Below are 72,089 nucleotides of genomic sequence, written 5' to 3' on the forward strand. Positions count from 1 at the left end.
CTACTAACTGTCACGACCTAGGGGTATGTGGACCCACTAGGCCGCTCCGCCGTAGTGGAGAGGCAGCTGACCAACTCACAGTCTACGCACAAAGTCTATGGTAGGAGTGTATCACATGGGTACCTGGGATAGTCTGGATGGCGGCAAGGGCTCTGGCACAAATGGGGCTGGAGGTGGTGGCTTGCGCCAGACATGGCGGATGGTATTTAGAATTACAGACGACAGCCGGGACCACGCGCACACCTTACCAGTGAGAGCAGGACCAGCCGGCCGTGAGGGCTGGTGTCTCCTAGGAGAGAGGCGCCGTCAGGAAAACAACGGGCTGTGGTCGTGGGCGCCGCCAGGGAAGGAACTGCAGCGGTCCGCGACCACGGCCGTGACACTAACCAGTCATTTCTAATTCCCTGAAATGGCATCCTACCCCGATGCACATTTCAGCAAGTGCCTTCGTCTGGGGGTGGCGTCCTACACAAACTATTTATGGGGCCATTGACCAATCATGTATCTCTTACTCCATATGTCCCAATTTCTTAATTACCTCAATCCAATAGCGGCATCATGCCTCACTTCTATGTGGTATACCTGCACATGAGAACAGCATCAAGCCTCACGTGATGCGTTCACATGCATACTACGTCATTACATCAACAGGACAATTCCTGCGGATAAAACGGATCTGCTGAACTGAGGAAGATTATTTCAATCAAGCCAGTGAATTGGAGACTCTATTTCTACAGCATGGATATAGTAGATGATGCATAAGAAAGGCAAAGAAAAGAGCTCACGAAACAGAGAATAAGACTTCTGCAAACTGTGGGTAGAAAGGTACAAATTAACCAGGTACGAATTATCACACCATATCATTCCCAATGGGAACAGATTAAGGAGTGTATAGAAAGCTATTGGCCAATACTTAAAGCTGAATATTGAACAAAATTTTACCACACTACCCTCCGATAACATATAGTAGGGCTAGAAATTGAAAAGATCATTTGGATATAAGTTTATATACTAATACCCAATCGAGAATGATCTTTGGTTCTAAAGGACCGAGATAGGACTGTTCTCCTTGTGGACGGTGTATTACATGCCCAAATATCGAGCAATCTGGTGAGTTCTTGAACTCCGAGGGCACAAAAATATTTAATATTGTGTGGCCCATTACGTGTAAAACACGATACGTGATTTATTACGCTACGTGTCCATGTCCCATGCTCTATGTAGGCCTAACTACTCGAGAGCTAAAAGTCTGCATTAGAGAATATGTAAGGGACATCGACTCGGCTAAGGATGTACATGAAATGAAAAAACTTGCCAAACTAAAAACTATTCCTGGTCACTTTAGGCAATATCACAATTGCAACTCGAGACTATTGAAAGTAAAAGGGATTGACCATCTCCAAACCAATATAAGAGGTGATGATACCATGGAGAAACTTCTATGTCTTGAGAACAAGTAGATTTGGAGGTTAGGGACCCTGCAACCGTGTGAACTCAATGAGTCTTACGGATTTGCTTCATTTCTCTGATTGCTTAAATTGTTCATTTGTGGTTTTCCTATAATTGATTTTAATTGTAATGTTTTTTTTAATGTGATTTTAATATAATTTATTTTCTACTCCAATGTAGGAGATGACATATGTTTACCATTGACCATGATATACAAGGAACATGTCATTTAGGCGGGATTCACACGACAGGGTTTCCCGGCCGGGTGCCGGCCGTTCATAAATCGGCCGGCACCCGGCTGCATTAGGAATAATAGACCCATAATGGGGCTATTCACACGACCGATTTTTTGACGGGCCAGGAAAACCGGCCGTCAAAAAATGGGACATGCCCTATTTTCGGCCGGGTACCCGGCCGCCCGGCTCCCATAGAAGTCTATGGGGCCGGGTAATACACTGCCATCACCGGAATGTGTCCCGAGTGATGGCCGGGTCTACCGTCGCTCGCGCACTCTCTCCTCCTCCTCACAGCGCAGAGTGCATGTGAGGAGGAGGAGTTGATGCCATTCGGACGAATGGCTACACTGGAGATACTGTGTGGCAGGACCGGGGTGTACAGCAGGTGGAAGGGAGCGCTGCACTGGCTCCCTTCCCCTGCTTGTTACGGTTCCCGACCGCTGGCTGTGTTTTTACGGCCAGCGGTCAGGGTCCTTAAAACCCGAGCCATAGACTTTTTACGGCTCGGGTTTTAACTTGCTGCCCGCGCGATCGGGCAGCTGAATGTCGGGTCTCCGGCTGTCAGTGACTGCCGGGGACCCTGAGGAGAAGATAGAAGCAGCTTTCAACAGCTTCTGTCTTCTCCGATGTCTCTTTACACAGCGCTCAATGAACGCTGTGTATAGGAATAGAGACAGCAGCAGCCGTGCTGTCTCTATTCCTCCCGGTGATCATGTGACTGGTCACATGATCGCCAGGTGCCGTTACTGACAGACTGCTGCTGGGTCTTACTAGACACAGCACAGCCCAGCCCAGTTAGTGACAATCGTCACTATGAGAGGGCTGATTTCCCCTGTAACTGGGGCTGCTGTGCAGCTCCAGTTACAGTGGAAAAACATGGTGTAAAAGAAAGAAAAAAAATATTAAAAGTTCCAAAAAGGTATTTTTTGACCTTTGAGGGACAGACCATAATAATAAAAAAATAAAAGTAAAGTAAAGTGCAAAAAATTAATCCGATTAAAAAACAGTCAGGGAAAAAAACGGATGCAAATCGGGTCCAAATCGGGCGGTAAAAACGGCAACACGGCCCGCAACGGAATCGGAACGGATGCAAACCGGATACAAACCGGGCGGGAAAATCGGCCAAAATCGTCCGATTTTCCCGGCCGACACTCGGACCCTGTCGTGTGAATGAGGCCTTAGGAAATATCCCTGCACTACTAAATTTATTTTCCATATTACAGAATTCTATCAACATTGTTGTTTTATTTTTTAATTGATATTATGCCTACACCATTTTCTGACATTTATCTGAATATATATATTTTTTCTGTGTTCGGATTTTCATCATATGTATATGTATATGTATATGTATATATATATATATATATATATATATATATATATATATATATATATAGTAATAGAAAGAAGCAGCACTCAAAGATAAATTCCAGAATGGATATGGGTGCCCAGCAGGTAGTCCTGATCCAAGGACTGCAAAATGTATATAGAAAGAAATCCCGCAGCAGTCCGGTATGGCAAATAAAGGTGATTTATTTCAAACAACAAACAGGATGCAATGTTTCTGTCCAACCAGGGGTCTCAAACTCGGCCGGGTAAGTGAGCCACATATAGAAAAAATGGGAAGTTCACGGGCCGCATTACTTTCAAATTTGATAGAATACAAAATTATTGTTAATCAGTTAGTTATTTGAGCTACTATAACACTATATTACTATAATACTACATTACTATATTACTACAATACTACATTACTATAATACTAATACTACATTACTATAATAATACCGCTAGGTTTAAAATTTGAGATATTTCTCCACGTGCTTATTTCAACAATCCAGTTTTCCAGTTTAAGTGTCGCTAAATGCAGTCCGGCGGCTCAGTTGGCAGTGTTTGGCAGACACACATGTCAAGATTGGGCAGCCCCTTTTTAGATAGTGCCACAGTGCCCTCGGTGGATGCTGCCGCAGTGCCCTCTGTGGATGCTGCAGCAGTGCCCTCTGTAGATACTGCCGCAGAGTCCTTTGTAGATGCTGCCACAGTGCCCTCTGTAGATAATGCCACAGTGCCCTCTGTAGATAATGCAACAGACCCCTAGATAATGCCACAGTGCCCTCTGTAGATAATGCCACAGTGCCCTCTGTAGATAATGCAACACATCCCTATATAATGCCACAGTGCCCTCTGTAGATGCTGCCACAGTGTCCTCTGTAGATGCTGCCACAGTGCCCTCTGTAGATGCTGCCACAGTGCCTTCCATAGATGCTGCCACAGTGCCCTTCGCAGATGCTGCCACAGTGCCCTACGCAGATGCTGCCCAGAGGTGGAGTCCCAGAGCAGAGCCGCTTCTAGCACGCTGCCTGGGATTCCAGCTCTGCTCCTGACATCACTGTCCATATATGGACAGAGATGTCAGGGACAACCCCAGAGCTGGAGTCCCGGGCAGAGCGCTAGTAGGCTCTTCCTGGGACTCCAGCTGTGCTCCTGACATCACTGGGACTCCTGCTCTGGGGAAGCCCCTGACATCGTATGGACAGTGATGTCAGAGGCTTCCCCAGAGTCCCAGAGCAGAACCTATACTAGCGCTCTGCTCGGGATTCCGGCTCTGGGGATGTCCCAGACATCGTGTGTCCAAACATGGACACTGATGTCAGGGAATTCTACAGAGTTCCGGAGCAGAGCCGATACTAGCGCTCTGCCCAGGTCTCCGCTCTGGGGAAGACCCTGACACACTGTCCATATATATGGACAGTGATGTCAGGGAATTCCACAGAGTCCCGGAGCAGAGCCTATACTAGCGCTCTGCCTGGGACTCTGCTCTGGGGAAGACCCTGACACAGTCCAAATATGGACAGTGAGGTCAGGGAATTCCACAGAGTCCCGGAGCAGAGCCTATACTAGCGCTCTGCCCGGGACTCCGCTCTGGGGAAGACCCTGACAAACTGTCCATATATGGACAGTGCTGTCAGGGAATTCCACAGAGTCCCGGAGCAGAGCCTATACTAGCGCTCTGCACGGGACTCCGGCTCTCGGGAAGCCCCAGACATCGCTGTTCATATGTGGACAGCGATGTCAGGGAATTCCTGAGTCTCGGAGCAGAGCCTATACTAGCAGCTCTGTGTCCCGCGGGCCGCAGATGACAGCCCCAAGGGCCGCATGCGGCCCGCGGGCTTGAGACTCCTGATGTATACCATTCCATCTCAATGAATTAGAATATCATCAAAAAGTTAATTTATTTCAGTAATTCAATTCAAAAAGTGAAACTCCTATATTATATAGATTCATTGCACACAGAGTGATCTATTTCCAGCATTTTTTTAATTTTAATATTGATGATTATGGCTAAGGGTATGTTCACACGGCAACGCAAAATATGTCTGAATTTCCAGAGATGTTTTCAGGAGAAAACAGCTCCAGAATTTCAGACGATTTTACAAGTGATTGCGTTTTTCACGGTGTCTTTTACGGACGTAATTGGAGCTGGTTGTCATTGGAGTCAATGAAAAACGGCTCCAATTACGTCCCAAGAAGTGTCCTGCACTTCTTCGACGCGGCCGTAATTTTACGCGCCGTCTTTTGACAGTGACGCCTAAAATGAGAACTCGTCTGCACAGAACATCGTAAGACCCATTGCAAGCAATGGGCAGATGTTTGCCGACGTATTGGAGCCGTCTTTTCAGGCGTAATTCGAGGCAAAAAAAGCCTCCATTACGCCTGAAAATTGGTCGTGTGCACATACCCTTACAGTTAATGAAGACCCAAAATCTAGTGTCTCAGAAAATTAGAATATTAAATAAGCCCAATTTCAAAAATTATTTTTAATACTGAAATGTTGGCCTACTGAAAAGTATGTACAGTATATGCCCTCAATACTTGGTCGGGGCTCCCCTTGCATGAATTACTGCATAAATGCTGCGTGGCATGGAGACGATCAGCCTGTGGCACTGCTGAGGTGTTATGTTAGCCCAGGTTGTTTTGATAGATCTCATCCTCTTCTTGACAATAAATTATATAATATAATGGCTGTATCTCTTTAATTGGCCACCAAAACTGGAGAAAAGTCCTATCTCTGAGGTGCAGTGACTTACAAGATAGTAGTTAGGCTTCGTTCACAGCTGCGTCAGGGTCCTTTTCTGACGTTCCGTTGGAGCTTTCCGTTAGAATGGAACCCTGACTGAAACAAACCGAAACCATAGGTTTCCGTTTGCATCACCATTGATTTCAATGGTGACGGATCCGGTACAAATGGTTTCCGTTTGTCTCCTTTGTGCAAGAGTTCCGCCGTTATGACGGAATGAATGCCGTAGTCGACTATGGTATTGACTCTGTCAAAACGATGGAACCCTTGCACAACGGTGACAAACGGAAACCATTTGCACCGCATCCGTCTCTCAAAAGGAAACATATGGTTTCCGTTTGTTTCAGTCAGGGTTCCCTTCTGACGGAAAGCTCAGACGAAACGCCAGAACGGAGCCCTGACGCAGATGTGAACGAAGCCTAACATGGTGGAGACAGCTCAATCATGAATAATCTCTTGCATGCTGATTTCTTTTTTGCAAGGCGTAACTAGAAAATACTGGATCCATAGCAATTTTTCTAAAGTGCCCCCCAAATTACTACATGATACATACACACGCTTAATACATACATGCACACACATGCCACTACATACACACACTCCCATATAAGAACAGTTACATGACCACATATATCCATGCTCACTGTATATAATTATGAATGCTCACCACGTACATGCGCACACATAGACACATACTGCGTGCATATGAGCACCGGGGTCGTATGTAAGTGAAATGCAGACGTATCTTACTGTATGGGCGTACAGTTGCTGGGTCTGGGGCATACGGTGGCTGGTGTGTATTTACCTAAGTGCAAAATCTGTTGGGGTTCCTGTTTCTAGACAATTGCTTCTAGGACAATTACATAGTAGAAGCAAAATATTATTTGCTGTTTTTATTACTGATAGATCAAAGTTGCAACATTCGGCATGGGCTAGGGCATACAGCGGACGTTTGTAGCACGTCCTGAAATCCACACAGATTTATTCTTTAGCACATTATGGGATTTTGAAAAATCCTATTTACTTGAATAGAAGGCAGTTTCTAGTTACGGCACGTCTGAGCTTGGCTTAAAACTTCCTAAATAATAAAACTGATCCCCTCTCTGGGACCTGTTCCAAGTATGTCACTGCACAGGCGAATCTCAAAGTGCAAACTCATATTTTTGGAATAGGTTATATACATCTCTGAAGAGATAGGCAACAAATAACTGAATTGCCTGATGACCTGTTTTTCCTAATGATAAGCTGGTTACATAACTTGGATTTGTCTTCCAGCAGTGTTCCGGATCATTCCCTTGCACTATGATCCGTTGTGATGGCAGTCTTTGGAGGTAAGTTGATCCTGTAAGTGATCTGGTTCAGGGAGGGGTGTGATCTCACTGGCAGCAGCTGATCCTCTAATAAGTGGATGGGAGGAGACAGCTGGTCACTTTGCTCAGTGCATGTACTGGGTGGATCTGGTATGGTGCAAGCGGCTGCTGCTCTTCAGTCACAGAGTCCCGTACAAGGAAAGCAAGTCTCCGGATCACGCAGCAGCATGTGGCCAGTTCTGGTGTTGGGTATATTGACGGCGATTTTCGCCTGGATCTGGTACAGGGAAAGCGGAGAGGGAAAAGGACCAGAGGTTCCGGTGCAGAATGAAGAGGCGGTAGAAGCCACGACTGTGACCCCGGAGAGAGTGGAGTCCAAACACAGTCCTCTGGCTGCACTCCGGGAGTCCAAGCTCAATGCAGCTGGTCCTGAAACGTATAACCCTCCTTCAAGCGAGCAAGAGGTTCCCTGCCGGGAAATGCAAGGAAATGGGGTTGTAAAGACAGAAGTTTACCAAGCGGAGAAAGAACAGCAGCCGAAAGACAAAGCAGGACCGTCTGATGTGGAACGTCCTGAAGACGTACAAAGCGATGCAGCTCCTGTTCCTCTAAACGTGCACGTGCTGGCCAATGTAGTAGATCCGCTCACCGAAGTCCCAACAAAAGGGGAGCTACGAGGCGATGTACAGGAGCAAAAAAACCATGTCCCAATGAAAGAGAAGCTACGTGGCAACCTAAAGGCGCACTCTACAGCTGTCCCAAAGACCGAGGACTCACAGGCGGACATAGAGGAACACTCTACAGCTCTCCCAAAGACCGAGGACTCACAGGCTGACATAGAGGAACACTCTACAGCTCTCCCAAAGACCGAGGACTCACAGGCTGACATAGAGGAACACTCTACAGCTCTCCCAAAGACCGAGGGCTCACAGGCTGACATGGAGGAGCTCACTACAGATGTCCCAAAGACAGAGGGCTCACAGGCTGACATGGAGGAGCTCCCTACAGATGTCCCAAAGACACAGGATCCTAAAGCCAATGGACATGAGCACCCTCAAGGTAATGTAGATCGAGCAGTGGTTCAGGCCAATGGAGAAGTGATACTTCCTACACTAATAACAGAGAAACCTGGGGCTCTGAAACTATTAGATGACTCCAGCCATGCAAGCATGACCGAGCATGAGGATAGACCGGGTAAAGAATGTCTGCCACCAGTTAATGTCAATCAGAATGGTGTCACTGAAAATGGAGAAGCGAATGGAGCAAATCAAGCAGCAGAAGATGCAACAGGTGGGTTGTAATTATGTTTTACTATATTTTGTATTTGAAAATAGACAGAAATTGAGGACTGCTGCACCCTAGAGGTGCTGATTTTCCTCAGATCCAAGGAAGAGGGGATGGAAATGTGTTTTTAATTATTTTTATTTTTTTTCCTTACGGCTTTTAAAGTGCTATATTATATTGAAGTACGCACTTAAATGGGTCTGAGCAGCTGTACTGGGCACTGCCACACTCGTATGGTACTGTGCCTTTATTAGACACCATGGCAAGCAATCGGTGCGCTGCAGTTGCATTGACGGCTTGAGAGGGGAATAGTGTCAGTTACAACTCCCAGCATACCTGTCCCGGGCGGCCGGTGGTATGTCCCAGTCTCAAATGTATCTGTGCCCTCAGCCGTCAGCTCCCTGCTTCAGCATTCAACTATGGAGTCCTGGGCCAGAGCAGTGCAAGCTCTCTGGCCAGGGACTACTGTCTTGGAAAAGCTGTTGATGTCCCTGTCCATATTCCGCTCCTAGAGGGAGCCCCTGATGTCACTCTCCATGAGCGGAATTCAAGGCCACAGCGTGGGCGATGCTGTAGCTTGGGAGTCCTAGAGGGAGCCTCAATGGTGCGACCTATAGTGGAGGTTAGCGCTTTCTACAGGCAGGGTGGCGATATATTCAAGGCACGATCTACATGGGCACTGTGGCATTATTTGGACACCATCTATGTGGGCACTCTTCAGGGGTATTGTGGTACTATGGGACATTATACTGTAAGCGGAAATGTGTGTGGGCATTATAGTGTGTGGGGGCAGCTATGGCAAAAAATGCTGTATAGGGACAGCTGTGGGGCATTGTGTTGGCTTTATACTCTATGGGGGCATTGTACTGTGCGGGGTCAGCTATTACGCATTATACTGTGTGTGAGGCACTATGGGGTATTATACGGTGTTGGGGAGGGTTCTATGGGGTATTATACTGTGGGAAGGCATTATGGGAGCATGATACTGTGGGTGGGGTTTGGGCAGGGCTAGAGGCATGGCTTAAAGGAAAATATTTACAACCCTACATGCGCCGCATCGGTTGTCCCTCTTTTCGATGCTTGAAAGTTGGGAGGTATGCCTGACAGCCTTGGGCTTTATTATTCCCGCCAAAGGCTGTCAGGGCTAGGGATGCACAAAACTTCGATACTGTTTCGATACAGTGCACCCTGAAATAGTTAGATAACCGTTTTTTCGTTTATTTCTATACTAAGCTGTAGCCGCACAGCTTAGTGTAGTAATACATGAATGTATGAACGGGGCTGTGGCTGTGTAATACAGCCATTGCCCTGCTCCTGAGAAGTGTGCGTGCGGTCAGCATGATGTGATGCGACCAGCGCTGCACTAATGAGCGGCGGCACTGAAGACAGAACGTGGCGGGCACACTGCAGAACACCACCATGTTCTGTCTTCAGTGCCTGCACCACCGCTCATTAGTGCAGCGCCGGCCGCATCACCTCATGCTGACTGTGCTCGCGCACTTATTATCAGGAGCGGGGCAAAGGCTGTATTGCACAACTTCAGCCCTGCCGCGGAGATCAGAGAAACCTCTCATCTCTGCCGCTAGTCCCCTGAATGCTGCGATCAAAGCTGAGCGCAGCATTCAGGGAAAAATGAGAAGGGGGAATGCCCTTTGGATCGTGTCACAGGAAATTCCTGTGACGTGATTGAACGCCATACCATAGATGTATGCCAGCACATTCAAGTTTAAAAATAAAAAAAAGTGAAAAAATAAAGTAATGTTAAATAAATTTAAAAAAACCCACACATTACAATTAAAATAAGCCTCAATACATAAAATATACGCATTTGGTATAGTCGCGACCGTAATAACACATTTATAGCGTCATTCATGTTTGTGCTGTTATAAAATAAAAAAACTGCTTTCTTTCACATATTAATGGGAGGCACGAGCGGTTATGAATTTTAAACCTCCGTTTGCCTCCCATTAATGGTAATTAACCCCATAGTGTACCTCACACATTAACCCAATGTTGTCCATTATGACTTAGGAACATGATGGGGTTAATTAATATTCATGTGAGGCACATGGAGGTTCAAAATTCATCAGAAAACCGACCTTTTTTTTTTTTTTTATTGTTGCCAAAAGTAGCGTTTTGTTATAGAATATTGTAATACTACACGAAGTATCGGTATCTAAGTGAAAATTCTGGTATCGTGACATCCCTAGTCAAGGCATACTGGGGATTGTAGTTGCACAACAGGCATGCCAAAGGTTGCTGACCCCTGCAATTGGCTGATGCTATTCTGCAGAGATCTATCACTTTCAGCACTCCTCTCGTCACAGGCAGGATTAGGGTATGTTCACACACAGAGTCAAAAACTTCTCAAAATACGGATCTGGTTTCAAGAGAAAACAGCTCCTGATTTTCAGACGTCTTTTGTGCCACTCGCGATTTTCGCAGCGTTTTTTGGAGCTTTTATCAATAGTCTATGGAAATCTGCTCCAAAAAACGTCCCAAGAAGTGTCCTGCACTTCTTTTTCGCGGCCGTTTTTTTACGCGTGAAATACGCTCCGTCGGAACAGAACGCCGTTTTCCCATTAAAATCAATGGGCAGATGTTTGGAGGCGTTTTGCTTCCGATTTTACGGCCCAAAAAACTTCCGAAAATAGGTTGTGTGAACATACCCTCACAATGAAATATTAATACCCCTATTTTAAAGATGGAAGCAGGCAACACTGGATCAGTTTACAGTAGATGATGGGGGGGGGACGACGACGACGACGATGAGACGACCGCTTTTCTCCCATCCTGCACAGTGACCGCTGTCACACTCCCATAGAAATCAATAGGTTGTTTTCTCAATTTTTCTGACTGAGATTTCTTACGTCCATAAGAAAATCTCTGAACTACTGTTAACAGCCCAGAGCAGCAGCTCAGGCACAATGGCTGCCCCTATAATCATGTACAAAAAAAAAACGTTTATGACCTATATTTTGTTATACTAATAAAACAAATCTTAAAGTCTTTAATAATATCTACTTCATTATGGTAAAAAGGGGTTTTCCGGTGGGCTATCCCAGGGGTCTCAAGCTCGTCCGGGTAAGTGGGCCGCACATAGAAAAAAATGTGAAGTTGATGGGCCGCATTACTTTCAAACTTGATACAGTACAAAATTATTAATCAATTAGTTATTTGAACTACTATAACAATACTACTATATTACTATAATAATACTACATTACTATAATAGCACTAGGTTTAAACTTAACAGGTATTTAAGAGTTTACTCCACGTGCTTATTTTAACAATCCAGTTTGTGTCGCTAAATGTAGTCTGGCTGCTCAGTTGGCAGCATTTGGGAGACACAAGAATATGAAGATGGTGCCCTCTGTAGATGATGCCACAGTGCCCTCTGTAGATAATACCACACACCACCTATAGAGTGTGCACCGCACTCACACCCCTGTAGATGGCTCCTTTGCGGCTCCCTCTATGAGTGGAAACCCTAGGCAGAGCATTGCCGACACTTAGGCCGGAAATTCCTCTGCTGGCGGAGCCCCTGATTTCACTTTCCATAGACAGTGAGGTCGGGATCCTCCTGGACTGAAATGTGATGTCAGGGGCAACCCCAGAGCTGGCGCCGCAGAGCGCTAGTATAGGCTCTGCTCTGGAACTCTGTTGTCCCTGACATCACTGTCCATATATGGACAGTGATGTCGGGGGCAACCCCAGTGCCGGCGTCCCGGGCAGAGTGCTTCTAGTGCTCTGCCTGGGACTCCAGCCTTGCTCCTCACATCACTGTCCATATATGGACAGTGATGTCAGGGGCTTCCTCAGAGCAGGAGTCTTGGAGCAGAGCGCTAGTATAAGTCGGGGGCTTCGTCATCTGCCAGCGGATTAGTCCTTTTGGCCTGCTGTGTCCTCTCCCGAGGGTGCCCCGCGGGCCGCAGATGACATCTTCAGGTGGCCGGATGCGTGCCGCGTATCCGAGACCCCTGGTCTATCCTCAGCATATACCATTAACCCCCTCAGGACGCAGCCTGTTTTGGCTTTGTGGCACAAACTATTTTTTTTTTTTGTAATTTTATTTTATTTTTTTCAAATCTGACATGTCACTTTATGTGGTAATAACTTGAATGCTTTTAGCTATCCAAGCGATTCTGAGATTTTCTCATGACGACATATTGTATTTTATGATAGTGGAAAAATTTGGTCGCTTAAATTCAATATTGGTGAAACACGAATTTAGAGAAATGTTTAAAAATTTGCATTTTTCTAAATTTTAATGTATCTGCTTGTAAAACAAATAGTAATACCACAAAATAGTCACTAGTTAACATTTCCCATATGTCTACTTTATGTTGGCATAGTTTTTTTGAACGTCCTTTTATTTTTCTAGGACGTTACAAGGCTTAGAACTTTAGCAGCAATTTCTCAAATTTTCAAGAAAATTTCAATGGGCTATTTTTACAGGTACCAGTTTAGTTCTGAAGTGGTTTTGAGGGCTGTATATATTAGAATCCCCCAATAAATCACCCCATTTTAAAAACTGCACCCCTCAAAGTATTCAAAACCGCATTCAGAAAGTTTCTTAACCTTTTAGGTGTTTCACAGGAAATAAAGCAAAGTAGAGGAGAAATGTAAAATTTTTTATTTTTTTTGCCAAAATGCAATTGTAATTTTTTTTCCTTTTTTTTATTTTATTTTTTATTTTTTTTCTCCTGTGACCGTTTTACCAGAGAAATGTAACTCCAATATTTATTGCCCAGTTTCTGCAGTTTTTAGAAATACCCCACATGTGGCCCTAGTGTGCTAATGGACTGAAACACAGGCCTCTGAAAGAAAGGAGCACCTAGTGGATTTTGGGGCCTCCTTTTTTATTAGAATATAGTTTAGGCACCATGTCAGGTTTGTAGAGGTCTTGTGGTGCCAAAACAGTGGAAACCCCCGAAGGGCGGATTTACACGAGCGCGTGCGTTTTGCGTGCGCAAAAGGAACGTTACAGCTCCGTGTGGCATCACATAGGATGCACGACTGCGTGATTTTCGCGCAGCCGCCATCATTATGACACTCTGTTTGGATGTTTGTAAACAGAAAAGCACGTGGTGCTTTTCTGTTTGCAAACATACTTTTGACTGCTGTTGTGCGAATCACGCGTGTCCCACGGAAGTGCTTCCGTGTGGTGCATGTGATTTTCACGCACCCATTGACTTCAATGGGTGCGTGATGCACGAAAAAACGCAGAAATATAGGTCCTGTCGTGAGTTTTACGCAGTGGACTCACGCTGCGTAAAAATCAAGGACTGTCTGCACGGCCCCATAGACTAATATAGGTCCATGCGAGGCGCGTGAAAATCACGCGCGTTGCACGGACGTATATCACGTTCGTATAAATCAGCCCTAATAGTGACCCAGTTTTGGAGACTACACCCCTCAAGGAATTCATCTAGGGGTAAAGTTAGCATCTTGACCCCACAGTTATATCTATTGGAGTTAGCCTGTGAAAATGAACATCAACTTTTTTTTTTTCTTTTTTTTTTTTAAAACATAGAAATGTTTAATTTTTGCAAGGAATAAAGGAAAGAGAATCCCAACATTTGTAAAGCAATTCCTCCTGATTACGGCAATATGCCATATGTGGTAATAAACTGCTGTTTGGACCCACAGCAGGGCGGCTTAGAAGGGAAGAAGCAATATTTTGCTTTTGGAGCTCAGATTTTGCTGGAATGGTTTTTGGGTTTCATGTGGCATTTGCAAAGCCCGTGAGACCAAAATAGTGGAAACACCCCAAAAGTGACCCCATTTGGGAAACTATACCCCTATACAGATTCCTTATGGGTGTAGTGAGCATTTAGACCCCCATATGTCTTTTGTAAAATTTATTGGAATTACGCCGTGAAAATGAATAGCAAAATATTTTTTTTTCCACTAAAATGTTTAATTTTTTCATTTTCACAAAGGGTAAGAGGAAAAAGCACATTTGTAAGGCAATTTCTCCCGAGTATGGCCATACCCCACATGTGGCCATAAATATTTTTCATTATAAATTAATTCACCCTTTCAGGACTGATCTATTTTCTGCTTTTTAGTTTTGGTTTTGTCCTCCCCGCTTTCCAAGTGCCTTTTTTTTTTTTTTCCCCATCAATAGTGGTGTAAGGGCTTATTTTTTTGCGGGAGGAGTTGTAGTTTCTATTGACGTCATTTAGAGAACCATTTAAAGAGGCTCTGTCACCACATGTGATCGGCGCTGTAATGTAGATTACAGCAGTTTCTTTTTATTTTATTTAGAAAAACTATCTGTTTTCACAAAGTTATGAGCGATTTTAGCTTTATGCAAATGACTTTCTTAATAGACAACTGGGCATGTTATTACTTTTGACCAAGTGGACGACGCTGACCAATCAGCATCATACACTTCTCCCCATTCATTTACTCTACACATAGTGATTCTGCGTCGTTCACTATGTGCATGACATACTCGCACATTAACATTACTGAAGTGTCTCGACAGTGAATAGACATCACCTCCAGCCAGGACAGGATGTCTAGTCACAATCCCGACACTTCGGTAACGTGTGTGTGTGTGACTTACTCACACATCACATCGAGATCACGCTGTGCTGTCATTTACAGCGAGATCTCGCGAGATTACGCTTGCTGTGCTGTAAGTCCCACAAACGTTACCGACGTGTCGGGCTTGTCAATAGACATCTCATCCTAGCTGGATGCGATGTCTATTCACTGTCAGGACACTTCAGTAACGTTAATGTGGGTGTATGTGGCTGCACATAGTGAACAACGAAGGATCACTCTGTACAATGAATGGGGGAAGTGTATGACGCTGATTGGTCACCGATTGGTCAGCGTCATACACTTCTCTCCACAACGCCACTTGGTCAAATATAAAAACACGCCCAGTTGTCTATTAAGAAAGTCATTAGCATAAAGCTAAAATCGCTCCTTACTTGGTGAAAATAGATAGTTTTTTTCTAAATAAAAAACACTGCTGTAATCTACATTACGGCGCCAATCACATTATGTACAAGATAGGGCACTTATAATGTTGACAGAGCCTCTTTAATGTACTTGGAAACTGAAAATAAAAATCTTTGCAGGATGAAATTGTGAAAAACTGCGATTCCTCTTCTCTTTTTCTTTTTCTTTTTTTTTTCTCCCGACTCAAAACAGTGATACCAAATTATTTTTATATATATATATATATATATATATATATATATATATATATATATATATATTTTTTTTTAATATTTTACTACTTTTACAAAGTAAAAACCATTTGTTTAAAAAAATAAAAAAAAAATGGTTTTGTTTCACCACCTTCCGAGAGCCATAACTTTCTTTTTTGGTAGATTGAGCGGTGAGGGCTTATTTTTTGTGTTATAAGCTGTCATTTTTATTGTTGCTATTTTGGGGTACACTCTTTTTTTTACTTTTTTTGTTTGTTTTGGGAGAGGTGGTGACCAAAAAAAATAGTGATTCTGGCATGGCTTTTTTTTTTTTTGGACTTCGAAGACTTGCAGCACTGATTGCTGTTAGAATACATTACACTACCTAGGTCAGTTTGACACTGATGTAATAGGAAGCCTATGAGGACCAGCCGGAGGCCTGTCCTCACAATGGCCTCCGGGTCTGCCATGTACGGAAGCCTGTCTGGCCTCCGGTAACCATGCAAGCCATCAGCAGACCATGGGGGATGCCGATGTGCTACAAACCCCCTAAATGCGGCGATCTTAATCGATTGCATCTAAGGGGTTAATTGCTGATATCAGCGGCGATGGGTCACTGATCGGCAACAGGGAGAGCAGGGCAGACACCATGCATAGTTAACCGCCGCTGCAGTGTAGCGCCACGTGGTTAACTGTTAAAGCCCAGATGTAACTGCAGGTCAAGGTGCAGAATGTAACTGCTTTTCTGGGCGTGCAGTTACGTCAAGGTGCCGGAAGGGTTTGATGCCCTATCTCCTAACTAATCTAATAGGTGCTATAATGCTGATAACTACAGTGATCTATATATATATATATATATATATAATTTTTTATTTTTTTTTCCCCCCCTCAAAGGTTATTTGCAAAACGGAGCATTTTTCTAAATATGATAATTTGGCTATACTTGCCAAATAGGAGGTGACTCTTTTCACTCTGGGCAGTGTAATGTTTTCTATATGACGCTGTCCAATCCGCATGCAGAATCTCCCCCTTCCCTGCCCAGCAACGTAGTGTGATCATATAGTACACCGCTTCCATTCCAGGCTGTCTTCAACTGGTGATATCCAGTTGTTTTACAGCTAGAACTATGATCCTGTGTCATATGAAAGATTGGGTGATCAAATGTTTTCGCCCTTAAGCACTTTCGCGATTCTGTTTTTTAACAATCGTAGAATCTATTCTTTAGTGGCGCTGAGCTGCAAGGGGAGGCTCCGCCTCGTCACTTCCTGGTCTGCCCCACTCCCTCTGCTTCCCCATTGAACTGCTGTACTGAACAAAATGATACGGTACAGAACAGTAGTTCAGTGGGGAAGCAGGGACTCCTAGTACATAGCCACGCCGCCCTTCAGATACCGCCCCGCTGTAGATGGCACCTGCTTGCAGATCGCACCACTCCCCCCTTGTACCTTGTAGATTGCACCCCCCCTTGTAAATCACGCTGCTGTAGATAGCACCTGCTTGCAATCGCACCACCACAATCCCCCCTTCTAGATCGCACTGCTGTAGATAGCACCCGCTTGCAGATCGCACCACTATATAGATAACACCACATCCTCTTGTACCTTGTAGATCGCATACCACAACCCCCATCCCTAATAAATCGCCCCGCCGTAGCTCCCACTAGGAGCTCAATCCCCGGCCAAAGCGTCGGCAACCTCTGGCCAGGGATGCAGATGTGCTGCGATCTGCAAGGGGGCTGGGGGTGCGATCTACAAGGTGGGGTATGATCTACGTGGGGGTACTATCTGCAAGGTGGTGTGGCACTATCTACCCTGACAAATTAAATCCATTCCTCTCTCTCTCGTGTCGGAGACCGGCTGAGGTGGTGACTGGAACAGAGGGATGTTGGTGTACACAGTTCCTGAATGATTATAGATTATATATTTTTTCCAATTGTATTTATGATAAAATAAAGTATTTCCAGAGGTTAAAAGTTGGGTACAATAATTATAGCAATAGGTGTTCAATTTTCTTTATATAAATTAAATTATATCTTGGTATTACTGTTAAATAAACAGAAAAAAAAAATAATAAGAAAATAGAGATTCAAATCAAAAATAGCCCAAAGTGTTGAAGTGAAATCTAGATTTTATTTTTTGGCAAAATCACCCAGCCCTAGAATCTCGTGTTTTTGTGATGCCAGAACTGGTGTTCTAGGTGGTACACAGCTGGAGATATGGCTGTTTGAAGTGATCCCCCTTCCCTTCAGCCAGAGACTCTAGTACTGCATATTCATGCTGATAGGATGGCGTCAGAGGCTGTGAGGTAGCTCCTCCTCAGGAGTATCACTGGTGTTAATGCCCTATAGGCTCATTTGCATATTTAGAAAAAAAGCGCTTCACTTTTAAAATGTTTTGTGACACAATTTTCACTAGCATGATCAGTGTTACAGCACATATTAGATTAGCTAGGAGACAGGGCATTACTAAACTAGTGACACACCCTCTTTAAAGGGATCCTGTCATCAGCATTTTCGGTATGAAGCCTGCAATACCCTTTGAAAGTGGGTGAAAAATCATTGTTAACTAACCTATAAATAAGTTAAGTCGGCTCTGTACCTTTAGTATTCCGGTTTTCAGTAGACCCGCGCCGTATGCAAATGACCACAAGAGTCAAATCTTCACTCAAAAAGAGTCAGATTTTCCTTCCTCCGGTGTTTCAGAGTTGGCTCCGCCTCCTTGTTGTTGATTGACAGCTTCTCACACTCCACTGCACATGAAATCCCGCGCTTGCGCATTGAGACTGTAAAGTAGATGTTCTCACATTATTGGACTGCGCATGCTCGGCGCTCTGTGTGACGTCATCATATGCCGTCGGTTCCTCTTCTAATCCAGCCCCCGTCTCCTGACAGCTGAGTGAACGAAGCGAGCGGGGTGTGTACCCGCGCGGCGCATGCCCAGTTAAATATGAATGAAGCAGGGAAGGTGGTGAGGCACGCATGCGCGAGATGTGAACCGAGAGTTCGGCAATTAGGGCTGTACAGGCGGCGTACGTGGGCGGAGTCAAGATTGTACGTCACAAAGCTAAAATGAATTAGCATAAAAGGCGGTAACTTTTAATGGCTATATTTCGAGCAAGAAGAAGAACGGAGAGAAGAACACATCAATGCACTATGGACAGCAGCGGGCACTACAGGGTCAGGACGTTTTTAAAAGGTAAGATGGTGATGACAGGATCCCTTTAAGCCTTTGACGGACTCTGACACAACTTTGGTATAGATGGAGCGAACCCTCCTACCAGGGCCGGTCTGCCCATCTGGCTTTTTATTTTTTTATTTTTTTCTTCAGCACTAAATCGTAAGGTGGACAGGGCAAACCTAACTTGAGAGCACTGTTTTGTTGCAGCATGTAGGTATTCCATACCTCCCAACTTTGAAGTATCAGAGGGACAACGGACTCTGCACCCAGCAATTTTTTTTCTTTTAAGCCATGTCCCTAAACCTACTCAATCCTCGCCCATACACACCAGGTTCAGCCCACACAGTATCATGCACCCGTAGTGCCTCCCACACAGTATCATGCTCCCGTAGTGCCTCCCACACTGTACTGCCACTATAGCTGCCACCACACAGTATACTACCCCATCGTTTCCACCATGTAGTACAATGCCCATACAGAGGCCCCCATGCAGTATAATGCCCCTATAGCTTCTCCATACAGTACAATTTCCCTATACAGAATAATGCCCCCATACAGTACAATGCCTCCCTAGCTGCCCTTATACAGAATAATGCCCCCTTATCTGCCCCTAGGGCTAGTGCCCTTGTAGATAGTGCCACACCCCTTTAGATAGCACCATTGGCACTCTCTTGGAGCGGAATCCCAGTGAGCATAGGCTGGGGATTCTGCTCCTAGAGGGAAGCCCTGATGTCACTCCATATATGGACAGTGACTGAGTCAGCAACGGGTATTCCACTCGAGTAGCCACTTAAAAGTAGAGCTGTGCCCGGGGAGTCCTCGGCGAGCAGAGGAGCTCCTCCGCTCTGAATTAATTATAAAGCAGGGAGCTGATGGCTCCCTGCTTCAGAATTTGGTTGAAATGTATCTACGTCCTGAGGCTGCAGTTAGTTGACAGCGGGACATATCACCAGCCGCCCGGGGCAGTGGGACCAATTGGAAAAGAGACTGTGTGTGTCTGTGTCTCAGTCTCATGTGTGGTGTAAGTAACGGTTGTGCGTTCTATGTGTGAGTGGTGCATGTGCATTCTGTGTCCTGTCTTTGAGTCTTGCATGTGTGTCATTTGTCCTATGAGTAAGGCCACATTCACACGAATGTGTTTTTGCGGCCACGGGAGAATTGCGGCCCCATGCACACGACCGTAGTTTTTGCGGTCTTTGCACGGCCCGGGAACCCGCACCGCAGAAAGACCGGGCATGTCCTATTACGGCCGTCTTCAGCGGTCCGGGCTCATTGAAAACAATGACGGCGGCCATGTGCATGTCCTACAATTTGCGGGCGGCCCGCGGCATGGCCTAGATGGCATTAACTAGAGGCAGACCTGGGGGCCCTTATTAGGCTCCCGGCTGCCATAGAAGCCAACGGCACCCTGCGATGTTATAGCTGGTGGGGTGAGAGGGAGCCCTCTCCCTCCCTCCAAAACCCCTCAGATTCTGAGGGGTTAAACGGGTGAAATTGATACTTATTTTGATCTTGCCTGTTCGAGCAGCTACGAATTGACTGGTTAAAAGGTTGTTATCCCTATTTTTAGATGGGTTCAAGGGCTAAGCCTGATCATTTAGGCTAGTAAGTTTAAATCTACTGTAAGCGGCGAGATCATATTAAATTGTCACAAGTAACCATCATGACTTTAAAGAGGCTCTGTCACCAGATTTTTCAGCCCCTATCTGCTATTGCCTGTGATCGGCGCTGCAATGTAGATTACAGTAACGTTTTTATTTTTAAAAAACGAGCATTTTTGGCCAAGTTATGACCATTTTCGTATTTATGCAAATGAGGCTTGCAAAAGTCCAAGTGGGTGTGTTTAAAAGTAAAAGTCCAAGTGGGCGTGTATTATGTGCGTACATCGGGGCGTGTTTACTACTTTTACTAGCTGGGCGTTCTGATGAGAAGTATCATCCACTTCCCTTCAGAACGCCCAGCTTCTGGCAGTCCAGATCTGTGACGTCACTCACAGGTCCTGCATCGTGTCGGCACCAGAGGCTACAGTTGATTCTGCAGCAGCATCAGCATTTGCAGGTAAGTAGCTACATCGACTTACCTGCAAACGCAGATGCTGCTGCAGAATCAACTGTAGCCTCTGGTGCCGACACGATGCAGGACCTGTGAGTGACGTCACAGCGTGATCTCTGGAGAACACGGCTGTGTCTGCACTGCCAGAAGCTGGGCGTTGTGAAGGGAAGTGGATGATACTTCTATACACAACGCCCAGCTAGTAAAAGTAGTAAACACGCCCCGATGTACGCACATAATACACGCCCACTTGTACTTTTACTTTTCAACACGCCCAGTTGTACTTTTGCAAGCCTCATTTGCATAAATACGAAAATGGTCATAACTTGGCCAAAAATGCTCGTTTTTTAAAAATAAAAACGTTACTGTAATCTACATTGCAGCGCCTATCTGCTGCAATAGCAGATAGGGGTTGCAAAATCTGGTGACAGAGCCTCTTTAAGGCCTCATTTACATGAGCGTGATTTTCGTCCGTGCGACGCGCGTGCTTTTCACGCGGGTCGCACGGACCTATACTAGTCTTTGGGGCTGTGCAGACAGTCCGTGAGTTTTGCGCAGCGTGAGTCCACTGCGTAAAACTCACGACATGTTCTATATTTCAGCATTTTTCGTGCATCACGCACCCATTGAAGTCAATGGGTGCGTGAAAATCACGCATGTCACACGGAAGAACTTCCGTGCGTACAGCGTGATTCGCGCAACAGCTGTCAAACTCTGAATGTAAACAAAAGCACCACGTGCTTTTCTGTTTACAAACATCCAAACGGAGTGTCATGATAGCGGCTGCGCAAAAATCACGCAGCCGCGCATCATACGCTGATGACACACGGAGCTGTTAAGTGCCTTTTGTGCACACAAAACGCTGCGTTTTTGGCGTGCGCAAAACGCACACGCTCGTGTAAACCCGGCCTTAGGAAAGTCATGGTCAAACAAATTTATTTGCTATTCATGAAGTAGTAAACCGGAACCTTTAAATCTCTCTCGTAAAACTTGTATGAAATAAAAGATTGGCCTAAAGTACATTCATGATGGGTCATATTTTCAAGGACTGATTTTTAAGTGGCGTACCTCAGGGATCTGTACTGAGACTATTACTGTTTAACCAGTTTATAAATGATGCAATTTGGACTTTGTAGTACTTTCTCTGTATTAGCAGATGACATGACCCAAAGCTCTATAGTCTTGTGTACTGTACAGTTTGTCAAAATCAGATTACACATTCTACTCGGATTAGAGGAAACAAATCTACCAAAAGTGAATAGAAAATCCAATACAAATTGTAATTCCATACCTGTAGTTTATGGCAAGTAACCGGATAAGTTAAAATTTCTTTACTTCGGAAGTGTACATCCATAGTGAGTTGGCTAACCAGGCACTAACTTGTTTGTGTTGTTTCCATCCTGGTATAAGGAGTATTTTGCGGCTCTGCCCTATTCACTTGGTGGGGAATTAACCTGTGCTGCAATACCAGACTATGCATGGACGTTTGTGTTTAGTAAGCATGTTGACTATCAATGCAGCAAACTGGCTAGAAGCTATAACTTTTATTAGTAATAACCACCAAATACATTTTTTCACTTTTTTTTTGTAAATCCACCATCTTAGATCATGGGTTAGAAATTGCTATTTTTTTTTTTTTTCCCTTTTTATATTTACTATATATAGTAAGAATGCAGTGGTGTGTTTTATGGTTTATTGTATTTGGTATGCTGAACATCTATAGCTTAAGTATCATTCTCATGATGTTTGTTTTGTCCCCTAGGTTGTCCATTGAAGAATGTATTTATCAATGCATCAAGTGATGATGGTAACATTGTTCCCAATCCGTTTATGCAAGAGGAGTCTGCTGGTTCACTTGATAATGCTAATGTTTTTGCTATCCATTTAAACGAATCCACTCGAGGAGAAATATCAGATGTCCAAAAATTAGGAACTGGTCTGGAAAATTCAGCAGTGGATAAATGCAATTCAATGCCACTTTTGTCCAACCAGGAAAAAGAGATGTCTGGTCTCAAAGTTTCAAACCCAAATGAGAAGACCTCTTTAGACAATCTGTCGGAGTCAAATATTCATGAAATTGACCATCAGAAGACAAAAAAGGTTGCTACTATTCAGCCAATGCCTCAAAATGTAAATTTTGTCTTCAAAGTTCATTACATCACAAACTCTGACTCACAATTTATTGCAGTCACCGGAGATCATGAGAATTTTGGTAAATGGGGGTCGTATGTCCCTCTGACCTCTCGCAATGGTGACTTTTGGTCACGTTCCATCACATTGCCTGCAGACACCAATGTGGCATGGAAACTTGTAATGGTTGAAAATGGAAAGATTAAACGCTGGGAAGAATGTAACAATAGGTTTTTGAAGATTGCACATGAAGATATTGAAACTCAACTGTGTTGGGGCTACCCTTAATAAACCGGACATCAGAAGGAACCATTGTGCTTCGTATGTAGAGCTTATACCTAGTCCCCTGACTGCTTAAAGAGGCTCTGTCACCAGATTTTGCAACCCCTATCTGCTATTGCAGCAGATCGGCGCTGCAATGTAGATTACAGTAACGTTTTTATTTTTAAAAAACGAGCATTTTTGGCCAAGTTATGACCATTTTCGTATTTATGCAAATGAGGCTTGCAAAAGTACAACTGGGCGTGTTGAAAAGTAAAAGTACAACTGGGCGTGTATTATGTGCGTACATCGGGGCGTGTTTACTACTTTTACTAGCTGGGCGCTCTGAAGAGAAGTATCATCCACTTCTCTTCAGAACGCCCAGCTTCTGGCAGTGCAGATCTGTGACGTCACTCACAGGTCCTGCATCGTGTCGGCACCAGAGGCTACAGATTATTCTGCAGCAGCATCGGCGTTTGCAGGTAAGTCGATGTAGCTACTTACCTGCTGATGCTGCTGCAGAATCAACTGTAGCCTCTGGTGCCGACACGATGCAGGACCTGTGAGTGACGTCACAGATCTGCACTGCCAGAAGCTGGGTGTTCTGAAGAGAAGTGGATGATACTTCTCATCAGAACGCCCAGCTAGTAAAAGTAGTAAACACGCCCCGATGTACGCACATAATACACGCCCAGTTGTACTTTTACTTTTCAACACGCCCAGTTGTACTTTTGCAAGCCTCATTTGCATAAATACGAAAATGGTCATAACTTGGCCAAAAATGCTCGTTTTTTAAAAATAAAAACGTTACTGTAATCTACATTGCAGCGCCGATCTGCTGCAATAGCAGATAGGGGTTGCAAAATCTGGTGACAGAGCCTCTTTAAAGTCTCAGAAGAAATAACATTTATATTTTATCTATTAAACAGTCTGTCTGTGCAGCTTAATGATTACACAGCATTGTCTAGTTATTGAAACCTTGTGGACATATCAAATAAACTTTTTGCCTACATTTTAGAAGTTCTATTTTAGCCTGCAGTCAGCCTTGGACAAAGATTACTAACTTATTGCATAAAATAGCGTATTTTGTTTCTACAAAATTGATCTCCGCATAAATTTAGTATTAGTTTTGTCTGTGAAATAAGACCTAGCCTTTTAATTAACAGTTTGATATTGTGTACAAAAAACTTGTGATATTTTGTTCAGTGTCTCTGCAACCATAGGAGGCAAAGTAATGGAAGTTGTCACATAATTAACGTAGTAATAAAATGAGATTTAAAAAAAAGTAAACCTTGAATGTTTGTGTGATTGGTAAATTATTTAGTATACTTGTTACACATGGCACTGTTATATAGCGCGTGCGCACACACAGTGCACGAACGCTTGGTTCCCACAGGTCCGATATGCAGTGTAAAAAGTGCACAGCGTTTCTGACCTGCAACCTGCACCACCCACATTGTGGTGCAGTTTTTCAAATGGAAGTTCTGCTGCAGAAAGCAGCGCTGTGGAAAAATAGCTGCTCATACTTACCCCCTCCTTCTCTGCGCATTGTCCCGCCTGCAGGAACGGACGCGTTCTGTGCAAGTAAGGTTTTATATATAATTTTTATTTTTGTTTCCCTCACATTTGTGGCGTAATCGGTCAGATTCTGCCGCTTGACTTTGTCGCGAGTTTTGCATTCTCATTGAATTCAATGGGGGGAAACCTGCAACAGAAAATCAGCATAAATTGACATGCTGCGGATCTAAATTCTGCACCGCAGGTCAATTAACGTTTAGGCCTCATGCACACGACCGTAGCGATGCGAACGGCCATGATTTTCGGGTCGGCCAGCAGCGGAGTCACATGGCCGCGTCCGTTATTTCCTATGAGCCTGGGCCATGCACGGACTGAAAACCACGGTCGTGTGCATGGCCACATAGGAAAAGCATATTCGTGTGCATGGGGCCTCACGCTGCCTTTTTTTTATTTATTTTTTTTATTTTATTTTTTCCCCTCAGCGTAGGCATGAGATTTTAAAAAATCTCATCCACTTTGCTGCTACTGTAAACTCTGCGGAATTTCTGCACAGAATTCCGTTGCAGATATTACGCAGCGTTTACCCTATGTAGGAACTGGGAATAAAGGTACTTTTACACCGGCCAATTTTTGGCGGTGCAACAAGCGCTGATCAATGAGACGGCTCATTGATCAGTGCTGGTTTGCTCCTTTCACAAGGAGCTAGTATGGGGATGAGCGCTCGTTACTCCGATTGCTCGTTACTCTGATCGCTCATCCACATACATTTCTCTTGTTTCGACAGCACAGGGAGGTGTGCTGCTGACTGATATTTTGAGCATTTAATACGATACAATCTGCTGATTGCTGCCCTGTTTACACATTAAAATTATCGGGAACGTTCTGTGAAAGCTCATTTGCCAGATAATTGGCTAGTGTAAAAGAGCCTTTAGTTATTAGTCCACTTACTCTAATAATTTGTTGGCCTGCCTCTTGCAGTATGATGCCAGCCATTACAATGTATGGGCAAGTTGAGAGGCTTTGGGCGTTCTACATGGGCTGATTGCTTGGGTAAACAAGGCAGCGAACAGTTTACAAATGAGCAAAGACGCGTAATCTACGTGGGTAAAGAGAAAATAAATTGTTGGCAGCCCATCTTGCGTAAACACGGCATGTGCTGCTGATATGCAAACTGGGGATGAAAATTTGTATCAAAGATGGTTTGTCCCCATGCTCATGATTGCTCCATTAAAATGTACTAAATGAGTGTGAGTTGACTTGCTATTACTGGGGATGTAATCTGCCTGTGTAAAAGGATCTAAACTACAGACTTGTCTTTTGAGTCCCCCGATTTGGATGCTGTTTGTTCGACTGAGCGGACCCCTAGAAGGGCAGTGACCATGAAAGGGCACGCCACACAGATGTATGTGGTCTGTATTACTCTGCTGCCACATGGTTCTGTGGTACATAATTCCACTTGCCTGACCGTGCTCAAGGTCTTGCAACTGCTGCACTGTTCTCTGCAATGGAGCTGGCTGTGATTCTCAGCGATGCATTTGCAATGTGCACAGCCACTCGGCTAATCACACTAGAGGGTGCCTAATTTATAACTTCCTCTGTCTTACTAGTTGCGACATATAGTGGTTTACGGCCTGTACCTTGCTATACCTACTAACTATCTACCTGTATCTTAACCTGACTGAGTATGCTATTAGTTTGTGACCATCTCTGTATTTTTACTTGACTTAAGGTATGTTTGATGCCTTTCGCGATCTATAACCTTCCACCTCCCAATCCCAATAAGAGACCACAACTTGCAATTGGTGTAAAGGCCACAGCAGCTGTTTATTAATTAGACAACTTTTAATCCATAAAATTAGCATAATCATAACACATCACAAAAAACACTCAATGAACATCCTGCACTATTCTTCCCACATTCTCCAATTCAAGGATCCTTGGAGGGCACTTCAGGCATCATATCAAAAACTCCATCCTTTCCTTGTTAGGTCTGGACTTATTGCCCTACAGCCGTGCTGCACCTGACCCGAGGGCACCAACCATCTCCAAGACCTCTCCCTTCCTGGGGACCCTGCCCATCAGGAATGTATGAAACCAGCTGGGTAACCACTCCCCAGCCCCTCCAATACTACCCAGGGTTAAACGCCCTGAGTTCTTTTTCAACAATGTTCTCCTTCCCATTACGTGCCTTCAAAGACCCCCTCCTCCTGCCGCCACGACAATCGTGTGACCCCTTAGGCTATGTTCACACGGGGTATTTTGCAGAGTTTTTTGACGCGGAAACCGCGTCGCAAAACTCAGCCCGAGAACGCCTCCTATTGATTTCAATGGGAGGCGTCAGCGTCTTTTTCCCGCGAGCAGTAAAACTGCCTCGCGGGAAAAAGAAGCGACATTCCCTATCTTCGGGCGCTTCCGCCTCTGACCTCCCATTGACTTCAATGGGAGGCAGGAGAAAGCGTATTTCTCTCTGTTTTATGCCCGCGGCGCTCAATGGCCGCGGGCGAAAATCGGCGTGCAGGGAGAGGAATATCTGCCTCAAAGTTCCAAACGGAATTTTGAGGCAGATATTCCGCCCCCAAAATACTCCGTGTGAACATAGCCTTACACATGATTATCCCTCCACAACCGCAGGGCTTTTTCCAGGCTGTCCTTGATATCCTGAGTCCACATATCCAAACCCACATCGTTCAAATGAATGCCATCTGCTCTCAGAAAACCAACCTCTGCCCTCCCAACTCTCTTTGCTGCACCACAACACTGCCATTGCGCGCCACAAATCTCCAAAACACTTTGTTCACCTTTGCTCTGGCCTTATTTAAGCTGTGAACCGAACAGTCCTGGTGCCACTCCTTGCGAGCAACAATATCTGACCATACATTAAGCAATCCAGGAAAAGATGACCATAACCGCAACAGATCCAGCTTCACGTTCCGCATCAAATCCCTAGACGACCGTATACCTAAGTCATTGCCGCCCAGATGCACGATCAGAATATCAGGAGCTCTATCCAACCCTGTGTAAAAATGGAGCTCTGGCAACAACCTGCACCACAGCATGCCCCGCAGACCCAACCATCTGACCTGAACCTCTGACTGATCCAGGCCCAACTGCAGTCCAGCCAGATGAACATCAGCAGTGCACGTAGGAATGCCCCATGATCCAGGACCCAAGCAGGGGCCCGCACCCAAAACAAAACAATTATGTCCCACCTCCAGCACAACTTATCCCCACCGCCTCAAAGCAAATGAGGCCGCACATAAGGCCTGTATCCGTCTGACTCCCACCTACCTATCTTCTTAACCATCACTGGGGATAAACCCCACCTAGCTGCTTCCGTAGCCGTGCCAATCCTAAAAGAGTGAGAACTAAAACCTGCTCCACCTCTGCCAGACAACCGGATACATTTTCTTAAAACCTGTGAAAACTGAAACTTTGACAAGGACGCCGGCCTCTCCGCAACAAACTCCCGAAAACAGTGAACCGGGCACACCTTTGATCCTGGTAATTCATACAATCTCACCAAAAAACCTCTTCCCTCTTGATCCGTCTTTGATCGACGAAGCAAACAAGATAAGCAGGAGCCATCCAATTCAACGTCCGCGTACAATAAGCCCCCAGCTACACGCTTACTTGCCAAAACCAAGTCCGATATCCTGAAAGCCCCAAAAAAAGCTAACGAAAAGGGCAGCGTAAATAAACGTGCCTCAAACCCTGAGGGTATGTGCACACGATAAGAGGCTTTTACGTCTGAAAAGACAGACTGTTTTCAGGAGAAAACAGCTGCCTCGTTTCAGACGTAATATGCGAGGCGCCTTTGACGTTTGTAATCTTGAGCTGCTCTTCATTGACTTCAATGAAGAACGGCTCAAATTACGTTGCAAAGAAGTGTCCTGCACTTCTTTGCCGAGGCAGTCATTTTACGCGTCGTCGTTTGACAGCTGTCAAACGACGACGCGTAAAATGACAGGTCGTCTGCACAGTACGTCGGCAAACCCATTCAAATGAATGGACAGATGTTTGCCGACATATTGTAGCCCTATTTTCAGACGTAAAACGAGGCATAATACGCCTTGTTTACGTCTGAAAATAGGTCGTGTGAACCCAGCCTTACACACAAACAGCCTTTAATATCTCACAAATCGCTTCCAAGATCTCAAAGGACACCGGCTTCCTATGATCCCTAACTGCGGAACCGCTCCTAAAACCCTTCATTGCCTGACGGACCAGGAAGGACTTAGTCACGTCCTCTTCACCTCTGATCTTAAACCAAAACGCTGACAAACGCCGAGCGACCACTGCTGCAGACGCCCCTTCACCGTACGCGTTTCCAATATAATATAGCAAACACGCCGGCCGATCCGAAATACTTGCCTGTACATCCGCCAACAAAGCCTCCCATACTCGCCATACCGCACCATACCTCTTCCACGTAACCGCACTAACAGACTTCCCCACGAGCGACATCGCCATCTTCACACCACCTTCCAAAGATGCTCTGGGCAAACCAGGCCATGAATCTCCGCCCCCGGTGCCAGCAGATGAAACCTGTCCCACTGTTGACGTGAAAGGGAATCAGCCACAGAATTAAGCACCCCAGGAACATGAACTGCCACAAAATGCGCATTTAAAACCAATCCTTTCAAAACTAAATGTCGCAATAGTCGCACTACTGGCGGAGAATTTTCCGTCTGTGCATTCACGGCCTGAACCACACCCAGGTTGTCACATACAAAACGCACTCTCCGGTCCCGCAGACAATCCCCCCACAACTCCGCAGCCACCACAATCGGGAACAGTTCCAACAGAGCCAAGTTTCTGACGAAACCACAGTCATGCCATGCCCGTGGCCAAACCCCCGCACACCCCTGCCCCTGGAAATACGCACCAAATCCACAAGCACCCGATGCATCTGTAAATAACTCCAAGTCCACACTAGACACCGGCTGATACATGAGCACAGACCGCCCATTGTAGCTCTGCAAAAACTCTCCTCATACCAACAAATCGGCTTTCAACTCCCCCGACAACCTAATGAAATGATGAGGTGAATGAACCCCTGCGGTAGCACTAGCCAACCGCCGACAAAACAGCCGCCCCATGGGAATAATCCGACATGCGAAATTCAAATGTCCCAACAATGATTGCAAATCCCGCAACTGGATCTTTTTTCTGCGCAGCGCACTCGCCACCAACTCTGTCAACTCCAGCAATTTATCCTCTGGCAAGCGACATTCCATGTTATCCGAATCTATCATTATCCCCAAAAACTTGATTACCATTGTAGGACCTTCAGTTTTATCAGGCGCCAGACGTACCCCAAACTCCTTTGCCACTCGCTCCATAGTATGTAGCAATCCTGCACACACATAGGTAGCTGGCGGACCAATAAACAGAAAATCATCCAAATAATGCAGCGCAGATGGCACCTGCGCCTCACGCCGAACCACCCACTCCAGAAATGTGCTAAACATCTCAAAATAGGCGCAGGAAATGGAGCAGCCCATTGGTAGGCAACAATCCACAAAATATTCCTCCTGCCAATAACATCCTAGCAAACAAAAACTGTCCGGGTGCACCGTCAATAAGCGAAACGCGGCCTCAATGTCAGTTTTCGCTAACAGTGAGCCCTTCCCATACTTGTGAACCCAAACAACCGCCGCATCAAAGGAAGTGTAACTAACCGCGCACAGGACCGGATCAATGCCGTCGTTCACCGACTCCCCTTCCGGATAAGATAAGTGATGAATAAGGCGGAACTTATTCACCTCCTTCTTGGGGACCAAACCCAACGGGGAAACCCGCAAACTAGCAACAGGCGGGGAGGAAAATGGGCCAACCAAGCGACCCAATACCACCTCCTTCATCAGCTTATCCGTAACCAGATCAGGCCGCGCCAAAGCAGACGACAAATTACGGACCACCCCATCACGTCCAGCCGACGTACAAGGGATCCGAAAACCCTCAGAAAAACCCAGAAACAGCAAATCAGCCACTTTTTTATTTGGTGGGAAGCATCCTTCCCACCCTCACCGGCGTCGCCCCTCTTCTGCTCAGCATCTCCCTGCCTGCCCTTATGCTTCATGAAGCATCTGGACAAACCATGGGCGCCTCCGCAACCGGAGCACTCGTGCTTGTACCTGCAGTCTGGCCAAACTTACAATGCCCCTCATTGTACTTACAAGCAACATCCTTTTCCCGAGGAAGCTGACCGACCCGTTGCTGACCCCTGCCCGCCGCCCGAATCCCGAAAGGGCTGATGCCCCTGTTTAGGCGCAGACATCAAGCGCATCCACAGACTAATATCCTTGTGATCCCATCGCAACGACGGGCGCACCGACTTCCGCTGACGAAACTGTTTGTCATACCGCAACCAAGCATTACCGCCGTATACCCGGTACGCCTCTCCCACTGAATCCATGTAACAAAACAACGCCGAACAATTCTCCGGCGCCTTTTCACCCACTACACTAGCCAAAATAGCGAAGGCCTGCAGCCAATTCGCAAACGTCCGCGGAATCAAGCGATAACGACGCCGGTCCTCCTCCTCCTTCTCCTTCTTACTTTCATCCATTTTCCACCTGTCCAGGTTAAATTTTTCTAACGGTAATAAAGAAAAAATCTCCACATACTCATCCTTCCAGATCTTCTCCCTAATCTCAGCATTCAAATGCGCCCCAAGCGGGCCCTCAAAACACACATACACCTCGCCCTTAGCAGTGTCAGCCAAATGCATGTCCTCCACCACTTTTTTAGAAGTACTAGCCACAGCATCAACCGCTTTTTCCACCTCCACTACAACTCCCGCAACTGGCGCCACCTCGCTGGCAACCGCAATTCCGGCCGAAGCCGCACTAACACCCGTCTCACTAGCAGCGCCCCACACCCTCACTGGAGACTGCTCTACACCCCCCAAACTTCTAGTAAAATATTCCTGCATACCCCTGAAAAACAATTGCATTTGAGACACAGAAAACAACCCCCCCACATCCCCCCCACACATCTCCGGCACCACAACAGTGGTAGACTCACCCGGCCGTCCCTGAGGTGACCTCCCAGCGGCCGTATCCACCGATCCAGACGAGCGCGGTATTGATCCAGACGTTCCTGGGGATTGGTTCTCCTGCACCCCATTCTCCCCGTGGCTCCCCGATCTTCCAGCTGATGATGCCTGAGGCCCAGCAGAGAGCGGCCCGTCCAGAGTCCTGCCACCCGCTTCTGGCGTGGCATATATGGAAAGACAGCCCTGGCTGCCCAGTCCTTCTGCAGGGCTGTCATATGCCTCCACGTCACCCCTCTCAGCAGAAGCAGCTGACCGCTGCCCCCTCCCATCCGGAAGGGGCCCGGCGTCACACACAGACCTGGACCGGGTACTTTCGGTCGCCGCCGCCGCACGCCTCCCTGCTCCAGCAGGAGGCGATCTCATTCCCCAGTTGGAGCCCGCCCGCCTCTTCCTGCGGGTCGGGCCTGGCGTCCACACATCTGTTTGCCGAGCTCCTCCGGCACCCGGAACTTCGGCGCCGGAGAGAGCCGTCACATCCGGTCCCGTTGTAGTTTTAGACAGGAGGAGGGAAGATGGCCACAGCCCCCCCCTTCCTTTCACCTCCAGTCCCGCCCGCCTGCCGGGATTCCTCCCTGACCTCCGCGGCCCAGCGCCTGGCGATAGCTCAGGACCTGGAGGAGGGGGGTCCCTGGAGGGGCTCCCACGGCGCCGACAGGACTGAGGCGTTACCTCAGGTGAAGGCCTCTCCGGAGGCCTGGAACGTCTGCTGCTGCGTCCCTCCACGCTCTCCACTCCAGCCGCTGAATCCGGAGGAAGAGCTCCAGCGAACAGCTGCTCCAGCCATCCTGAACCGTACTGCAGCGCTGCATCCCTGATCCTGGCCATCATGGACTCCATTGCTGCATCCATGAGAAGGTAAGTTCAAAACCTTTTTTTTTTTTTTTTTTTATACAGTAACAACTCTTTTCTCCTGTTGACCAGCGGGAAAGAGGGCTGCCTCTTTCACGCATGGACCTATATACACTATACTCCACCCACCAACATATAGATACATTTTCACCAGCCCCCCTTCACTTAACCCTTAACATAGACATACACATAGCCTCAAACGTAGTAGCCTAAAACCCCAAACCACCTTGTCATGCGCTCCCTCCATTACGGCTGCGCCTACATTACGTTGGGCTTACTGGACTTCTGACTTCTACTTTTAACTACTTACGGCAAGTTGACTTGTGTGTTTGAACCCTTCTTCTACTTTTTGTTTTGTCCTGTCTAGTTTTCTTTAAAACCTCTGTTTCTAGTTTACCTCCTGCTCCTACACATGTTCTCCAAAGAATTAGCTACTGGACAACCTGCATGCCCTGAGGTACAGGGCTCAACAGAGTACCAAGACCTTAAAGTGTACCTTTGCTGGCGATTTCCTGCTCGAAATCGGACATGTAGAGATGCTCCTGCATCTTGGTTGGTAGTTTCTGTGGTAACTGTATGATGTCTGGAAAGTATTGTGCACAGGTCTAATTAAGCAATTGGTGTGGTATTTATTTGACATTTCATGTGCTAAACCATTAGCTGGCTTAAAGGGACAGTGTCATGATTATTTTTTAATTTTGTTTTTATATAATTAAATATTATATTGGCTTTATTTAATTTTTCACACTTTTTTTTTTAACACTGTCTTACTTTACTGGGGGCTGCCATGTTTTATTTCATCTATTTCATCTGTGTGCTGAGTGTGTGTGGAAACGAATTGACTCAACATTTCTTTATTTACACAAGTTTTTAAAAAAGCGCGTTGTATGTACGAACAGCGCACTTTACCAATTCTGTAAATAAAAACCGTAATCAAGCGTTTTTTGATGCGGTTTTTGGCACGTAAAATGCGCAAAAAAAAACGTGCCAAATACACGCCATGTGAACCTGTCAATTGAAGTCCTTCACTTTTATCATTCTAAGGGTATGTTCACACAGTGTTTTCAGCTGTATTCGGGCCGTAAAAGTCCAGAAAAACGGCTGAAAAATCGGAAGCCGAACGCCTACAAACATCTGCCCATTTAGTTTCAATGGAAAATAAGGCGTTCTGTTCCGACGGCGCGTTTTTTACGTGGTGGTTTTCCAAAAACGGCACGTAAAAAGATGCCTACTAAGAAGTGCATGTCACTCCTTGGGACGTTTTTGGAGCCGTTTTTCATTGTCTATAGAAAAACAGCTCCAAAAACGGCCGTAAAAAAACGCGAGTTTCATTAAAAAATGGCTGAAAATCAGGAGCTGTTTTCCCTTTGTTTAGTAAGCATGTGAACATACCCTTAGCCTTTTAGTGCATCCTATAGCTTCTGCCAGCTGCCATTTGTACAATCACTCCCAAAATGGCAGCCGGACACTGCTTAGCAATTTGAAGATCCCTTTTCCTGGCTTGTAGGAGGGGGGGGGGAGTGAGAATCCCTTCCACATTTACGGCAGCTGTGAGTCAGCCTTGTCTTGCTATTTGATATGGTCTCAATAACCTGAGAAACTAGTCTTTCAAGATAGAGACAAGGCCTCCAAGTAGAAAGTGTTGACTGACCTACAGTACATGCCAATATTTTGAAAGGCCTAGGGATGCAGGGGATTGAATTCTCAAACTTTTGAAACGTGTGCCAGCCACGCTGGGCTGTAAAGCGCACTCTACCACAGCGCTAGATTCCTTGAACCTTACTAATGTAGTGTGATCACCAGGACAATTTGTTTTTATTATTATTTTTGGTCCACTGTAGAAATAGCTTTCTGCGAAGGGAAAGTGAGTTCTAGAAGAGCATTCTTTCTATGTTCTTAAAGCAATATCACGTAACTGTACGTGATAAGGGTTAAGGAGAAGTATGGAGCGAGCTCACTAGATCAAAGATCACTGATTCCGCCCTGTTAACACCTTAAATGCTGTCAATTGTGACCGCAGCATTTAAAGTGTTAGGGGGGTGCCCCCTCAAACAAGCCATCGCGCCTCCTGTGGCTTGATTGGCCGGTAACCACGGTTGTTATGGCAGCCTGGGGGCCTAACTAAGGTCTGCCTTCTTTGTACTCCAAAGCTCTGCCTCCGGCAGGGCTTCAAAGGGAACTGTCAGAATCACAATATACTGCAATACATTTAGTATTGCAGTATATCATGCAGGCGATCCAACAATCGTAAATAGTAAACGAAGTTTAAAAAAAAAAACTTTTTCTCTCTCTCTCTCTCCTTTTCTTTTCTCGCTCTTTTCTTTTCTCGCTCTTTTTCTTTTCTCGCTCTTTTTCTTTTCTCGCTCTTTTTCTTTTCTTGCTCTCTCGCGTCAGTATTTTCCTGTGCTGCAAAGCCACAGTCTTAAAAAGGTCTGTTCTTTTACGTTTCTGTCTTTTTGCTTGAAAAGTAGTCTATTGGCACATTGCACAGATTTTAACTTTAAGGGTATGTGCACACACACTAATTACGTCCGTAATTGACGGACGTATTTCGGCCGCAAGTCCCGGACCGAACACAGTGCAGGGAGCCGGGCTCCTAGTATCATACTTATGTACGATGCTAGGAGTCCCTGCCTCGCTGCAGGACAACTGTCCCGTACTGTAATCATGTTTTCAGTACGGGACAGTAGTTCCACGGAGAGGCAGGGACTCTTAGCATCGTACATAAGTATGATGCTAGGAGCCCGGCTCCCTGCAGTGTGTTCGGTCCACTACTTGCGGCCGAAATACGTCCGTCAATTACGGACGTAATTAGTGTGTGTGCACATACCCTAAAGCTGAATCACAGTTTTATAACCCGAAATAGAGACTCCAAAATCTGGCACTGATGCTGACATACATTTTTTTCCTTGACCTATATGCCAGTAATTTAAAAGGCATGTACTAGTCCTTCTCAATGAATAAGAATATCCTCAAAAAGTTAATTTATTTCAGTAATTCAATTCAAAAAGTGAAACTCATATATTATATAGATTCATTACACAAAGAGTGATCTATATCCAGCATTTGTTTTTTCTTCTAATGTTCATGATTATGGCCAACAGTTAAAGAAAACCCAAAATTTAGTCTCTCAGAAAATTAGAATATTATATAAGCCCAATTTAAAAAATGATTTTTAACCCCTTCCCAACATTTGACGTATCCATACGCCAAAGTCGGGTAGGGGAAGTATGGAATGGGCTCACGGAGTGAACCCGCTCCATACGATGCTGGTGTCGGCTGTATGTTACAGACGACACTTCAGAGTAACGAGCGGCATCGCGCTCGGTTAACTCATTAAATGCTGCGGTCAATACCGGCATTTAAATCGTTAGAGGGAGTCACCCCCCTCTTGCTAACAGCTCATCGCACCCACCGCAATGCAATTGATGGTTGCTATGGCTGACTTGTGGCCTAAAGAAGGCCCCCAGGTACGCCATCTTTGTGCACCTCTTAATACATTAGTATTGCAGTATATCGTGCAAGCAATCTAACAATCGCTGGTAGAAGTCCCCTAAGGGACATAATAATAATAATTAAAAAAAAAAAAGTTAAAAGAAACCCCCCTTTTTCCCATTTCCCCCTAGAGCATAGTAAAAAAAAAAAATAAACATAATTGGTATCGCCATGTCCCTAAAAGTCTGAACTATTACAATATATCATGACTTAACCCGCATGGTGAACGCCGTAGAAAAAAAAATAAAAAAATGGTACGCCAGAATCTCTATTTTTTTTTGGTCACCTAATCTCCCACAAAAAATGAAATAAAAAATGATCAAAATGTTGCATGTACACCAAGATGGTATTATTAAAAACTACAGCTTATCCTGCCAAAAATAAGCCCTCATACCACTTAATCGACGGAAAAATAAAGTTATGGCTCTCGGAATTTGGCGACACAAAATACATTTTATTTTTTACACTTTACTTGTAAAAGTAGTAAAATATAGAAAAAACTATATATATTTGCTATCGCTGTAATTGTATTGACCCACAGAATAAAGTTAACATGTTGTTTTAATTGCACAGTACATGCCGTAAAAACGGCGTGCAAAAAACCATGGAGGAATCGCTGTTTATTTTTTCATTTTCTACCCCACAAATAATTATTTTCCTGTTTCCTAGTACATTATATGGCTAAATAAATGGTGCTACTAAAAACTACAACTCGTTCCGCAAAAATCAAGCCCTCATAGGACTATATCGATGGAAAAATAAAAAAGTTATGGCTTTTGGTAGGTGGGGAGGAAAAAATTTGAAAAAGGGCTGCGGCGGGAAGGGGTTAATACTGAAATGTTGGCCTACTGAAAAGTATGTCCAGTATATGCACTCAATACTTGGTCGGGGCTCCTTTTGCATGAATTACTGCATAAATGCGGCGTGGCATGGAGGCGATCAGCCTGTGGCACTGCTGAGGTGTTATCAATGCGGCGTGGCATGGAGGCGATCAGCCTGTGGCACTGCTGAGGTGTTATGGAAGCCCAGGTTGCTTTTGATAGCGGCCTTCAGCTCGTCTGCATTGTTGGGTCTGGAGTCTCATCTTCCTCTTGACAATACCACATAGATTCTCCATGTGATTTAGGTCAGGTGAGTTTGCTGGCCAATCAAGCACAGTGATAATGTGGTTAGTAAAAGAAAAAATCTATTTCAAAGGAAACCTTTTTAAATACACTAAAAAATGTTACTTATTCATTTCTATCCTGTCCCAATTGTAGCTCCATAATAAAAGGTGAATTATTCACTCACCCAACAAAAGGGACATAAGATTTATTTCAAAGGCTACTGTAATTGTAATAATGTAGTTTTATTTATTAAAATGTCCATGCGGCAAAGTATATGTCGGTCAGACTACGCGGTTAATTAAAACTCGCATTAACGAACATAGGTGCGAAATTAAAACCTTCGGAACTAAAACTAAAGACCAAATCACCTCTACTACTTGATTAAAAGAAAACATGGAGAAACTACGGTGGCAAAACATTTTGCCGAAATGATACATAAGGTTTACGATCTAAAATGGTGTATATTAGAAGGGATCGATAGCGGGCAAATAAAAATTAAGCTCCTTCAGAGGATTGGATCCATACTCTTAATAGCCTCAGTCCAAAATGAAACCTGTAACTTTCGGATTTTCTTATACTAAACTAGAATTTAAATATAGTCCATTTGTCTATTATAAATACTTTCATGTGAAATATATATGAACCATCTGCAATTAAAAGATAAAAATAATTTATATATTACAAGTTATCCATTCCTCTATTAAGTGATAGAAATAATTTTTATTGAAATTAGCTATGAATATTTGATTAAATAAAATATATACGAAAATAATACAACAGAATTTCGTGATGCACGTTACACTACCATTTCTAATAGCTATGAATTATTTACAATATAAAGTATTTTGTACTGAAGATAATAATATAAACTATTTATCGAATTATAATACTAAATATCAAATACATATATATCTAGATATCAAGCCTGTTTATAAATACTTTATAAACACTGATATATCACAATATATTGTGCACTTACCTTATATGCCTTAATCACAAGCTGCACGTCTTCTATATAAACTGGCACCGGATGTAACACTATTTGCTTGAAAAAGAGGGTGGACCCTGAAACGTCGCACCAGCACTTAGCGCAGTCAGACGCCTTCTCTGTTTCCTAATGTGAACCTCTGCAGAACTCCTCTCACAGACCCTTCCGAAAAAAGTCAACATCTACCGGAGGACTCGTAACAGGACTCCAGCATTTTGGGTGACTTTTTACCTTTATTACACACTATTGTGTTAGTGCGTAATTTTGCATATTTTTGGAAATATCACTTGGAATATTTAAAGGAAAGTATATTTATTTTTTCCTCACCAAAGAGGATTGTCTTTAATTGATACGTGCCTACTCAAACGACTCCCTATTGTAATGTCACAATGTTCGCTATTGTGATGTCACAATGGTCGATATTGTGATGTCACAATATCCAAAGAAATGTGGGCAGCACAGTAGAACAAGAACCTCCAGGGTATCTTGGTGCAGGCCTCCAGGGATCCGACTTGTAAATCCCCAATGGTATACAGATGGAGATGAGCGAACTTATGAAAAGTTCGGTTCGGCTAGTTCGCCGAATTTCACGAAAAAGTTTGATTTGGACCGAACTAGTTCTGACCGAACCTGTAATTTCCGTGCGCCGAGCATGGTACTGTCCAGGGTGCTGAAAGAGTTAATGGGCTGCAGTAACTCTTTCAGCAACCTTGACAGTACCATGCTCGGCGCACGGAAAATACAATTTTAATGTAATAAAAATAAAAAAAATACGTTCATACTTACATTCCTCCTGTGAGGCCTCCAGCGATGACGTTTCATCCATGTCGCCACTGCAGCCAATCACAGGCTGTAGTGGCGGTCACGCACGTCAGGATGACGTCAGAAGGCCGGCCTCTAGGGATGACACTTCATCCGACGTGACCGCCTCTGCAGCCAATCACAGGCTGCAGCGGCCTCTGCAGCCAATCACACGCTCCTCTCCTGAAATACTCTGTGCTGCGCTGCCTTAAACTCTGTGGACAGGTCAGGATCCTGTTTCTTTTAAATGCTGCTGGGGAACCCGCTCGATCCACTATATAAGGCTGCGCTACAGTGCAGCATTTAAAAGAAACAGGATCCTGACCTGTCCACAGAGTTTAAGGCAGCACAGAGTATTTCTGGAGATGAGCGTGCAGATTCAGTGCTGCTGTGAACTCTGCTCTTACCATTACGTAGCTCTCAGTCTCTTACCTCTCCTCCACTCCTGTCCTCAATAACACCTTCACATGATTGGCAAGTCACCACGTAATGGTAAGAGCAGAGTTCACAGCAGCACAGAGTATTTCAGGAGATGAGCGTGCGGATCTTGTGCGGGGTGGTGACTTGCCAATCATGTGAAGGTGTTATTGAGGACAGGAGTGGAGGAGAGGTAACAGACTGAGCTACGTAATGGTAAGAGCAGAGTTCACAGCAGCACAGAGTATTTCAGGAGATGAGCGTGCAGATTCTGTGCTGCTGTGAACTCTGCTCTTACCATTACGTAGATCTCAGTCTGTTACCTCTCCTCCACTCCTGTCCTCAATAACACCTTCACATGATTAATCTAGAATAATGTATCGTGTATCATGAATCTAGAACTTAGAATAATGAATATAGAATCTAGAATCATGACTCATGAATCTAGAATCTAAAATCATGAATCATGAATCTAGAATCATGTATCATGAATCTAGAATCATGTATTATGTATCCTTAATCTAGATCTAGAATCATGTATCATGAATCTAGAACCATGTATCATGAATCTAGAATCTAGAATAATGTATTATGAATCTAGATCTAGAATCATGTATCATGAATCTAGAACCATGAATAATGTATCATGAATCTAGATATAGACTCTAGAATCATGTATCATGTGCCATGTATCTAGAATCAGGTTTCATGAATCTAGAATCGTGTTTTATAAATTTAGAATCATGTATCATGAATCTAGAATCATGCATCTAGAACCATGTATCATGAATCATGAAACTAGAATCATGTATGATGAATCTAGAATAATGAATCATGTCTCATGAATCTAGAACCTAGAATTATGTTTCATGAATCTAGAATCTCGACTCATGAATCATGTATCATGAATCTAGAAACATGAATCATGTTTTATGAATCTAGAACCATGTATTATGAATCTAGAATCTAGAATCATTAATCATGAATCTACAATCGTGTATCGTGAATCTAGAATCATGTATCATGAATCTAGAACCTAGAATCTTGTATCATGTATAACGTATCTAGAATCTAGAATCATGTATCATGAATCATGAATCTAGAATAATTAATCATGTATCATGAATCTAGAAATATTAATGATGTATCATGAATCTAGAATCATGTATCATGAATCTAGAATAATGTATTATGTATCATGAATCTAGAATCATGAATAATGTATCATTAATCTACATCTATAACCTCGAATCAGGAATCATGTATCTAGAATCATGTATCATAAATCTATAATCATGTATCATGAATCTAGAATCATGTATCGTGAATCGTGAATCATGTAACATGAATCTACAATCTAGAATAATGTATCATGAATCATGTATCATAAATCTAGAATCATATATCTTGAATCTGGAATCTAGAATCATGTATCATGGGTCTAGAATCTAGTATCATGTATCATGAATCTATAATCATGTATCATGAATCTAGAACCATGTATCATGAATCTTGAATTGTGAATCACGTATCATGAATCTAGATCTAGAATCATGTTTCATGAATCTAGAATCATGTATTATGTATCATGGATCTAGAATAATGCATTATGTATCATGAATCTAGAATCATAAATCATGTATCATGAATCTAGATCTAGAATCATGAATAATGTATCATGAATCTACATCTAGAACCTAGAATCAGGAATCATGTATCATGAATCTAGAATCATGAATCATGTATCATGAATCATGTATCATGAATCTAGAATCATGTATCCAGAACCAAGTATCATGAATCTAGAAACATGTATCCAGAACCAAGTATCGTGAGTTTAGAATCATGAATCTAGAATAATGTATCATGGATCTAGAACCTAGAATCATGCATTTAGACCTAGAATCTAGAATCATGTATCATGTATCTAGAATCATGAATCATGAATCTAGAATCATGTATCATGAATCATGTATCTAGTATCATGCATCTAGAAGCTAGAATCATGTATCATGAATCTAGAATCGTGTATCATGAATCTAGAATCATATTTGATGCATCATGTATCTAGTATCTCGTATCATGAATCTGGAATCTAGAATCATGTATCGTATTATGTATCATGAATCTAGAATCATGTATCATAATTCTAGAATCTAGAATCATGTATCATGAATCTAGAATCATGTATCATGAATCTAGAATCATGTATCGTGTGTCGTGAATCATGAATCATGTAACATGAATCTACAATCTAGAATCATGTATCATGAATCATGTATCATAAATCTAGAATCATATATCTTGAATCTGGAATCTAGAATCATGTATCATGGGTCTAGAATCTAGAATCATGTATCATGTATCATGAATCTAGAATCATGTATCATGAATCTAGAACCATGTATCATGAATCTTGAATTGTGAATCACGTATCATGAATCTAGATCTAGAATCATGTATCATGAATCTAGAATCATAAATCATGTATCATGAATCTAGATCTAGAATCATTAATAATGTATCATGAATCTACATCTAGAACCTAGAATCAGGAATCATGTATCATGAATCTAGAATCATGAATCTAGAATCATGTATCATGAATCTAGAATCATGTATCCAGAACCAAGTATCATGAGTTTAGAATCATGAATCTAGAATAATGTATCATGGATCTAGAACCTAGAATCTAGAATCATGTATCATGTATCTAGAATCATGAATCATGTTTTATGAATCTAGCATCTAAAATCATGTATCATGAATCTAGAATCATGTATCATGAATCATGTATCTAGTATCATGCATCTAGAAGCTAGAATCATGTATCATGAATCTAGAATCATGTATCATGAATCTAGAATCATATTTGATGCATCATGTATCTAGTATCTCGTATCATGAATCTGGAATCTAGAATCATGTATCGTATTATGTATCATGAATCTAGAATCATGCATCGTATCATGAATCTAGAATCATGTATCATAATTCTAGAATCTAGAATCATTTATTATGTATCATGTATCATGATTCTAGAATCCAGAATCAGGATGGCTGGGAGGGCAAAAACATTTAATTTTAAGAAAGCCAATTTCCCCAGGATGAGGGCGGCAATTCAGGATATAGACTGGGAAGAACTAATGTCAAATAATGGGACAAATGATAAATGGGAGATTTTAAAATCTACTTTGGGTAATTATAGTGCAAAATGTATTCCTACAGGTAACAAGTATAAACGACTAAAATTAAACCCCACATGGCTTACACCTTCTGTGAAAGGGGCAATACATGACAAAAAAAGGGCATTTAAAAAATACAAATCTGAGGGTACATCTGCAGCCTTTGTAAAATATAAAGAGCTTAATAAAATCTGTAAAAATGTAATAAAATCAGCAAAAATACAAAATGAAAGGCAGGTGGCTAAGGATAGTAAAACAAATCCTAAAAAATTCTTCAAGCATATAAATGCAAAAAAGCCCAGGTCTGAACATGTAGGACCCTTAGATAGTGGTAATGGGGAGTTGGTCACAGGGGATCAAGAGAAGGCAGAGTTACTAAATGGGTTCTTCCGCTCTGTATATACAACAGAAGAAGGAGCAGCTGATGTAGCCGCTGCCGGTGCTGTTAATATATCAGTTGATATACTGAATTAGATGAATGTAGATATGGTCCAAGCTAAATTAAATAAAATAAATGTACACAAGGCCCCGGGACCAGTTGGGTTACACCCTAGAGTTCTTAAGGAGCTTAGTTCAGTTATTTCTGTCCCCCTCTTCATAATATTTAGAGTCTCTCATGACTGGTATAGTGCCAAGGGACTGGCGCAGGGCAAATGTGGTGCCTATTTTCAAAAAGGGCTCTAGGTCTTCGCCGGGTAATTATAGACCAGTAAGCTTAACATCAATTGTGGGGAAAATGTTTGAGGGGCTATTGAGGGACTATATACAGAATTATGTGACAATAAATAGTATTATAAGTGACAGCCAGCATGGTTTTACAAAGGACAGAAGCTGTCAAACCAAGCTGATTTGTTTTTATGAAGAGGTAAGCAGAAGCCTAGACAGAGGGGCCGCTGTGGATATAGTGTTTTTGGACTTTGCAAAGGCATTTGACACTGTCCCTCATAGACATCTAATGGGTAAATTAAGGACTATAGGTTTAGAAAGTATAGTTTGTAATTGGCTCAAGGACCGTATCCAGAGAGTTGTGGTCAATGATTCCTACTCTGAATGGTCCCCAGTTATAAGTGGTGTACCCCAGGGTTCAGTGCTGGGACCACTATTATTCAACTTATTTATTAATGATATAGAGGATGGGATTAATAGCACTATTTCTATTTTTGCAGATGACACCAAGCTATGCAATATAGTTCAGACTATGGAAGATGTTTGTGAATTGCAGGCAGATTTAAACAAACTAAGTGTTTGGGCGTCCACTTGGCAAATGAAGTTTAATGTAGATAAATGTAAAGTTATGCATCTGGGTACGAAAAACCTGCAAGCATCATATGTCCTAGGGGGAGCTACACTGGGGGAGTCAATTGTTGAGAAGGATCTGGGTGTACTTGTAAATCATAAACTAAATTTCAGCATGCAGTGTCAATCAGCTGCTTCAAAGGCCAGCAAAATATTGTCGTGTATCAAAAGAGGCATGGACTCGCGGGACAGGGATGTAATATTACCACTTTACAAAGCATTAGTGAGGCCTCATCTAGAATATGCAGTGCAGTTCTGGGCTCCAGTTCATAGAAAGGATGCCCTGGAGTTGGAAAAAATACAAAGAAGAGCAACGAAGCTAATAAGGGGCATGGAGAATCTAAGTTATGAGGAAAGATTAAAAGAACTAAACCTATTTAGCCTTGAGAAAAGACGACTAAGGGGGGACATGATTAACTTATATAAATATATGAATGGCGCATACAAAAAATATGGTGAAATCCTGTTCCATGTAAAACCCCCTCAAAAAACAAGGGGGCACTCCCTCCGTCTGGAGAAAAAAAGGTTCAACCTGCAGAGGCGACAAGCCTTCTTTACTGTGAGAACTGTGAATCTATGGAATAGCCTACCGCAGGAGCTGGTCGCAGCAGGGACAGTAGATGGCTTTAAAAAAGGCTTAGATAATTTCCTAGAACAAAAAAATATTAACTGCTATGTGTAGAAATTTTTTACTTCCCCGTTCCCATCCCACTTCCCCTTTCCCATCCCTTGGTTGAACTTGATGGACATGTGTCTTTTTTCAACCGTACAAACTATGTAACTATGTAACTATGTAACTATGTAAGAATCATGTATCTAGAATCATGTATCATGAATCTAGAATAATGTACTATGTATCATGAATCTAGAATAATGTATCATGAATCTTAATCTAGAGTCATGAATCTTAATCTAGAGTCATGAATCTAGAATCATGAATAATGTATCATGAATCTACATCTAGAACCTAGAATCATGTATCATGAATCTAGAATCATGTATCATGTATCATGAATCATGAATCTAGAATAATGTATTATGTATCATGAATCTACATCTAGAACCTAGAATCAGGAATCATGTATCATGAATCTAGAATCATGTATCTAGAATCATGTATCGTGAATCTAGAATCATGTATCGTGAATCTAGAATCTAGAATCATGTATCATTAATCTAGAATAATGTATCGTGTATCATGAATGTAGAACCTAGAATAATGAATCTAGAATCATGAATCATGAATCTAGAATCATGTATCATGAATCTAGAATCATGTATCATGAATCATGAATCTAGATCTAGAATCATGTATCATGTATCTAGAATCATGTATCATGAATCTAGAATAATGTATTATGAATCTAGATCTAGAATCATGTATCATGAATCTAGATCTAGACTCTAGAATCATGTATCATGTGCCATGTATCTAGAATCATGTTTCATGAATCTAGAATCTAGAATAGTGTTTTATAAATTTAGAATCATGTATCATGAATCTAGAATCTAGAATCATGCATCTAGAACCATGTATCATGAATCATGAAACTAGAATCATGTATGATGAATCTAGAATAATGAATCATGTATCATGAATCTAGAACCTAGAATTATGTTTCATGAATCTAGAATCTCGACTCATGAATCATGTATCATGAATCTAGAATCAAGTTTAATGTATCATGAATCTAGAATCATGAATCATGTTTTATGAATCTAGAACCATGTATTATGAATCTAGAATCATTAATCATGAATCTACAATCATGTATAGTGAATCTAGAATCATGTATCATGAATCTAGAACCTAGAATCATGTATTATGTATCACGTATCTAGAATCATGTATCATGAATGTAGAATAATTAATCATGTATCATGAATCTAGAAATATTAATCATGTATCATGAATCTAGAATCATAAATCTAGAATCTAAAACCATGAATCTAGAATCTAGAATTATGAATCTATAAGCATAAATCTAGAATCTAGAAACATGTATCATTAATCTAGAATCGTGTATCTGGAATCTAGAATCATGTATCTAGCATCTAGAATCATGTATCGTGAATCTAGAATCATGTATCGTGAATCTAGAATCATGTATCGCGAATCGTGTATCATGAATCTAGATCTAGAATCATGTATCATGAGTCATGTATCATGAATCATGAATCTAGAATCATGTATCATGAATCTAGAATAATGTATCATGTATCATGAATATAGAATCATGTATCATGCATCATGAATCTAGAATCATGAATAATGCATCATGAATCTTCATGTAGAACCTAGAATCAGGAATCATGTATCATGAATCTAGAGTCATGTATCGTGAACCTAGAATCATGTATCGTGAATCTAGAATTTAGAATCATGTATCATTAATCTAGAATAATGTATCGTGTATCATGAATCTAGAACTTAGAATAATTAATCTAGAATCTAGAATCATGACTCATGAATCTAGAATCTAAAATCATGTATCATGAATCTAGAATCATGTATCATGAATCTAGAATCATGTATTATGTATCCTTAATCTAGAATCTAGAACCATGTATCATGTATCATTAATCTAGAATCATGTATCATGAATCTAGAACCTAGAATCATGAATCATGTATTATGTATCCTTAATCTAGAATTATGAATCATGAATCATGTACCATGAATCTAGATCTAGAATCATGTACCATGTATCATGAATCTAGAATCATGCATCATGAATCATGTATCATGAATCTAGATCTAGAATCATTTATCATGTATCTAGAATCTAGAATCATGTATCATGAATCTAGAATAATGTATTATGAATCTAGATCTAGAATCATGTATCATGAATCTAGAACCATGAATAATGTACCATGAATCTAGATCTAGACTCTAGAATCATGTATCATGTGCCATGTATCTAGAATAAGGTTTCATGAATCTAGAATCGTGTTTTATAAATTTAGAATCATGTATCATGAATCTAGAATCATGCATCTAGAACCATGTATCATGAATCATGAAACTAGAATCATGTATGATGAATCTAGAATAATGAATCATGTATCATGAATCTAGAACCTAGAATTATGTTTCATGAATCTAGAATCTCGACTCATGAATCATGTATCATGAATCTAGAATCAAGTTTAATGTATCATGAATCTAGAAACATGAATCATGTTTTATGAATCTAGAACCATGTATTATGAATCTAGAATCTAGAATCATTAATCATTAATCTACAATCGTGTATCGTGAATCTAGAATCATGTATCATGAATCTAGAACCTAGAATCATGTATCATGTATCACATATCTAGAATCTAGAATCATGAATCATGAATCTAGAATAATTAATCATGTATCATGAATCTAGAAATATTAATCTAGAATAATGTCTTATGTATCATGAATCTAGATCTAGAATCATGTATCATGAATCTAGAATCATGAATCTAGAATCATGTATCATGAATCTAGAATCATGTATTATGTATCATGAATCTATAATCATTTACCATGAATCTAGAATCATGTATTTTGTATCCTTAATCTAGAACCTAGAATCATGTATCATGTATCATTAAGCTAGAATCATGTAGCATGAATCTAGAACCTAGAATCATGACTCTAGAACCTAGAATCATGAATCAAGACTAATGTATTATGTATCCTTAATCTAGAATCTAGAATCATGAATCATGTACCATGAATCTAGATCTAGAATCATGTATCATGAATCTAGAATCAAGAATAATGTATTATGTATCATGAATCTAGATCTAGAATCATGTATCATGAATCTAGATCTAGAAACATGAATAATGTATCATGAATCTAGATCTAGAACCTAGAATCAGGAATCATGTATCATGAATCTAGATCTAGAATCATGTATCATGTATAATGTATCATGAATCTAGAATCATGTATCATGAATCTAGAATAATGTATCATGAATCATGTATCTAGATCTAGCATCATGAATCTAGATCTAGAACCTAGAATCATGAATCTAGATATAGAATCTAGAATCATGTATATAGAATCATGTATCATATATCATGAATCTAGAATCATGTATCATGCATTTAGAAGCTAGAATGATGTATCATGAATCTAGAATCATGTATCATGAATCTAGAATCTAGTATCATGTATCATGAATTTAGAATCATGTATCATGAATCTAGAATCTAGAATCTAGAACCATGTATCATGAATCTAGAATCATGTTTGATGAATCATGCATCTAGTATCTAGTATCATGAATCTGGAATCTAGAATCATGTATCATGTATTATGTATCATGAATCTAGAATCATGTATCGTATCATGAATCTAGAATCATGTATCATAATTCTAGAATCTAGAATAATGTATTATGTATCATGTATCATGAATCTACATCTAGAATCATGTATCTTGAATCTAGAATAATGTATCATGAATCTAGAATAATGTATCATGAATCATTAATCTACATCTAGAACCTCGAATCATGAATCATGTATCTAGAATCATGTATCATGAAACTAGAATCATGTATCATGAAACTAGAATCATGTATCATGAATCTAGAATCATGTATCATGAATCTAGAATCATGTATCATGAATCTAGAATCATGTATCATGTATCTAGAATCATGTATCTAGAATCATGTATTGTGTATCGTGAATCTAGAATAATGTATTATGAATCATGAATCTAGAATCATGAATCATGAATCTAGAACAATGTATTACGTATCATGAATATAGAATCATGAATCTACAATATACATGATTCTAGATTCATGATACCTGATTCTAGATTCATGATACCTGATTCTAGATTCATGATACATGATTCTAGATTTATGATACATGATTCTAGTTTCTAGATTCATGATACATGATTCATTATTCATTATTTATGCTTTATGATTAATGATACATGATTCATGATTCTAGATTCATGAATCATGAATCATAAATCATAAATCATGAATCATGTGTCATGAATCTAGAATCATGTATCATGAATCTAGATCTAGAAACATGAATAATGTATCATGAATCTACATCTAGAACCTAGAATCAGGAATCATGTATCATGAATCTACATCTAGAATCATGTATAATGTATCATGAATCTAGAATCATGTATCATTAATCTAGAATCATGTATCATATATCATGAATCTAGATCTAGAATCATGAATCTAGCGTAATGTATCATGAATCTAGATCTAGAACCTAGAATAATGAATCTAGAACTAGAATCTAGAATCATGTATCTAGAATCATGAATCATATATCATGAATCTAGAATCATGTATCATGCATCTAGAAGCTAGAATCATGTATCATGAATCTAGAATCATGTATCATGAATCTAGAATCATGTATCATGAATCTAGAATCTGGGATCATGTATCATGAATCTAGAATCATGTATCATGAATCTAGAATCATGTATCATGAATCTAGAATCATGAATCTAGAATCATGTATCATGAATCTAGATCTAGAATCATGTATCTAGAATCATGTATCATATCATGAATCTAGAATCATGAATCATGTGTCATGAATCTAGATCTAGAATCATGTATCATGAATCTAGTTCTAGAAACATGAATAATGTATCATGAATCTAGAATAATGTATCATGAATCTAGATCTAGAAACATGAATAATGTATCATGAATCATGTATCATGAATCTAGAGAGTCATGAATCATGTGTCATGAATCTAGATCTAGAAATCTAGAAACATGAATAATGTATCATGAATCATGTATCATGAATCTAGAGAGTCATGAATCATGTGTCATGAATCTAGATCTAGAAATCTAGAAACATGAATAATGTATCATGAATCTACATCTAGAACCTAGAATCAGGAATCATGTATCATGAATCCAGATCTAGAATCATGTATCATGTATAATGTGTCATGAATCTAGAATAATGTATCATTAATCTAGAATAATGTATCATGAATCATGTATCATGAATCTAGAATAATGTATCATGAATCTAGATCTAGAATCATGAATCTAGATCTAGAACTTAGAATCATTAATCTAGATCTAGAATCTAGAATCATGTATCTAGAATCATGTATCATATATCATGAATTTAGAATCATGTATCATGCATCTAGAAGCTAGAATCATGTATCATGAATCTAGAATCATGTATCATGAATCTAGATCTAGAATCATGAATCTAGATTAATGTATCATGAATCTAGATCTAGAATCATGAATCTAGATCTAGAATCTAGAATCATGTATCTAGAATCGTGTATCATATATCATGAATATAGAATCATGTATCATGCATCTAGAAGCTAGAAGCTAGAATGATGTATCATGAATCTAGAATCATGTATCATGAATCTAGAATCTAGTATCATGTATCATGAATTTAGAATCATGTATCATGAATCTAAAATCATGTATCATGTGTCATGAATCTAGAACCATGTATCATGAATCTAGAATCATGTTTGATGAATCATGCATCTAGTATCTAGTATCATGAATCTGGAATCTAGAATCATGTATCATGTATTATGTATCATGAATCTAGAATCATGTATCATGAATCTAGTATCATGTATCGAGAAACATGTATTGTGTATCGTGAATCTAGAATAATGTATTATGTATCATGAATCTAGAACAATGTATTACGTATCATGAATATAGAATCATGAATCTACAATATACATGATTCTAGATTCATGATACCTGATTCTAGATTTATTATACCTGATTCTAGATTCATGATACCTGATTCTAGATTCATGATACATGATTCTAGTTTCTAGATTCATGATACATGATTATAGTTTCTAGATTCATGATACATGATTCATTATTCATGATTTATGCTTTATGATTAATGATACATGATTCATGATTCTAGATTCATGAATCATGAATCATAAATCATAAATCATGACTCATGTGTCATGAATCTAGAATCATGTATCATGATTCTAGATCTATAAACATGAATAATGTATCATGAATCTACATCTAGAACCTAGAATCAGGAATCATGTATCATGAATCTAGATCTAGAATCATGTATCATGTATAATGTATCATGAATCTAGAATAATGTATCATTAATCTAGAATCATGTTTCATATATCATGAATCTAGAATCATGTATCGTATCATGAATCTAGAATCATGTATCATAATTCTAGAATCTAGAATAATGTATTATATCATGAATCTACATCTAGAATCATGTATCTTGAATCTAGAATCTAGAATAATATATCATGAATCTAGAATAATGTACCATGAATATAGAATCATGTATCATGAATCTAGAATCATGTATCATGAATCTAGAATCATGTATCTAGAATCATGTATTGTGTATCGTGAATCTAGAATAATGTATTATGTATCATGAATCTAGAACAATGTATTACGTATCATGAATATAGAATCATGAATCTACAATATACATGATTCTAGATTCATGATACCTGATTCTAGATTTATTATACCTGATTCTAGATTCATGATACCTGATTCTAGATTCATGATACATGATTCTAGTTTCTAGATTCATGATACATGATTATAGTTTCTAGATTCATGATACATGATTCATTATTCATGATTTATGCTTTATGATTAATGATACATGATTCATGATTCTAGATTCATGAATCATGAATCATAAATCATAAATCATGACTCATGTGTCATGAATCTAGAATCATGTATCATGATTCTAGATCTATAAACATGAATAATGTATCATGAATCTACATCTAGAACCTAGAATCAGGAATCATGTATCATGAATCTAGATCTAGAATCATGTATCATGTATAATGTATCATGAATCTAGAATCATGTATCATTAATCTAGAATCATGTTTCATATATCATGAATCTAGAATCATGTATCGTATCATGAATCTAGAATCATGTATCATAATTCTAGAATCTAGAATAATGTATTATATATCATGAATCTACATCTAGAATCATGTATCTTGAATCTAGAATCTAGAATAATATATCATGAATCTAGAATAATGTATCATGAATATAGAATCATGTATCATGAATCTAGAATCATGTATCATGAATCTAGAATCATGTATCTAGAATCATGTATTGTGTATCGTGAATCTAGAATAATGTATTATGTATCATGAATCTAGAACAATGTATTACGTATCATGAATATAGAATCATGAATCTACAATATACATGATTCTAGATTCATGATACCTGATTCTAGATTTATTATACCTGATTCTAGATTCATGATACCTGATTCTAGATTCATGATACATGATTCTAGTTTCTAGATTCATGATACATGATTATAGTTTCTAGATTCATGATACATGATTCATTATTCATGATTTATGCTTTATGATTAATGATACATGATTCATGATTCTAGATTCATGAATCATGAATCATAAATCATAAATCATGACTCATGTGTCATGAATCTAGAATCATGTATCATGATTCTAGATCTATAAACATGAATAATGTATCATGAATCTACATCTAGAACCTAGAATCAGGAATCATGTATCATGAATCTAGATCTAGAATCATGTATCATGTATAATGTATCATGAATCTAGAATCATGTATCATTAATCTAGAATCATGTTTCATATATCATGAATCTAGAATCATGTATCGTATCATGAATCTAGAATCATGTATCATAATTCTAGAATCTAGAATAATGTATTATATATCATGAATCTACATCTAGAATCATGTATCTTGAATCTAGAATCTAGAATAATATATCATGAATCTAGAATAATGTATCATGAATATAGAATCATGTATCATGAATCTAGAATCATGTATCATGAATCTAGAATCATGTATCTAGAATCATGTATTGTGTATCGTGAATCTAGAATAATGTATTATGTATCATGAATCTAGAACAATGTATTACGTATCATGAATATAGAATCATGAATCTACAATATACATGATTCTAGATTCATGATACCTGATTCTAGATTTATTATACCTGATTCTAGATTCATGATACCTGATTCTAGATTCATGATACATGATTCTAGATTTATGATACATGATTCTAGTTTCTAGATTCATGATACATGATTCATTATTCATGATTTATGCTTTATGATTAATGATACATGATTCATGATTCTAGATTCATGAATCATGAATCATAAATCATAAATCATGACTCATGTGTCATGAATCTAGAATCATGTATCATGATTCTAGATCTAGAAACATGAATAATGTATCATGAATCTACATCTAGAACCTAGAATCAGGAATCATGTATCATGAATCTAGATCTAGAATCATGTATCATGTATAATGTATCATGAATCTAGAATCATGTATCATTAATCTATAATCATGTATCATATATCATGAATCTAGAATCATGGATCTAGATCTAGAATCATGAATCTAGAATCATGGATCTAGATCTAGAATCATGAATCTAGATCTAGAATCATGAATCTAGATCTAGAATCATGAATCTAGAATAATGTATCATGAATCTAGACCTAGAACCTAGAATCATGAATCTAGAACTAGAATCTAGAATCATGTATCTAGAATCATGAATCATATATCATGAATCTATCTAGATCTAGAATCATGTATCTAGAATCATGTATCATATATCATGAATCTAGAATCATGTGTCATGAATCTAGATCTAGAATCATGTATCATGAATCTAGATCTAGAAACATGAATAATGTATCATGAATCATGTATCATGAATCTAGAGAGTCATGAATCATGTGTCATGAATCTAGATCTAGAAATCTAGAAACATGAATAATGTATCATGAATCTACATCTAGAACCTAGAATCAGGAATCATGTATCATGAATCTAGATCTAGAATCATGTATCATGTATAATGTATCATGAATCTAGAAAAATGTATCATGAATCTAGATCTAGAAACATGAATAATGTATCATGAATCATGTATCATGAATCTAGAGAGTCATGAATCATGTGTCATGAATCTAGATCTAGAAATCTAGAAACATGAATAATGTATCATGAATCTACATCTAGAACCTAGAATCAGGAATCATGTATCATGAATCTAGATCTAGAATCATGTATCATGTATAATGTATCATGAATCTATAAAAATGTATCATGAATCTAGAATCATGTATCATGAATCTAGATCTAGAATCATGAATCTAGATCTAGAACTTAGAATCTAGAATCTAGAATCATGTATCTAGAATCATGTATCATATATCATGAATTTAGAATCATGTATCATGCATCTAGAAGCTAGAATAATGTATCATGAATCTAGAATCATGTATCATGAATCTAGAATCATGTATCATGAATCTAGATCTAGAATCATGAATCTAGAATAATGCATCAGGAATCTAGATCTAGAACCTAGAATCATGAATCTAGAACTAGAATCTAGAATCATGTATCATGCATCTAGAAGCTAGAATCATGTATCATGCATCAAGTATCATGTATCATGAATATAGAATCTAGAATCAGGTATCATGAATCTAGAATCATGTATATTCTAGATTCATGATTCTAGATTATACATTTTACTCATTTATCACTTCAGTGAATTTACAATTTTTCATATTTGTGGGAGCACAATATATATCGTTTAAATACAGTGAATTATACATGATACATTATTCTAGATTCATGATACATGATTCATGATACATTATTCTAGATTCATAATACATGATTCTAGATTCATGATACATAATACATTATTCTAGATTCTAGATTCATGATACATGATTCTAGATTCATGATACATAATTCTAGATTCTAGATTCATGATACATGATTCTAGATTCATGATACATGATACTTGATTCATGATTTATGATTCATGATACATATCATTTATCATGTATCTAGAATCTAGTCATGTATCCATGTATCATGAATCTATAATCATGTATCTAGAATCTAGAATTATGTATCATGTATCATAAATCTAAAATCTAGAAACATGTATCTAGAATCATGAATCTAGATCTAGAATTTAGAATCATGTACCATGTGTCTCATGATTCTAGATAAATGATTCTAGTTTCTAGATACATGATTGTAGATCTAGATTCATGATACATGATTGTAGATCTAGATTCATGTTACATGATTCTAGATACATGATTCTAGATACATGATACATAATTCTAGATTCTAGATACAGGATACATGATTATAGATTCTAGATTTTAGATTCATGATACATGATTCTAGATACATGATTCTATATCTAGATTCATGATACATGATACTAGATTCATGATACATGTTTCTAGATACATGATATGTATCATGAATCATAATTCATTAATCATGTATCATGAATCTAGAATCATGTGTCATGAATCTAGATTTAGAATCATGTACCATGAATCTAGAATCATGAATAATGTATGAATAATGTATCAAGAGTGGGAGAAGAGGGTTGCATTGACAATCCAACACAATGGGCAGCACTTTGGACACGTTTTATAAGTGGTCAGAAACTTGTAAATAACTCATGAAAGAATAAAGTAACGTTAAAACCAAGCACACCATTGTTTTTCTTGTGAAATTCTCGATAAGTTTGATGTGTCACATGACCCTCTTCCCATTGAAAAAACTAAAGTTGGTCAACACCCAGCTTGAAAAGTTTCCCCCCTCCCATATACTAATGTGCCACAAACAGGAAGTTAATATCACCAACCATTCCCATTTTATTTAGGTGCATCCATATAAATGGCCCACCCTGTAGTTTAAGTGTCGTCTCCAAAAGGTTCCACTGTATCTATTCAACCCTGGCATTGTGCATAAAGTGACGCTCCTTCAGGAGTATTACTTAAAATCAAACATGCATGAAACTGTGTTAGTAAAACTGTTTGTTAGTTTAGCAGGAAACTGTTCAACTGTTGAAAGTCAAAACCTCCCCAACTCCCAAAGAACTTTACACTTACGCAGAACACCGTTTCTTACAAGGCACGCCTGCGTGCCTTGACTTCGGCAAAGGTGTTCACAATGCTGTCTAGGTCTAGTTTCCTAGCTCTCTCATTTTCAATGCTCAGTACTGCAAGCCCAAAAAGCCTTTGTTCTGACATAGTACTCCTCTAGTAGTTTTTTTATCAATTTTAGCTTGGAAAAGGATCTTTCGGCACTAGCTACTGTCACAGGTAATGTTAAGAATAGGAGCAAGGCTAGGCACACATCAGGCAGTGTAGATGAAACGGCACTGTTGTCTACCAATAGGAGGTGAGCAAGGTCACTGACGGAGGATGAATTGTGAATCTCTTCACCTAATGCAGACCGAAAACAAAGCAGTTGCCCAGGAAAAGTAGGTGATAAATCTTCCTGATAGATTTCTTGCAGATTTGATGCAGATTTGTATACATCATCATCAGATGCAGATGAAAGCATTGCAGGCTGAATTATGTTAAATCGACCAAGAACCTGATAAAGTCCCTTAAATCTGTTTAGAAGCTGAGATGTTATAATATCTGAACATGGGAAAAAAACTGTAACTTTAAAATGTTTTTCAGCATCATTTAATCTCTCATCAACTGCCAATTCATCAAAATGGCGCTTGACTTTGGGAATCCGTTTCTTTTCAAATTGCGGAGAAATGCCCCACTGTTGTGCAAGTGATGTTGCAGTTTGTTTTGCTTCCTCAAACTGATTCCTGAGTCCAAGACTCTCTGCAACATTCTTAATTAAACTTGACGCCTTGGACAAATTAGTGTTTTTTGTTTGCAAAACTTTTGAAACTGCATTTACCTTTTCCAAAATTTTTGTCTGAAGTACAACTAAAAATATAAATTTAAATGACTCCATTTTTTGTTTAATAGATCCAGCCTCTTCTCTTTCTTTTGGTTTTGATGAGGTAACCATGATCATTGACAGTGCTTGCAAAACATCCATGAAACGGAAACTAGGCAGGGATTCATAGCGTGATGACCAACGTGTAGGGCACAACTTCTTCAATGTCATTGTAATGGCAGGAAGGAGGTGAAGGGAAAGTGAGCCCTAATCTACCCACCGCCCTGTCCCTGCCTACTTGCAACGACCCGCCCTAGGCGACGGGGTACAACTGGGCGGCGGTCCCTACGCTGTCTAAGTGCACGGGAGAACAAACAGGGAACACGCAAGGGAAGGGGCAGTAGCCCACGGAACGCCACGAGGAAACGGAGCGGTGAATGAGTTGTCAGGACCAGGATGAAGTGGAGTATACCCAAGTGAGCACGGAGGAGGAAGCAAGCCGGAGGCAAAGCAAAGCGGGTTAAGCAGAACAGCAGCAAGGCAGAAGCACGGCAGAAGCAGGCTGGAGCAAGCAGCAGTGGGGCCAGGAATCCAAAAGAATTACAAGCACTGAGGAGGAGAACACAGCAGGTAATAAAGGACAGGGGGCGGAGCTAACTCCGACTGACCAGGCCGCGATAGGCTCTCCCACTCCTGAGCCTGCCACCCTGGTTGGTGGGAGATGGTGTCAGTCGAACAGGTCTGGCCTCAGGTGTGGATTGATTAATCCCAGGAGTATACCTAGATGTAGTACCTGGCAGATCCCTAACAGTACTCCCCCTTTTATGAGGGGCCACCGGACCCTTACTAAGAGGACCCGGTTTAGTAGGGAAGAGAAGGTGGAACCTCCTGATCAATACCCCAGCGTGAACATCACGGGCAGGTACCCAAGTCCTCTCCTCCGGCCCGTACCCTCTCCAATGGACCAGGTACTGGAGGGAGCCCTGGACCATCCTACTGTCAATAATCTTGGCCACCTCGAATTCCACCCCCTCAGGGGTGAGAACGGGAACAGGAGGTTTCCTCGAGGGGGACCAGGACGGGGAGCAGCGTTTAAGGAGGGAGGCATGGAAGACGTCATGTATGCGAAAGGATGGGGGCAGCTCCAGACGGAAGGATACAGGGTTGAGGACTTCAATGATCTTATAAGGCCCAATAAATCGGGGAGCAAACTTCCTGGACGGGACCTTAAGGCGCAAGTTCCTGGACGACAACCAGACCAAATCCCCGACGACAAACCGGGGGTTAGCAGAACGTCTACTATCCGCCTGAATCTTTTGTGCGCTTTGGGACGCCTCTAGGTTCTTCTGAACCTGGGCCCAGACAGTGCACAGTTCCCGATGAACATCCTCTACCTCAGGATTATTGGAACAACCAGGGGAAACGGAGGAGAACCTTGGGTTAAACCCGAAATTACAGAAAAACGGGGAGACCCCTGACGAGTTACTGACCCGGTTATTCAGGGAAAATTCAGCAAGGGGAAGGAATGAGACCCAATCGAATTGACAGTCAGAGATGAAACACCTTAAATATTGTTCCAGGGACTGGTTAGTCCTCTCCGTTTGGCCATTAGTTTCGGGATGGAAGGCGGAGGAGAAGGACAGATCAATCTCCAACTTTTTACAAAAGGCTCTCCAAAATAAGGAAACAAATTGTACCCCTCTGTCAGAAACGATATTGACTGGGGCCCCATGGAGACGCAGGATGTGTTTCACAAACAAAGAAGCTAACGTCTTGGCGTTAGGTAGCTTCTTAAGGGGCACAAAGTGGCACATCTTGCTGAAGCGGTCTACTACCACCCACACCACCGACTTGCCCTGAGATGGAGGCAAATCGGTGATAAAATCCATGGAGATATGGGTCCAAGGTCTCTGGGGAATGGGCAAGGAACGTAGTAGGCCCGCAGGTCGGGACCTAGGGGTTTTGGACCTAGCGCAAACCTCACAAGCGGCGACGTAAGCCCTAACGTCTTTAGGCAACCCAGGCCACCAATAGTTTCTGGTAATGAGGTGTTTGGTGCCCAAGATGCCAGGATGACCAGATAGAGCGGAGTCATGGTTTTCCCTGAGTACCCTTAGCCGGTATTGCAGGGGAACAAACAGTTTGTCCCCAGGGACGTTCCCGGGAGCTGCACCCTGATCAGCCGCGATATCAGAAGCTAAATCAGAATCCGTGGCAGAAACGATTATACCAGGGGGTAAAATACAAGCAGGATCCTTCTCGGAAGGAGGATTGGCCATGAAACTACGTGACAGGGCATCAGCCTTAATATTCTTGGACCCAGCCCTATAGGTAACCAAGAAATTAAATCTGGTAAAGAATAGTGCCCACCGAGCTTGTCTAGGATTAAGCCTCCGGGCCGATTCTAGGAAAACCAGATTCTTGTGATCTGTAAGGACCGTTACCTGGTGTCTGGCCCCCTCCAGGAAGTGTCGCCACTCTTCAAAAGCCCATTTAATGGCTAGAAGTTCGCGGTTGCCAATATCATAGTTACTCTCCGTTGGCGAAAACTTCCTAGAGAAGTAAGCACAGGGGCGGAGATGGGTGAGGGAGCTGGTACCCTGGGACAAGACGGCCCCCACTCCCACCTCGGATGCGTCAACCTCCACAATAAATGGCTCCTCTTGGTTGGGCTGAATCAGCACGGGGGCCGAGATAAAGCACTTCTTGAGGGTCTCAAAGGCCTGGACGGCCTCATGGGGCCAATGGAGGACATCAGCACCCTTGCGAGTAAGGTCCGTAAGAGGCTTAGCGACGACCGAGAAGTTGGCAATAAATCTCCTGTAATAGTTGGCGAACCCTAAAAAACACTGTAACGCCTTAAGGGAGGCAGGTTGGACCCATTCCGCCACAGCCTGAACCTTGGCAGGGTCCATGCGGAATTCATGAGGAGTGAGGATTTGCCCTAAAAATGGTATCTCCTGTACCCCAAAGACACATTTTTCAGTCTTAGCAAACAGATTATTCTCCCGAAGGACCTGGAGCACCTTCCTGACATGCTCCACGTGGGAGGACCAGTCCTTGGAAAACACCAGTATGTCATCAAGGTACACAACAAGAAAATTACCCAGGTAATCTCTCAGGATTTCATTAATAAAATTCTGGAAGACAGCAGGAGCATTACACAACCCAAAGGGCATGACCAGGTATTCGAAATGACCCTCGGGTGTGTTGAACGCAGTTTTCCACTCATCCCCCTCTTTGATGCGGATAAGGTTATATGCCCCCCGTAGATCGAACTTAGAAAACCATTGGGCTCCCTGAACCTGATTAAAAAGATCCGGAATCAAAGGAAGTGGGTACTGGTTCCTTACGGTGACCTTATTCAGGTTACGATAATCAATGCACGGCCTAAGACCACCATCCTTCTTCCCCACGAAGAAGAAGCCAGCACCTACAGGAGAAGTCGAGGGGCGAATGAAACCCTTGGCCAGGCATTCTTGGATATACACCCTCATAGCTTCACGTTCAGGACATGAAAGATTAAATATCCTACCCTTAGGAAGCTTGGCACCAGGCACCAAATCGATGGCGCAATCGTAATCTCTATGGGGGGGCAACACCTCGGAGGCCTCCTTAGAAAACACATCGGCGAAGTCCTGAACAAACTCAGGAAGCGTGTTTACCTCCTCCCGGGGAGAAATAGAGTTAACAGAAAGACATGACATAAGACATTCATTACCCCATTTGGTGAGATCCCCAGTATTCCAATCAAACGTGGGATTATGCAACTGCAACCAGGGAAGACCTAATACCAGATCAGACGATAATCCCTGCATCACCAGTACAGAGCACTGCTCCAAATGCATGGAGCCAACCAGGAGTTCAAAAACAGGAGTATGCTGAGTAAAATAACCATTAGCAAGGGGAGTTGAGTCGATACCTACTACAGGGATAGGATAAGGTAAATCAATAAAAGGCATTTTTAGAGACATAGCAAATTCCACAGACATGATATTAGCAGATGAGCCAGAATCCACGAAAGCACTGCCAGTGGCAGACCGGCCAGCAAACGAGACCTGAAAGGGAAGCAAAATTTTATTGCGTTTCACATTAACGGGAAATACCTGTGCGCCCAAGTGACCTCCCCGATGATCACTTAGGCGCGGAAGTTTTCCGGCTTTTTATTCTTGCGCCTGGGACAGGTGTTCAGAAGATGCTTGTCGTCCCCACAGTAGAAGCAGAGACCATTCATTCTGCGAAACTCCCTACGTTGTCGAGGGGACATGGAGGCCCCGAGTTGCATAGGTACCTCCGAGTCCTCCGTGGAGGGGCGAGGAGACGGGACCTCGGGGGGAATCGCAGAAAGGTCAGAGGGGAGCACATTGAAGCGTTCAAGCTGACGTTCCCTGAGACGTCGGTCAAGTCGTACTGCTAGGGCCATAACCTGGTCAAGGGAGTCAGAAGAGGGGTAACTAACCAGCAGATCCTTCAGGGCGTCAGATAATCCTAACCTAAACTGGCATCTTAGGGCCGGATCGTTCCACCGAGAAGCTACGCACCACTTTCTAAAATCAGAACAGTACTCCTCAACCGGTCTGCTACCCTGACGTAAGGTCACCAGCTGACTCTCGGCTAAAGCAGTCCTGTCAGTCTCGTCGTAAATGAGTCCGAGGGCAGAGAAAAAGCGATCAACAGAGGAAAGTTCAGGGGCGTCAGGAGCCAAGGAGAAGGCCCACTCTTGGGGCCCTTCCTGGAGTCGGGATATGATGATACCCACCCGCTGGTTCTCGGAACCTGAGGAGTGGGGTTTAAGGCGGAAATACAGTCTGCAACTCTCCCGGAAGGAGAGAAACGTCTTACGGTCCCCTGAGAACTGGTCAGGTAACTTGAGGTCGGGTTCTAGAGGTGAGGTGAGGGGAACTACTACGGCAGCGTCACCCTGGTTGACCCTCTGGGCCAGGGCCTGGACCTGTAGGGAGAGGCCCTGCATCTGCTGGGTCAGGGTCTCAAGGGGGTCCATGATAGCGTCAATGTAGGGGAAATGGTAGACTAGGTAAGGGGCTTGTAATTATGTAATGGCAGGAAGGAGGTGAAGGGAAAGTGAGCCCTAATCTACCCACCGCCCTGTCCCTGCCTACTTGCAACGACCCGCCCTAGGCGACGGGGTACAACTGGGCGGCGGTCCCTACGCTGTCTAAGTGCACGGGAGAACAAACAGGGAACACGCAAGGGAAGGGGCAGTAGCCCACGGAACGCCACGAGGAAACGGAGCGGTGAATGAGTTGTCAGGACCAGGATGAAGTGGAGTATACCCAAGTGAGCACGGAGGAGGAAGCAAGCCGGAGGCAAAGCAAAGCGGGTTAAGCAGAACAGCAGCAAGGCAGAAGCACGGCAGAAGCAGGCTGGAGCAAGCAGCAGTGGGGCCAGGAATCCAAAAGAATTACAAGCACTGAGGAGGAGAACACAGCAGGTAATAAAGGACAGGGGGCGGAGCTAACTCCGACTGACCAGGCCGCAATAGGCTCTCCCACTCCTGAGCCTGCCACCCTGGTTGGTGGGAGATGGTGTCAGTCGAACAGGTCTGGCCTCAGGTGTGGATTGATTAATCCCAGGAGTATACCTAGATGTAGTACCTGGCAGATCCCTAACAGTCATGCTGGATTTAGTTGTGAATGAACAAAGAATTTCCCACCGTTTTATACTATCAGCAAAGAAATTAAACAAATTCTTGACTACATCAAAAAAACTTGCTATTTCTTTAATATTAGCCAATGCACTTTGCAATACCAGGTTAAGATTGTGTGCGGCACAGTGCACATAAAGAGCATTTTGCTCTTTTTCTAAAATTGTAGCCTGCACTCCTGTGTATATGCCACTCATTGTTGCAGCTCCATCGTACCCCTGGCCACAACACTTATTTAATATTAGGCCTTTGCTCTCTATACAGGCAATTATATAATTTTCTATGCCTGCAGCACTGTGATCTTTCACAACATGAAATTCTAGAAACATTTCATGTATTTTTACACTGGTTGCTCTCCTTTTCTCATCTCTGGCAATGGAAACATATCGGAAAACCTAGCTTAGCTGATCAACTTTTGAGATGTCCTGAGTAGTATTCATGATGATGGAGTAAAATTGTGCCTGTTGAATTTCTGAGACTATTTAATTCTGCACTTTTTCAGAAAGAATTTGTATAATTTAATTTTGGATTTTTGGGCTCAAATATTTAATGGATCTTTGTGGCATTTGAATTAGTTCTTTCAGAACTGAATCATAGTGTAAAGGATCTGCCAGACACAACTTCTGTGTCGACGCCCATAGGTAATCAGTCTGCACCTGCTTCTATGTCTGTGAGACTGACTCCATCTTCCACCACCCAGGATGGCAGGCTTAGGAGTGGGAGAGCCTATCACAGCCTGGCCAGACGGAGCTAGCTCCCGCCCTCTGTCTATTTATACCTGCCTTTCCTGTTCCTCCTTTGCTTGTGATTCTTCTCTGTTGGTTTCCTGGCCCTGCTGCAGCTTCTTGAACTACTGATCCTCTGCTTGTGATTGACCTTGGCTTTTCTGACCACTCTTCTGCTCTGCGTTTTTGTACCTCGCTCATCTCCTGGTTTGACTCGGCTCGTTCACCTCGCTTGTTGCTCACGGTGTTCCCGTGGGCAACTTCCCCATTTCCCTGGCTTCTTTGTACCCTTGTCTGTTTGTCTGTCGTGCACCTATTGAGTGTAGGGACCGTCGCCCAGTTGTACCCCGTCGCCTAGGGCGGGTCGTTGCAAGTAGGCAGGGACTGAGTGGCGGGTAGATTAGGGCTCACTTGTCTGTTTCCCTACCCTGACATTACATAATCACAAGCCAATATACCTAGTCTACCCTGGTCCCTGACACTACTATGGACCCCCTTGAGACCCAGGCTCAGCAAATGCAGGGCCTCTCCCTACAGGTCCAGGCCCTGGCTCAGAGGGACAACCAGCCTGATGCTACCCTGGTAGTGCCCCTCACCTCACCTCTTGAACCCCACCTCAAGTTGCCTGACCGGTTCTCAGGGGACCGGAAGACTTTTTTCTCCTTTCGGGAGAGTTGTAGGCTCTATTTTCACTTAAAGCCCCACTCCTCTGGTTCTGAGAGCCAGCGGGTGGGTATAATTATGTCCCGGCTCCAGGACGGGCCCCAAGAATGGGCCTTCTCCTTGGCTCCTGACGCCCCTGAACTTTCCTCCGTTGATCTTTTCTTTTCTGCTCTTGGACTCATTTATGACGAGACTGACAAGACTGCCTTTGCCGAGAGTCAGCTGGTGACCTTACGTCAGGGTAAGAGACCTGTTGAGGAGTATTGTTCTGACTTTAGGAAGTGGTGTGTAGCTTCTCGGTGGAATGACCCTGCCTTAAGTTTAGATTGGATCTGTCGAACGCCCTGAAAGACCTGCTAGTTAGCTATCCCTCTTCTGACTCCCTAGATCAGGTTATGGCTTTAGCGGTACGACTTGACTGACGTCTCAGGGAACGACGACTTGAACGTGTTTGTGTTTTCTCCTCTGACTCCCCCATGATGCCTCCCGAGGTTCCGTTGCTTCGTTCTTCCACGGAAGACTCGGAGGTACCTATGCAACTTGGGGCCTCCGTGTCCCCCCAACAACGTAGAGAGTTCCGCAGGAAGAATGGTCTCTGCTTCTACTGTGGGGATGACAAGCATCAAGTGAACAACTGTCCTAGGCATAAGAATAAGCAGCCGGAAGAACTTCCGCGCCTAAGTGACCATCGGGGAGGTCACTTGGGCGCACAGGTATTTCCCGTAAATATGAAACGTAATAAAATCTTGCTTCCCTTTCAGGTCTCTTTTGGTGGTAGGTCTGCTACCGGTAGTGCCTTCGTGGATTCAGAGTCTAATGCTAATATTATGTCTGTGGAATTTGCTATGTCTCTAGCTATGCCATTGATTGATTTGCCTAAACCTGTCCCGGTAGTGGGTATCGACTCCACTCCTCTTGCTAATGGTTATTTTACACAGCATACCCCTGTTTTTGAACTCCTTGTGGGCTCCATGCATTTGGAGCAGTGCTCTGTACTGGTGATGCAGGGATTATCGTCCGATTTGGTTTTAGGCCTTCCCTGGTTGCAGTTGCATAATCCCACTTTTGACTGGAATACTGGGGATCTTACCAAATGGGGTAATGAATGCATGACGTCATGTTTTCCTGTTAATTCTATTTCTCTCCCTGAGGAGGTGAACACTCTACCTGAGTTTGTTCAGGACTTCGCTGATGTTTTCTCTAAAGAGGCCTCCGAAGTGTTACCACCTCATAGAGAATATGATTGCGCAATTGATTGGGTACCAGGAGCTAAGCTCCCTAAGGGTAGGATATTTAATCTCTCTTGTCCCGAACGTGAAGCCATGAGAGAGTATATCCAGGAATGCCTGGCCAAAGGTTACATTCGCCCCGCTACTTCTCCGGTAGGTGCTGGCTTCTTCTTCGTAGGGAAGAAGGATGGTGGTCTTAGGCCATGCATTGACTACCGTAACTTGAATAAGGTCACTGTAAGAAACCAGTATCCCCTTCCTTTGATTCCTGATCTCTTCAATCAGGTTCAGGGGGCCCAATGGTTCTCTAAGTTTGATCTACGGGGGGCTTATAACCTTATCCGCATCAAAGAGGGGGATGAGTGGAAGACTGCGTTTAACACGCCCGAAGGTCATTTTGAATACCTCGTCATGCCCTTTGGGTTGTGTAATGCTCCCGCGGTCTTCCAGAATTTCATAAATGAGGTTTTAAGAGACTACCTGGGGGTATTTCTTGTAGTGTACCTTGATGACATACTTGTGTTTTCCAAGGACTGGTCCTCCCACATTGAGCATGTCAGGAAGGTGCTCCAGGCCTTTCGGGAAAACAAACTGTTTGCTAAGACCGAAAAATGTGTGTTTGGGGTGCAGGAGATACCGTTTTTGGGTCAAATCCTCACTCCTCATGAATTCTGCATAGACCCCGCCAAGGTCCAGGCTGTGGCGGAATGGGTCCAACCTGCCTCCCTGAAGGCGTTACAGTGCTTCCTGGGGTTCGCTAATTATTACAGGAGATTTATTGCTAACTTCTCGGTCATCGCTAAGCCTCTTACGGATCTCACTCGCAAAGGTGCTGATCTCCTCCACTGGCCTCCTGAGGCTGTCCAGGCTTTTGAGGTCCTTAAGAAGTGCTTTATCTCGGCCCCAGTGCTGGTTCAGCCCAACCAAATGGAGCCATTTTTCGTGGAGGTTGACGCGTCCGAGGTGGGAGTGGGGGCTGTCTTGTCCCAGGGTACCAGGTCCCTCACCCATCTCCGCCCCTGTGCCTACTTCTCCAGGAAGTTTTCGCCCACTGAGAGTAACTATGATATTGGCAACCGCGAACTCTTAGCCATTAAATGGGCATTTGAAGAGTGGCGCCACTTCCTGGAGGGGGCTAGGCACCAGGTTACGGTCCTTACCGACCACAAGAATCTGGTTTTCCTAGAATCTGCCCGGAGGCTAAACCCGAGACAAGCTCGATGGGCATTATTTTTTACCAGATTAAACTTTTTGGTCACCTATAGGGCTGGGTCTAAAAATATTAAGGCTGATGCACTGTCGCGTAGCTTCATGGCCAGCCCTCCTTCGGAGGAAAATCCTGCTTGTGTTTTGCCTCCAGGTATAATCATTTCCTCTATTGATTCTGATTTAGTCTCTGAAATTGCGGCTGATCAAGGTTCAGCTCCCGGGAACCTTCCTGAGAACAAGCTGTTTGTTCCCCTGCAATTCCGGCTAAGGGTACTTAGGGAAAATCATGACTCTGCACTATCTGGCCATCCAGGCATCCTGGGTACCAAGCACCTCATTGCCAGAAACTATTGGTGGCCTGGGTTGCTCAAATACGTTAAGGCCTACGTCGCCGCTTGTAAAGTTTGTGCTAGGTCCAAGACTCCCAGGTCCCGACCAGCGGGCTTACTATGTTCTTTGCCCGTTCCCCAGAGACCTTGGACCCATATCTCCATGGATTTCATCACCGATTTGCCTCCATCTCAAGGCAAGTTGGTGGTGTGGGTTGTAGTAGACCGCTTCAGTAAGATGTGCCACTTTGTGCCCCTCAAGAAACTACCCAATGCTAAGACGTTAGCTACCTTGTTTGTCAAACACATCCTGCGTCTCCATGGGGTCCCTGTCAATATTGTTTCTGACAGAGGGGTACAATTTGTTTCATTGTTTTGGAGAGCCTTCTGTAAAAAGTTGGAGATTGATCTGTCCTTCTCCTCTGCCTTCCATCCTGAAACTAATGGCCAAACTGAGAGGACTAATCAGTCTCTAGAACAACATTTAAGGTGTTTTATCTCTGACTGTCAATATGATTGGGTCTCATTCATTCCCCTCGCCGAATTTTCCCTTAATAACCGGGTCAGTAACTCGTCAGGGGTCTCCCCCTTTTTCTGTAATTTTGGGTTTAATCCACGGTTCTCCTCCGTTTCACCTGGTAGTTCCAACAATCCCGAGGTAGATGTCGTTCATCGGGAACTGTGCACAGTCTGGGCCCAGGTTCAGAAGAACCTAGAGGAGTCCCAGAGAATACAAAAGACTCAGGCAGATAGAAGACGTTCTGCTAACCCCTTGTTTGTGGTCGGGGATCTGGTGTGGCTATCGTCAAAAAATTTGCGCCTTAAAGTCCCGTACAAGAAGTTTGCTCCCCGGTTTATAGGGCCATACAAGGTCATTGAAGTCCTTAACCCTGTCTCCTTCCGACTGGAGTTGCCCCCGTCTTTTCGAGTACACGACGTGTTTCATGCCTCCCTCCTTAAACGCTGCTCCCCGTCCTTGGCTCCCTCGAGGAAACCTCCGGTCCCTGTTCTCACCCCTGAGGGGGTAGAATTCGAGGTGGCCAAGATTGTGGACAGCAGGATGGTCCAAGGCTCCCTCCAGTACCTGGTCCATTGGAGGGGATACGGGCCTGAGAGGACTTGGGTACCCGCCCGGGATGTTCACGCTGGGGTATTGCTCAGGAGGTTCCACCTTCGTTTCCCCAATAAACCAGGTCCACCTAGAAAGGGTCCGGTGGCCCCTCATAAAAGGGGGTACTGTAAAGGATCTGCCAGACACAACTTCTGTGTCGACGCCCATAGGTAATCAGTCTGCACCTGCTTCTATGTCTGTAAGACTGACTCCATCTTCCACCACCCAGGATGGCAGGCTTAGGAGTGGGAGAGCCTATCACAGCCTGGCCAGACGGAGCTAGCTCCCGCCCTCTGTCTATTTATACCTGCCTTTCCTGTTCCTCCTTTGCTTGTGATTCTTCTCTGTTGGTTTCCTGGCCCTGCTGCAGCTTCTTGAACTACTGATCCTCTGCTTGTGATTGACCTTGGCTTTTCTGACCACTCTTCTGCTCTGCGTTTTTGTACCTCGCTCATCTCCTGGTTTGACTCGGCTCGTTCACCTCGCTTGTTGCTCACGGTGTTCCCGTGGGCAACTTCCCCATTTCACTGGCTTCTTTGTACCCTTGTCTGTTTGTCTGTCGTGCACCTATTGAGTGCACCCCGTCGCCTAGGGCGGGTCGTTGCAAGTAGGCAGGGACTGAGTGGCGGGTAGATTAGGGCTCACTTGTCTGTTTCCCTACCCCGACATTACACATAGTCTACCAGAAGCTGAATAATTGAGAGAAAATTCCCATGATTAATTTCCCCTAAATGCTCTCGGTGGCCACGAAATGGTAGATTGGCCATTGCCATTGTTAATGTGACATTTACAATTCTTTGAAAAACTTGCCTCCAAAAATTCTTTTCCTGCCTGATTTGCCTTTCATTTTCCTCATCTATAGTGCCCTTTTTCCTCCATTGGTCATATACCATACAGGCTTCAATGTGAGTATTTGAGGTCTCGTGACTTTGTATTTTTGTTGTTAAGCTCTTCCACTTATTAATTCCTTTCGCCCAGGCTGGTTCAAAACCCTGCTTTATCCGATCCCCAAAAAGCCAGCATGGTTTACAATACACAGCATTTAGTTTGGGGGAATAGCACAGCCATGTGACAGGGATTTTAAGTCCTGTTTGTGTGATTCTGTCATAATATTTATCTGAAAAACATCTTCTGTCTTTATCATTATCTCTAACAAATGGACCAGGGGGTCTGCAAGGGCCTTGGGAAATAATAAATCTTTTTACATTTGGGTCAGTAATTGTTATAGGATAATTCGCCCTATCAGTGACATACTTTTGAGAAGCAGTTCCCCAATCTAATATATTGCTGGTAGATGTGCTTGCATTTTTACTAGGGTCAGTGGTATGCATTGGCTCATCTGATGTGGGGTTGATGGCTTGTAATAGGCTCATTCCACTGTCACTACTTTCTTCACCTATTAAAGTAAGTTCATCCACAAAAGACTGGCTGGAGGGGGCACACTCCTCCACCTGGGTTGTTGCAACATTCAAATTAGGACCAAAACTTTCTGCACTTGCCTCCTCTGCAGCTGATACCATGGTAGTAGAGGTACTAGAGCTTTCACCCATGGCTTTAGGGGATGAAAAGAAGCTAATAATTTTATGCATTTTTTGACTCTTCAAATTCTCTTCCCTCCTCTTTTTACGTTTCTGAGCACCACTGACATGGTGATAAGTTGACATAGTGAGGGGAAACTGTGGGCTTTGCACCTTGTCTGAAAAAATAAAGCACTATATATAAATGCATCTATTAAATCAGTGGGAGTTTACAGTCTAAAGCCACAGTTTATATTTACAGGGGTTATCCAGCCTTTCAAAATGAATCGCCTAAATAGGTGGAAGTCCTACTCTCAGCAACCCCACAGATCAGGTGTTTTAAGTCATGACGCCTGAACAAATCTCTTCAATGTTTATATCGGTTTCAGGCTGGAGCAATAATAATAGGCCAACACTTCAATACCTTGCAATGCCGGTATAAAAAGTACAATGCTTGCAGGTATGAACCAGCCTGAAAACAATGTAAACATTGAAAAGGCTGTGGGGGTGCTGAGAGCCGGTCTCCAACCAATCTAATATTCATTGTCTATCCTACAGATAGGCTATCCTTTTTAAGAGGCTAGATAACCCCTATAACCAATTCAAAGTGAGATATGCCTACATAATGCAACCAACACAAGTCCTTCATTTGTACTCCCCATATATAACATATCTAACAATACATTCCTACATGTACAATACATTTAAAGAATAAAATAACTTGTCTTACATTCGACACTGATGTCAATTTGCCAGGTTTTTAGTAAACAACTGGTAGAGGTCTGAGTGTTGTGACCCAGCTAATAAGCTATTGATCACATAGGTTGGACCATTAAATTACACATTTGGATGTGACTCTAGCTAAATGGCATACATTCCTTAACCCCTTCCCGCTCCTGGACGTACTATTAGGTCATGGCAGCTGTATCGTTCGCGCTCCATGACCTAATAGTACGTCTCGGGAGTAACGGCCGTTTCGGCCGTCCTCCCGACGCATACAGGAGCTGTGACAGCTGCTGTCTCGTACAGCAGCTGTCACAGCTCCTACAGCTGGGACCGATCGCTATGTCCCCGCTGATTAACCCCTTAAAAGCCGCGTTCTATAGAGATCGCGGCTTTTTAGGGGTTAAGCTGCCATCGCCGGCCTGCTACGCGATAGCGGCCGGCGATGGTGACTATGGCAACCGGACACCAAACAATGGGGTCCGGCTATGCCATAGACGGAAGCCTAGTGGGTCCTGACAACGTCAGGACCCACTATGCTTGCTGTCAGTGAGTAGCTGACAGTTCTAATACACTGCACTATGCATGTAGTGCAGTGTATTAGAATTGCGATCAGGGCCTCCTGCCCTCAAGTCCCCTAGTGGGACAAAGTAATAAAGTTAAAAAAAAGTTAAAAAAAGATGTGTAAAAATAAGAAAATAAAAGTTTTAAAAGTATTAAAAGTAAAAATCCCCCTTTTTCCCTTATCAGTCATTTATTATTAATAAAAATATATAAACAAACAAATAAACTATACATAATTGGTATCGCCGCGTCCGTAACGGCCTGAACTACAAAATTATTTTGTTATTTATCCCGCACGGTGAACGCCGTAAAAGAAAATAATAATAAACCGTACCACAATCACAATTGTTTGGTCACTTCACCTCCCAAAATATGGAATAAAAAGAGATCAAAAAGTCGCATGTATCGAAAAATGGTCCTGATCGAAACTACAGTTCGGTACGCAAAAAATAAGTCCTCGCACGGCTTTATTGATTGAAAAATAAAAAAGTTCTGGCTCTTAGAATATGGTAACACAAAAAGTGAATGATTGTTTACAAAACGTATTTTATTGTGCAAACGCCATAAGACATAAAAAAAAACTATAAACATAGGGTATCGCCGTAATCGTATCGCCCCGCAGAATAAAGTGAATATGTCATTTATAGCGCACGGTGAACGCTGTAAAAAAAAAATAATAAAAAAAAAATAGTAGAATTGCTGTTTTTTAGTCACCACGCCACCTAAAAATAGAATAAAAACTGATCAAAAAGTCGCATGCACCCCAAGAAAACTACAATGGATTCCTCAAGGGGTCTAGTTTCCAAATTGGGGTCACTTTTTGGGGGTTCCCAATGTTTTGGCACCACAAGATCTCTTCAAACCGGACATGGTGCCTAATAAAAAAGAGGCCTCAAAATCCACTAGGTGCTCCTTTGCTTCGGAGGCCGGTGCTTCAGTCCATTACCGCCCAAGGGCCACATGTGGGATATTTCTCTAAACTGCAGAATCTGGGCAATACGTATTAAGTTGCGTTTCTCTGATAAATCCTTTTGTGTTATAAAAAAAATGGTATACAGAGGATTTTCTGACAAAAAAAAAATGTACATTTCACCTCTACTATGCTCTACATTTCTGTGAAACACCTAAAGGGTTCATAAACTTTCTAAATGCTGTTGTGAATACTTTGAGGGGTCTAGTTTCTAAAATGGGGTATTTGATAGGGGTTTCTAATATATGGGCCCCTCAAAGCAACTTCAGAACTGAACTGGAACCTAAAAAAATAAATAAATGAGGCAATACTTCGCTTCTTACATTATACTGATAATGAGCCGTGCCCACCCCGAGATGACCCCAGTTTTGACCGTTTGTATAAACGGAGACCCCTATTAGACCGTTCCAGTGCCCGGTTTTCCCAAGCATACACCCCCGAGAAGTGTATTTCTATTGATGAGTCCCTGGTACATTTTAAAGGGAGGGTTCAATTCCGCGAGTACCTGCCGGGTAAGAGGGCAAAGTATGGCGTGAAGATGTATAAGCTGCGAGAGTGCATCAGGGTATACCTACAGGTTTAGGATATATGAAGGAAAGGCCACCCCCAAACCAGACTGCATCTTGGACTACAATAGGTACATGGGAGGGATGGACTTTTAAGATCAAATCCTGAAGCCCTACAGCGCCATGCGGTGTGGTAT

At 42.3% G+C, this 72,089-nt stretch overlaps 1 protein-coding gene across 2 annotated transcripts; it reads left to right on the forward strand.

The window, feature by feature from the left end:
• The first annotated feature begins 7,190 nt into the window (after positions 1-7,190).
• STBD1 (starch binding domain 1) lies at positions 7,191-23,273 on the forward strand. Of its 2 annotated transcripts, none has more exons than XM_075849826.1 (2): positions 7,191-8,366; positions 22,523-23,273. In XM_075849826.1, the coding sequence occupies exons 1-2, from the start codon at positions 7,229-7,231 to the stop codon at positions 23,176-23,178; spliced, it is 1,794 nt and encodes a 597-aa protein (XP_075705941.1). In that variant the 5' UTR covers positions 7,191-7,228; the 3' UTR covers positions 23,179-23,273. The 2 variants fall into 2 exon arrangements, with proteins under 2 accessions (XP_075705941.1, XP_075705942.1); XM_075849827.1 differs by having other exon boundaries at positions 7,191-8,135.
• Positions 23,274-72,089: the final 48,816 nt, after the last annotated feature.

Source organism: Rhinoderma darwinii, chromosome 1 (genome assembly GCF_050947455.1).
Source record: "Rhinoderma darwinii isolate aRhiDar2 chromosome 1, aRhiDar2.hap1, whole genome shotgun sequence".
NCBI classification, from domain to species: Eukaryota; Metazoa; Chordata; class Amphibia; order Anura; family Rhinodermatidae; genus Rhinoderma; species Rhinoderma darwinii.

Coding starts and splice junctions, on each gene's coding strand:
- STBD1 (XM_075849826.1), top strand. CDS start 7,229: ATGGTGCAAGCGGCTGCTGCTCTTCAGTCACAGAGTCCCGTACAAGGA. Junction 8,367..22,522: donor AGCAGCAGAAGATGCAACAG/GTGGGTTGTAAT, acceptor TTTGTCCCCTAG/GTTGTCCATTGAAGAATGTA.